Genomic DNA, 72,089 nt, shown 5'->3' on the forward strand with positions numbered 1-72,089 from the left:
TTCGAAACACCTATCAGTTGGGACCTCATTTAGGTCAAATTCGAAATAGCTATGTCTGGCCGGCTCATTATCCGAATTGACATTATCGGGCATGGTTAAACAACTATATCTTGTTGAGGAAAACTCGACATGTTTTTTTTGTTGCGATTTCTTTGATCGTCCACGGGTATTTTTTTGAACTCGCGGTTCCCGAATGTCAGTTGAACTTGGATCGAATATATTCTTCAACTTTCTTAACCAGCTATTTCTTCCAACTTCGGATTGCTTGTTGTAGTTTTCTTTGAAATGTTCTAGTATACTCTCACAACTAACATCATCATCTTCTACGGAAGTTGCTGGTGTAAAATCTAACTTTCTCCAAAAGATGTCAATCGAATCCAATGAAATACATTGACTTGCATTAAAAAATAAGTAAGTATTCTATATACAGTTTTTAAAGTAATGTTATAAAAATAAATTTATCGGATTATACTTACCTGAATTTATATACTTCGAAAGTTCACAAGAACATGGTAACCTACAACTGTTGCGAAGTCGACAATCACAATCCGAAGGATCCACTTGATGATAGTTCGTTAGAATTATATTGAGAGCTTCATTCGAAACAAAACCACGCAACAGTTTGAAATATCGTAGATTGTGCTTCTGATAACGACAGTTCTGCTTTTTTCAAAGCTTTCTTTTATCGCCGTATGTTGCGACTGTACGAGACGATTAATACATCCCACAAGTTAATGCAAAGTAGATTTTTTAGATTTCAAATATTTTTTTTAGGACCACATGTTGACTTTCTACTCTATTGGTGTTGTTGTTTCCAAAACTGAGATGTGGATCAATCCACACAGACACAAACATCTCTTTGTATTTGTCCAACCAAGTTTCATTCAAATACTTAAGAACACCTGAATGTTAAGGTAAACATGTATGAGAAATATAAAAAGAAAAAAAAAAGTTAGAGATAAAAAAAAATGTTAAATGTAAATATAGAAAACATACGTGGATATTTTTGTCAATAGTGACTGAAGTTGATTGTAATTTTCCGTGTAAACATCCATGGTTGTAGACTTCTCTAGTTTACTCTATAACGCATTAAAGTTGCACCAATCACGGGTTGACTTAATAGTTTGCCTACAATGGTCGAAAATATTCCGGCTGATGTGAATTCTACAAAGTAATTGAGCAGCATCCGGGAAAATTTCTTTGCATGCATTTACTAGAACCAACTCCCTGTCTATAACTATAACACGTGAGTACATGCAACTGTCTAATGTCAACTTAAGACAGTTTAAGACCCATGTATAGTTAGCAGTCTTTTCCTTTTGTATAAATGCAAAAGCTATCGAAAATGTCTTGTTGGTCGACGTTACACCAACAATCTCAACTAGAGGCAAATTGTAATAGTTGGTCTTGTACATGGCATCGATAATCAACACATGTGGAAATGCACGCCAAATATTGAATGATGTTTGATGCACAAAGAATAAATTTTCTAGCTCGTTTGAAGCAGTTGTAGAAAATTCATAAACATAATTATTAGAATGCAAAATAGCCATGAGAACCTGCATTGTACGTTTGAATGTTTAAAATGACAAGATTCTAAAAATAAAAATAAAAATAAAAAAATAGCCATGAGAACATGCATTGGAGAATTGCCTACTTGCTCGACCATGCGAAGTTTAGTGCATGCGTTGTAGATCGTACTTATTGTAGACACATTACCTAGATTCTTCTCCCTAATCCTTGATGAAATATCACGTGGGGGCATATTCATCGCTGTCAATTCTTCAACCAAACTAAACTCATCTTGAGTTAACCGTTGTGCATATGGATGACCCTCCGAGCTTTGTAAAGGGCGATGGTTATGTCCATAACATATGACTGTTAGCGTCCAATAATTATATTCATCTGAATATTTCGTTTCTAATTCGAATAGACAATCAGTTTTTCTTGTGCGGGGAGCTCTAATTGAACCCTTTTGTTTATATTTGCCTCCATGATCACACATGAGTACAACTTTATATACGAAACCACTAAGATAACTGTTCGATCTTTTGGTGACAACAACGACACCAACAGAGTATGCCACGTCCTTTACCCAATTCATCAATTCTTCCCGGGAGCTGAACACCTAAAATAAATTATATCGTGTTAAACTTAATCGAAAGAACATGAAATTTAAGACATATAAATATAACTATACCAAGTTTACTTAATAATAATAATGCAATAGAAAACATATAAATATAAAGATAATAAATGCACTTAATAAAAAATACTCAATTACTATATACATATATATATATAATATATATATATACCTTATTAGTGAAAAATTCTGGTGTAATCATAACAAATTTATTGTCTTCCATTGGATGATTGCTGGACACCTAATTATATACAGATAAAAAAAATTAAAAATACAAAATACACTCCTACAATTATCTTATTTATAAGAAAAATAAAAAATGTTAGATTGATTAAAAAATAATACTCATAAATAAAAATGAGTTTTATAAAAATATCCCTTAAAAAAAGCTCTTACATATATAATTCCTTTATACCCTTAAAATAAAAATCCATATATTATTTTTATCACAAAGAAAAGTAGATTAGCCGCTCTCCCATTCTCCCCATAAAAATCTCTCTCTCTTCCCAAAGAAAACCCTCCCATTCTCTCTCCAAAAAAAATCCTCCACCCCTCCCTCTTCCAACCGCCGACCGCCTTCTATCACCCCAAAAACCACCGACCGCCGACCCTCTTTTTCTATCCCTTCTCAAATCCGGCTTACATGGTGGTGGTTGGTGGTGGTCATGGTCGGAAGTGGTTAAAAGACGGCGGTTAATGGCTTATTTTTTAGATCTGAAAGTGTTTTTGGTGCTGGAGTGTTCGGTGGTCGTGGCCGGGTGTGGGTGAAAGTGGCGGTTATTGATTGCTCTGTTTAGATGGTGGTGGTCGTGGCATAAGGAAGTAAAACACGACGGTTTACAGCTTATTTTTTAGATCTGAAATTATTTTTGGTGCCGGAGGTGGGTGAAAGTGGCGACTGTTGATTGCTTCGTTTAGATGGTGGTGGTGGTCGTGGCCGGAAGTGGCTGAAAGACGACGGTTTTTTGCTTTTTTTTTAGATCTGAAAGTGTGTTTCTTAAAGGGTGTTGGGTGGTCGTGGCCGGAGGTGGGTGAAAGTGGTGGCGGCCGGAGGTTGTCACATGCGGCGGCCGGAGGTTGTCACATGCGGCGGCCGGAGGTTGTCACATGCGGTGGCCGGAGGTGGTCGAGACTAGGCGTCGTTTTCAGTAAGTATAGATACACATATGGAAATATGTATACATATATGTATTTGTAAGTGTAATCTAGAGGGGGGTGAATAGATTATACCAATTTTTAACTTCTTTTTGAATACTTATAACTAGAAAACTAAGTCTTAAAGTTTAGTTTGTGAAAGGATGAATGATGAGACAATATAAATTAAAACTCACAACAATTTAGAAGATAGAGTTAGAGAAATATCACCAAACACATGAACACGGCAATATATAGTGGTTGGGGCGAATGTTAACGAATTCGCCTTAATCCGCTCCCCGATTCACTAATCGAGATTTGTAGCACTATAATCTTCAAGCCCGGTGAAGAATCCGTTCATACAATCTTGACACTTCAAGATACCAATAATTCCTAACCACTAGGAATCAACCAACTCTTGACACTTCAAGATACAAGCACAACTCTAGCCACTAGAGTATACTACAATCACTCTCACAAGAATGAATGTGTTCAACCAAATTTGTAGGCTCTCACTATTACACTTAATAGTATCCTCACTACAAATTTTCTCTCTTGCCAATATTGATTTAGAAAGGAAAGTTTTGATGATATTACAGCTATCAGCTCAGTGATTGAGAAGCAAGAGGTGCCTCTAAAAACTCCCAAGTGCTGAATATATAGAAGGAAGAACATTTTGAGCCGTTTGAATCGACGGACGCTGCATCATCCCCCGATGTTCTTGAGCCTCTCAAAGACCAGGAATCTTTCCTTGTATGACCCCCACAAGCATGAGCAAATTACCTTCTTCATGTGTTCTTGAATTTGTAGCATATAAAGAGAAGAAAAGGAGTGCCAAATATGGAGGGTTTTTGAAAAAGGTGAAGTCACAAGATGGAATAAGAAAAGAGAGAGGATAAGATTTACTATTGGTATATTTAATCAAATTTCCAGATGTTGACTAACTTCTTTAAAAACTTCAATTTTGACTTTGACTAATTTTGACTTTTCTATACTTAGAAAAAATATAGCCTCAAGTTTTAGTTAAAAATGAAAGTCATTAATTTTAAAATCCGACAAATTCAAACCTGTTAATATGATGGTATAAGATAAGGAAAATAAGTTTTAAGTCTTGGAAAAATCGTACGAAGGCTGGACGACAAAACTAGAACCTGAAACCGGAACAGACAATCTACGGACAATGATGATCATCGTCCGCCAATGGAGAACATCATCCGCCGAGGCTGCTGCTACACCAAAACTTTGCAATGCAAAAACTTTGGTCGGGGAATAGCGTATGAATGCTTAAATCAATATTTATAGCAGTTTAGAATGATATGCATATTGTCAAACATTATCAAAACCTAAGAGATGTCTTATTTATCCATTTATGCTTAAAATGCACCAACAGTATTTAAAGATCAAGCTTTGTCGCCGGAAAATGGGTGCTTGCCGGAGTTTTCGCCTCAAAGATTTATGTTTGTATATTTGTTGTAAAGTGTATGTACATAATACAAAGTAAATCTGGAAAGAAATTAACCTTCTTACTGCTAATTTGTAGTTAATTTCATTATGATAGTTTTAATTCACTATTTATAGTGCATTATATTTGTTAGTTGATTCATTTATTTAATTTTTATTTGTGTATTTTATTGTTCCAAAATTACAATTAAACTAATTCTCTTTTTAAACAAAATTATGTTTTCAAAAATTTGACTGGTATGAAGTTACACAGCTGTATCTCTCCAACTGTATCTTATTTTTTCAAAATTATTCTTTTATTTAAACAAACAGTTACAGATTATGAAAAAATTAATAAGGTAATAAAAGATGATAAAAACTACTATTCATATTAAGAAAAAGCTGGACAAAAGTCTGACAAAAACCTGTTAAAGCATTTGACTTAAAAGATGATAAAAATTAAATTGTGTCAGTTTTAAATATATATAATTAAAACAAAAAAAAATGGAAATTGGTAGCTGTAACAACAAATTAAATTGTGTCAGTTTTATATATATTTATTGACTTTTAGAGTATATATATTTATTGGCTTTTAGATGTACTTTTTATTAGTAATTTTTATCAAATACAGTATTATATGATACAAATCATAATATTTAAGGTCAAAGTTTTTAAAATAAGACTTTAAGAATTCAAAGTAGGACATATTCAGTTGGACGGAGGGAGTAATTGTTTATTACTACTAGCACGGTTCCGCGTAATGTGGTGGTGGGGAAGGATTGTTGGTGGTAGATGCAGTCTCGAGTGGTGTACATAATTGATCTAAAGTAATTGATGTAAATGGTCAATAAAGATATCAAATAAGTAAAGGACTAATAGTCTAATACAATCATTAAGGGTGTTTTAGATATTTTTTTCTCATGTAACTTTTAACATGGTTATTCTTTTTATAATATAGTATAGAAGTATAAATTAGTAACATTGAGCGTGACTATAAAAAAGTGAAGCACATTGTAAGGTAGTTGCATAGTTGTCTGTTTTTCTAATTAAATAAAGTTTATCTATTTAATATGATAAACTTTTAAACAGTAAAAATTGTTTTCTATTTTTTCTATCTTTATTTTCATGATTTGATTTATCTGTATTTATTATACAATGGTTTTTGTTTGTTTGTCCTTTTAAATTCTTTAAAAACTAAAAAAATATATTTAATATGACAAATGTCAAGTTATTATATTACTTTTTTTATGATTTTTTTACATTTCATTTTTTACGTCATAACCCATGTTACCGTTCAGATTTTGTCACATTATATATTTTTTTTCTTTTTAATTATGTTTCTTTTTTTTCAACTAAAGACTATAATTATTATAAGCTACAACTACTAACTACTTTCTAAACATACTTTGGTGTATGAGGGTATAAGATCTTTTCAATAGCGCTTTTAATTTTAAACAATAAATTTTTATTGTGTTAAAAATTTTGTTTCAATGTAATTGATTCTGACTTATACCATTACTAAAAGGAAAGTGATATTGTTACAACAAATTTTATCTATCTACAATAAGTCGTGCATAATACAGTTGTACACTGCATAATACAATGTGTACCTTTGTTATAAATGACACAAAATTTTGTTGTATAAATATTACTCTCCTTACTAAAAATGACTGTGTTACTGCTTAATGCACAAACAAATTTTTTCACATTACCATTATTGAAAAATAAGATTTCAATTTTATACTCTTATTGCGTATTCATTTTCTACATATGATGATATTGATATTTCTACCGGTCAAATTGATCAGATATTTTTGATTTTATTTAAGTTTTTGAGTTCAACTTTTAATTAGGGATGACAAGTCTTGAGTTTTTCTGTCGAGTATATCAATATTTCGTTATTTAAGATACGTGCAGAACTTCATCATTATTCCAATGGAAGTTTAGGAACAAAAATAGGAGGAAAGAGAGTCTTCGGCAGCAAGAAAGAGGATAAACACATACTAGAAAACACAGCCGCAACCACGACCTAATTTCTAGTGCCATGTGTCAAATCACCCGGAGGCTACTAAAGCCACGAATCCATCAAATCATGGAACACGTCATTCTATATTTCTAGCCAATACTTAAATTTATCATATCATAAAAGTGTTTTTACATGTCTCCAGAAGGCTATCCTATATATATATTGTCAAACATTTTCTTTTGCGAAATCTGTTCTCTGAAGTTACGAAAACACACGCACTATATCAAATTTCCACGGATAAAGCCAAATTTCTACAGACAAAAATTCTTTTATTTTCTGCCAAGTGAATTGAAGTAGCCTTTCGATTAGTTTGTTGAACATGCTTATCAACAGGTATACTATACATAAGTTCATGTTTTAGTTATTTTATGAATGAATATGAAAATTGTTACATTTTCAAGTTTCACCCTTTCACTATGAGATAAACTTATTTTTCCTTTAATTGTGTGCTTATTATTATTTTTATTTTTTTGGTTTTTTTAAAAAAAGCCTAATTCAAGATAAATAAAAAATTCAGGAACTCAATTTTTGATAAATTTTTTTTAATCCATTTCGATTGTATGTGAAAATCACATGTATAATTTTCTTCATGATTTTTTTTTTATATTATATAAAATCGTAAAAGGATTTATGGAATTTGAAATCTAAGACTTTTGTAAATAAGTCGTACCTAAGCCGAGGTTGATATGGATTTTTTTATGATAAATTAAAGACAAATCATTAGTAGTTTTTGACAGAATCATATGAAGTAATTTTACTAAAATAATTTCCCTTAAAAGCTTGTGAACGTAAAATTTGATCATTTTATTAAAATTTTGGCAAGTGTATATGAGCTCTTAAAGTTATCCATTGAAGATCTATTTTATAATTTGCATTATTTGCAATTTTGCATTTTTAATACCAACATTTTTTCAAGTTAATAAACATTTTTTTCTTCTAATTTCTCTTTTGTAAGGCCTTCTTTTTCTAATCATTTGGACAAAAAAAATCTGTTTTTGTGAATAGAATCAATTTTAAAAGATAAGCTTAAATAGAAACTTTGGGAACAAGGCAACTTTGGCCCCAAGTGAAAAATAATTATTTTCCATTTATGTATAAATTTGCCTAGTACGTCGTGGATTGCTTCGGCTCCAAGTAATAAACTGTCCCATATGGCCTTCTCTCAATCAATTAATTCTTATTTTAAGTCCGTGTGAGCACTTTACTTTCTCAACATTTTTATACATATCAAAAAGGTTATATATATTGGCATATTATATTATATTTTTACTTATAAAACTCCGTTCTTTCTTGTGTCAATATAGCTTTATTCATTTTATTTTTTTGTAACTATTGTTCACAATATCATTATTTTTTTGTTAACTTTTATCCGTGCTGATCATATTTTGTTTTCGATTTGTTTTACAGAAATACAAAAATGGGTTATTCAGATTCAAATCAACTGTTTGACACGACGTTGTCGTCAACAATAGATTCATCTAGAAAAAGAAAAGCAAGAACTAGAAGAGACGGGCCAAAAGGCGTAGCCGAAACAATAGCAAAATGGAAAGAATACAACAAAAAAATCGAGTCATTAGACGAAAGATCAAAACCGGCCCGAAAAGTACCTGCAAAAGGTTCAAAAAGGGGTTGTATGAAAGGTAAAGGAGGACCCGAAAACTATAGATGTAAATTTAGAGGCGTTAGACAACGAACTTGGGGTAAATGGGTAGCCGAAATTCGAGAACCAAATCGAGGTAATAGGTTATGGTTAGGAACTTTTGGGTCAGCAGTTGAGGCTGCTTTAGCTTATGATGAAACCGCTCGAGTCATGTATGGGCCATGTGCCCGGCTAAATTTACCGAATTGTCGGTCGATGAACGATTATAATAATTCGTTAATGATGAGTGCCGGTGCCGGTGCCGGTGCCGGTGCGTCTAGTTGTGACTCGACTATGACTAGTTGTAGTCATTCTGAGGATACTAAATATAGTTCGAGTGGAGGACGAAAAATGGCTATTTCGAAAGACGAAGGGGATTCGAGATGCGAAAATGGGAATTTGTTGTTTAATAACATGGTTAAAAATGAAGTAAAAGAGGAACCGGTTGAGGATTTTGATTTTAAAGATTTTAGATTAGTAAAAGAAGAACCGGTTGAGTTGAAGGAAGATGTTGATTTTCAAGATATTAGAGAGATTCAAAATATTCATGTTAATGAGATGTTTGATATGGAAGAGTTACTTGAAATGATGGGTCAATCACGTCCTCAAAATACGGGTGTAGTCAGATTCAACGAGTCGAATGGTGCATCGCAGCTTTGGTTTAAGAACGGAACACTTAACGATCAACATCAAGAAACTACTAATGGGTCGATGGCAGATTATGGGTTCGGGTTTTCAATGCCAGAGCAGACTAATGTTGATCATGATGGGTTCCAAGGGCTCGACAACATGTGGTTCGACGAGCAGCAGCCGACGAACCTAGACATGCGGCAATATGGTTATGAGGAAATTCCGGCGGTTGATTATGGGTTCGATTTTTTGATGCCTGGACGGCCCGAAGACAGTAACTTTGCATTGCAAGAGTTAGGGTTCAATTTGGGACCTGATTTGGGAGTTTAATTAAGCACTAATTTGAGAATTAAGCTATTAATTAAGAATGTAATTGCTGGTCGTCGTTATAGATAGGACTAGGATAATGACTAGAAATACCAATTTGTAAAATGTTCTTTAATCTAGAGTATGAGTCGTATAAGTATTTAAACTTCATATATGGTATTAAGTTATATCTAGGCTATATATTATTGAGAAAGGTGTGTATATAAATGGGTATTTTACAAGAATATTATATAGTTTGAAGCTGGAAATGACGACTTTGTTTGCCCTTTCAATCATATATATATCTTTCGTGTTTATTTTTCTCGACACTTTAATTCTAGGTATATTCAGATTTATATTGTACGCGAGATTAATATATTTAGTTTTAACATAGTGTTCACATTTAATAGACATCTTATCTAAAATATTCGGGAATTCTATCAATGTATGTAGTATAATCGGATATTATATCGTATTTTTGAGATTTAATGGAATTGAAAGCTGTATTTTGTAAAAAGGTTCAAGATTTTTGGAAATCCGAGATTCAAACCTGTAATTTGTGAATAGTTCAAGAATGACAAATAAACGGTTAAGATCAACCATCACTTCTTCCAAGAACATAAGAAACAATTTTGGTGCCACTCAAACAAAGCCATCACGCCATTCTTGCGTGCGCATAGATCAACCAAACCATCCCATCTTTGATCGAGTGTAGACTTGGGCATGGGCTTAAGTCTAGTGTGCTTTGATATGCTCTGTACTTGCTACGATTGATTCTTGTTCTAATATCGAGCGATTCCTAATTGTTCAACGCGGAATTCAACTTAAGTAATACTACTAATTAATTGTGATGTAACCGTCATCAAATGGTCTAGACCCATGTAGATATGTTTTTTACAATAAGTCTCAAGTTGTAGTCTATATATCTTTATTATATTAACGAGCAATAGTACCCGTGCAATGCGACGGTGAGAAGGTGCGAGTGATAGGTTATAAAAAGTGATAAGTCATAGAGTGTGTGATAGCCAAATGTCTTAGCCGTACGGGCTCTATACTCGGATTTAAAAATTCATTGAAAGTATATCGAATAACATCTCTAATGAAAGAGCATGAAATTTTAAGAACACCCATATAATTTTTATAATTTATCGATATAGGTTTTTGAGATAAAAGATTTGAATAAATTAGAGGAATAAAATGATTTCACATTTATGAAAAAGTAGGAAAAAAATGAGTGGTTGAGATTTGGGAAGCGAGGAAAAAAATGAGTGGTTAAGATTTAAGGGTATTATTGGTATATTATGTAGAGATGTTTAAATTAGTGAATAAAGAAGATCATTTTTTGGGATTTTAAAAAAGGACAAAATGCTTTATAAGATTTTATAGATATAGATATAGATAAACAAACTATCCTCTCATCTTTAAAATACCCAAAATACTCTTAATTTTCAGCACAATCCTAACTCACACACTAAATCTACCAAATATATCCCTAAAATAGTTTACACCCTATTTATCCAAACTATCTATCTCCTTTATTAATTAATTTAAATATTTTTACTTAATATCTCTATAATATTTTTAATAAATTTATTTACAAAAGATATATCCCTTAACCATAAAATAACTAAACTATAATTTACGTCAATTACTTTTAGATTAATAACCATATCGTTACCACCACCACCATTAGCACCATCCGTTGCCGCCATCGCCGCCGCATTGTGTGGGTACCCATCTCGTCCTATTATAAACATATTTAAAAATAACTAGGTATTTATTTCTCAACTATGATGGGTCCGAGTCTCTTTCGAATATTTCGGTGATAGAAGGATCTCTTTGTAAGATCTATACAATATATCATGCCAAAAACTCGAGGCCTATACGATATATCATGCCGAAAACTCGATTAGGGTATGTATGGTGAAAGTAGCTGGAGCTAGTAGCTGTGGCTGAAACTAAGGGCTGGGATTGAAGCTGGGAGCTTGAGCTAGAAGTTGGGGCTGTAAAACTAAAGTTTTTAATTATATTAAACTGTTTGGCAAACAAGTTAGAAGATGTAGCTAAAAAATGTAAAATTACATTAATGGACATGAAATTTAATGTTATAACAAAAACATATATTGAAGAAAAAACTCATAAAAATACCACTAATAAAGTAATAAGTTCACAAAACAAAAAGACATAATATGTAACTTTAAATACGTTTAAATAAACGGTAGCATATAACTCGTAATAAATTTAACGACCACGTGCAATCCAAATTAAAGTAGCTATATCATTGCGATCTGTTTTATCACATTAGATGTTCCTTCAAAAGTTTCTCTATCATTTGTGTATGGACTACGAACATCAGGAAGTTCATCACACGGTACGAAATTTGGATGTTGATCAAATTCCGTAAACACCAAATCATCTTTAGAATTATTACGGATGTAGTTATGCAAAACAAATGTTGCAATAATAACGTCAATTTGAGTTTACACACTAAATTGTGGCATACTTCTGAGTATTTTCCATCGTTTCCTCATAACTTCAAATGATCTTTCAATACAACTTCGAAGAGATGAATGTGAACGGTTAAAAGTTATTGTGGCACACTAAATTGTGGCAGTCCGACCATTTCTTTCTATATACCTATTTAATAAATCACACAAAGAAATAATAGCAATATCGGTCCAAACAAAGTCGTCTCTCTTTGATCCATCGTTACTCTGTTCCATCTATATACATCATATCAAATAAAAATAATTATATTGTTTATAAAACATGACCTACTGGAAAGTTTCAAATTCAATAAATGTTCCTTTTGTAAATATATAAATGCATAAATATTAATAAAATGCATGGTCATTATGGATTCATAGTACTGGACAACTAGTTAGACAATCAAATTAACGTTGGGATGTAAATGAGATCATGTACATAGAATTATAAGCACACAATCGATCAAAAGCAAAATAAAACAAATAAGCAAACAATTAATGATAACTACGACTCTACTATTAATTAAAAATAATCAATCAAAAGCATAATAAAAAAAGTTGTTATACATACGGATAGACAACAACAACAATCAATTAGTAGGAAGAAAAAAACATATCTAATTTATCAATAAATTAAAACAGGATTAAAATATTCATTAATCGACATTGGGCATAATTTTTAAGTTACATGGGTCCTTTTTATCCTAAATTCAATATAAGTAAATTATTTTTTTTGTAGTTACCTTAAATAATTATGACTCTAACTTGTATAAAAATATAATTAATAGTATGAGTTAGTATTTGTATAGGATTATTAGTTTATCTATTTAAATATGTATGTCTTCACGTAGTTGGGGTTGTTTAAGTCGACATACCGTATAACCTAAATACCGAATTGCAACAGGTTTTGGTGTTTATAGTTAAAAGGTGCTATTCAATTTTAATTTAGATATATGTGTTTAAACTCAGAATTGTTATTTTGTTTGAACTAACAATTCTGTTATGTGCATGCAAGTATATAATAATAATGTGAAATGCTAAGTTTTGTTTATATGTCCGTAGTTGTATTGTCGTATCTTTCTTTATTGTATTATTTTGAACTTGAATTTTAATAACAAAGTTCTAATCTAATCAACCAATAAACTAAAACAAAATTGAGATGTTCTAATCTAATCTGATTTTGAGGTGATTGCAAAAATTTTAAGTAAATACAAAACTTTAACTAGACATATATTATATTTAACATTACTGTTTATCATAACTTTGTTTCAATCAGTTTATTTTAACCACAATTTATTTCATTTTCACGAATCATGTATGATGCATATTCGAATTTTTTTATGATACAATCTATATAACTACCGTACATCGTACGGGTATTAAGATTAGTGATATATATACAAAGAGATTAGTTACCGCAAGTGATGAAGAGAAGGTGAATATGAGACCTACAATATTAGCAAGATAAATTTGTATAGAAAACTAACTGATCATGTAAAAAAAAGAAAAGAAACTGTGATTGAGTTTGGGTAGATGGGTAATTTTATTAATTAGGGCAAGGGTTTTTTTTTTCTAACGTTCTCTCAAGTAGATTTGGTTTAGAAGCCCATTGGGGCTTCTTTTTTTCAAAGTAGAATCTTCAAGCTCCCCTCTATAAACAAGGTTGATAAAATTATTTTTTAAAAGCCTCAAGCCACGGCCATTTAAAAGCCCTTAAAAAGCCCCATCCAAACACACCCTTTAGTCTAATGGAGAAAAAAAAATAAAAATAAAAATAAAAAATTGGTTGTTCGTTAGAAATAACATGTTTGTAAGAAACTGATCACATATGTGACGTTTTAAAGGATATATCATGCTTTTGTAGTTGATTCTCCAAGATTTTTGGGATTTTTTTAGTCATGTAGATAATGGAAAATGGATCCCCTGTGGACTGTTGAGAGTTATCATGAGCAATGAACGTATTAGTGTTGTCTCGATGCTACTAGATCCACGTGTATACGGTTTCACGTGTATTAATGTACGAGGAGTTCATAGAATTTTGTGAATATGCTTCTTTTTATATTTATAGTAGTATACTACGAGTATATATTTAGTAGTCAGGTGATAATGTGTGAATATTTAACTAATCTGTGGGACAAATTAACGTCCAAATTATATTATTATAATAAGAGAAAATTATATTTTTGGTACCTCAACTTGCCAACTTTTGCACTTTTAGTCTCCAACTCAAAAAATTGCAGCTTTCATATCTAAAGTTTTGTGTTTTTTTCAGTTTTGGTACCACGTTCATACAGCGTTAAATTTGGCCGTTAACGCCCTCACGTGACAAACACATGAGGGGTATTTTAGTCTTTTGGCCCTTTTTTTTTGATAAAATTACAGTTTTGATACCTCAAGTTGTCAAATTTTTCACTTTTGGTACCTCAAGTAGACAACATTTTTTTTATTACACTCTATAATTTTAATCTCACACATTAGCATATATCAAACAACACACACTTAAAAATCAACACACATTCATATGAATCCATGTATACATGTATATCTTTATACCATACCAAATCCAATACATAAACATGCATAAATAGATTCAGATCTCTTATATGAATCATACACCACCAGAAAAGGTTGCCGACTATCTCCCTCCCCACCATGCACCAGATTCCGATCTAATCTCGTTTGTAGCAAATATATTCATCTGTAGCAGATTCCGTTAAGATCTCGTTTGTAGTATATTCCGATGAACTGTCGTTTGTAGCATATTTCAATAAAAGAAGGGAGCAATTTAGGGTGAGAGGATTCAGATCTCTTATATGAATCATACACCACCAGAGAGGATTTTCCCGTGACATGAGTTTTTTCCGGCCATCAATCCACCGATGCATTCGGTTCCTCCACCATCACCCGTAATTACACCAAAAACATATAATATGTCAAGAATAGATACACACCATTGAGAGTTTTTTTAGGAGTCGTTAAAAAAAATAATAAATCATGTGTGTTCTTTGATAGGTGCTAATGTGTTAGATGAAAATTGGAGAGTGTAATAAAAATATGTTGTCTGCTTAAGGTACCAAAAGTGAAAAAATTGACAACTTGAGGTATCAAAACTGTAATTTTTTCAGAAAAAAAGGGGTCAAAGACTAATACCCCTCACGTGTTTGTCACGTGAGGGAGTTAACGGCAAGATTTAACACCGTATGAACGTGGTACCAAAACTGAAAAAAACACAAAACTTTAGGTATGAAAGTTGCAATTTTTTGAGTTGGAGACTAAAAGTGCAAAAGTTGCCAAGTTGAGGTACCAAAAATGTAATTTTCTCTTATAATAACTATCGTGTTTCACTAAACCTGCTATGTGGGGTCTCGGGGAAGTTTACTCCAATGTCTCTAGTTCGAGCCTTGATAGGTTCTCCTCGACGGTATTTTCCAATAAAGGAGGTGGTATGGTAATAAAGGCTATTCAAAATCCACTTAGTGCGGGACTTTTTCGTTATATGATTAGCACACATCATACACGTCTAAAGTAAAATTTACTTTAAAAAAAAAAAAAAAACTATCCTAAAAACCCTGCATTAGTTTCAACGAAGAGATTATATACAACTTTTATTATACTAATATTTTAAATCCCATTTGTTCTCATAAACCCGGTGCCTTTGGGCTCTTATTTTTTAATGTATACAGTAGATTATTGTGAAATATCATCAGAATCTAAAATTTGGGTTTCTTTTTTAATTTTCCTTTTATACTTATCTCTTTATTTTTATTTTTCACTTTTTGCACTTCAGCACTTTCTTTAATTTTCGTTTCTTCCTTCTACTACTTATGCCTCTAAGCTCTAATACTCTTACAATGAAGATCCTCATTAGCTAACGATAATTAACTGTTTGAGTGTCTAACAAAAGTTACAAAAATGTTGCAAATCAGGTCTTTTTTTCTAACAGGGGTTGGGTCCTTTTCTCTAACGGGTCTTAACGAACGTTAAATGCTATTTGGGTTTCTAAATTGACAGATTGACTTATCAAACATTACTTCTAACTTAACAAAGTCTAATTACACTATGTCCAACTTCTTTCACTTTTATGTTGTATGACAACTACAATTCAATGACAAATTACTAACAATTTTGTAAATGATCCTAAAAACACGTTATAAATCTTACATATTATCGCACACAATAAACGTCTTAAAAATACCCTATTAATGTTACATGATACCATATACATAGATAAATGTAATGTCTCCTGATGCAAAGCCCGGGTGACATATCACGTTCCTTCATATATGAACTTGGTTTATGTGGATGGTTAAAGATTTTGATAACCGGTCGAATTACTTTTCGAAAGCACTAGTTTGAGACATGCACTTCGGGCCATATTTGTTTGTTTCACATGATCGAAAAATAAAATATATTAAGTTCAAAGGGGGTTAATCTAGCTTAGGAAGGGTTGAAAGGTTGAATAAGCCTTGTTGACGGTTCTCAACTGGTGTGAGATTAGTGTGATAATCGCACGCCACCAAGCTTATATGAGAGTATTTGTGTGTGTTTCATTCTGCCTTGAATGAGATTCAAGGCGAGGTATTTATAGGGGTTTAAGGAGGGATCTAGACCTGGTCCCCAAAACCATGACGCCATGGCTGCAAGAATCCGTCGCTTAGTGTAACAAATTCTTGTCTTCATGTAGTCAGTGTAAGAGAAGTACGGAGTGTCAGATAGACGTCATGTTGTCCTAGCATACGGTCTAAGTTCCTAGTCCGTAGCCTAAGAGAAGGTTGTTACGTAAATAGGTTGGTAGCCCAAGGATTAAGTTACGTAAATCCTTAGCGTAAACGTATCCGTAGGTATACGTTATCACTTATTAAGTTATTATTAATTTGATAAAACCAAAGATTTTAGCGGTTTGGAAGAGAAATTGATTCAGTTTTCAACTCTCGTGTGTATCTAGACATCTATGTTCACAGCATTTACATTTGAATACATGATGGCTCTTTAACTAGAACTGTTCCAACAACATGCAAATGGGAACTCTCTTTAGTTGGAACTTGGAAAAATCACTTTTTTTTCCAGTTTTAGTTTCAAAGAAAAAGTGATCAAGTCATAGTATTCTATAAAAATTTTCTAAGAAAACAAAAAACACTGTCATTCATTTAATGAAAAAGTTAGAAAATATTTTTTTTATTCTTCTTCACTTTTCATTTTTGGTTTTTAAAATTTTGAAAACTTCAAATTATATTAACTCTCACCTCTAGGCCCCAATCTTCTAATTAACCAAATCTATACTATATTATAAAGCAGATTTTCCCTAAATTTTTAACATTGAACTTGAAATTTTTAATATTGATTTTAAGTACTTCTCCAAAATGTCCCTTTTATCTATTCTATATTTATCTAAACTAACTATAATACTCTTTCTCTCTCGTCAAATCTCAACCAATCATCTTTTTTCTCTCTCTTCCATAAATCATTTATTCCTACAATTCATTCAAAAATTTTTATCTCAAAAACCATACATCAATAAATTATAAAAATTGTATGAGTGTTCTTAAAATTTCATGCTCTTTCATTAGAGATGTCATTCGATATACTTTCGACAAATTTTTAAATCCGAGGGCGGAGCCCGTATGGCTAAGGCATTTGACTATCATACTCTATATCAACTCCTATAACCTATCATACTCTATGACCTAGGTATCACCCCACCATCTCACCGCCGCAACGCGCGGGTACTTGCTCTCGTATATTAGAACATGTTTTCCAATGTTGGAAAATAAAAATAGCATTTTTACAATTTGGAACGCATTTTTTTAGGGGATAAGTATCCTGGAATATAACAAACTTTGGACGAATTTCTATTGTAGGAAATAACTAAAGTTGCGTGTATTGTATGTAAACAACTTTAAAAAATGTTTATTGTATGTAAGAAAACATACGTGGCAACCATATAGAGGTGTCACTTGTCTGATTTTAATTGGTTGAATACATTTTCTTACATACAATAAACATTATTTTCGAGTTATTTACATACAATACACACAACTTAAGTTATTTATTACTATAAACATTCGTTCAAAATTTGTTACATTTCAAGATACTTATTTTTTTTTATAAATGGAAACTTAAAAAACATTTTCTAGCAATTATACGCACCTTAAGACGACAGTAAAAAACCATTTGATGGCTCTTTAACTATAATTGTTCATAGCAGTCCTGGAATATCCAAGTGAATGTCCTAAAACCATGTCGGCGCATGTCCCATTATTGTCAGAATTTTACCAATTCCAAGCTAAACTTGGCTCTTACAAAGAAGCCGATACAAAAGACGGATTTGAGCACGACAAAAAACATGAAGATGCAATGTTGACTAAAAAATATGAAGATGCAATGTCCATATAGTATGTTGTCATATTTATCCAAGAAGGGGAAAACATGCGGCCCTAACAAGCAGCCTTGAAGATAAAAATATCACATAATCAAGACATGAACAGAATCTCCTTTCAAGTGACGAAAGCAAGAGAGACCAATATGATGACTTATGCTTTGAACTGAATGTAGTTTAAAGACTAACTTTGAAAGTAATATCCGTGAGTTGAGTGTAGCTGGGCTGTTTTATGTTTTCAACTATGAAAATCATCTTGAAAGTTCAACAAATAGCTAAAAGGGATAAGTATCTTGTAATGTAACAAACTTTGAACGAATGTCTATAATAGAAATAACTAAAGTTGTATGTATTGTATGTAAACAACTCGAAAATAATGTTTATTGTATTTAAGAAAATATATTCAACCAATTAAAATCAGACAAGTGGCACCTCTATATGGTTGTCACGTATGTTTTCTTACATACAATAAACATTTTTTAAAGTTGTTTACATACAATACACAAAACTTTAGTTATTTCCTACTATAGACATTCGTCCAAAGTTTGTTACATTCCAGGATACTTATCCCTGGCTAAAAACTCAACGATGTTGCAACACCATAGTAACAAGTAAAAATTTGTTTAAGTATTATGGTAGAATGTATAGCCCGTATGCAGAATATGAAGAAATTCATCAAATGCTACTTTTGGCAATGTATGCATTACCAAATTAAATATAACTGCATAAACTCCCTTACATTGTCCAGGAAAATCTACATGTCCATTTGTAAATAGGCTAGTGACCAAAATGAATGTCCTCTAGATAATACAAAAAAAAAAAAATAGCAAAAACCGCATAGTACAACTCATAGCTAAACACGTATTACAGTTAACAATCATATCAAGAGATGATTTTTCCCGTGAAAAGGGCATATATAAATCTTACTCCGTGGAAACAATGTGAGCAGATCAGAAGGCTACAGGAGAATAGGAGCTACGGTGATCTTTAGAGTGTCCTCTGAATCTTCTAACCAAAGACATAATGGCACTCTGCAAAATGGACCAAAATACATTTCAACACCAAATATACTTTGTTTCAATATGAACTTCACTATCAAGAGGAAACATTTTTGTCTTCGAAGTCGGAAAACTCAAAGCAAATCAGGCCAAATTGAATGTGTGAAAAGAGAAAGCATCTACATATTTGAAGTAATACCTGTGCTCTATGTGGCAAGTTGGCCCAAAATTCTAAGTTAGGAACAATCTGTTGACAAGATGTACAAACATGTATCAAACAGCAAGTATCAACAGAAAAACTGGAAATTTATAGGTGAAGGATGTTTTATACAAAAAATAAAAAAAAGTACTAAATAGACCTATGTACTAGTTGTGGCAATATGGGTGGGTGAGTGGGTCAGGCTGGTCCAACCCACATACTGTGCACTTTTTATTTTCTTAAGTTCAAAATTACTTGATGAATAGATATGAGAAAAATGCAATCTAAATATCAAATCATACAAGGGAACACATTTTGGATGACACTTGACCCGTTCCATAAAAGGGTCGAAACTGCTACCTCTATATGTTTGAGATACTAGACTTGCATAGGGAAACTTACATCTATGCCATGAATGCCAAGGTAGAAGAAGCGATAAGCAGCTCCTGCTAATAGGTAACCTCCAAAGGGACACAAAATACTGAACAAAAGATTTGAACAGAATTAAGGACTGTAAATAAAATCACGTCTGGGTCCTCAACGTACACAAATCCAGTTATGTACATTACATGATCAGGAGGGTACCAAACCAGCCAAAGCCATTGCTACTTGAAGATACAATTTGGGCACAAGCAGACGGATGCCTCAGCTGCGTAGCCTGTATAATTACACAACATCATAAAATACAAAGATTCAACAAAACTGAGAAAAGTCAACCATGGAAACAAGATAGAATTACTTATAAATCCTCCAATTAATCTTTTGAAACCATCATCTTAATAATTAGTTTTGAGTTTATAGCACTCACATAATTACATAGATTAACTGTCTCCAGTGTCGTCGGTCCCTGCAGAAAGGAGATTTAAGACATTTATCCGTAATTTCAGAAACATAATAAAATATACGTACTTAGAACTGCACCAAAACTTTTAGGAGCAGTTTGATCAACTTTTTTAATCTGCATTTACCAGAACTTTTAAGTATGTTATCTCACGAAACCACTTAATGAATTCTAATGGCAGGGCATGTGTTAGTTAAAGATCTTCGCAAAAAGATAGTTCAATGTTGGTATCTGAATGGCCAAACAAATGGCGCATATTTAAAATGGTTTCAAGGATTGAATTTAACAAGCAAGTGAGTGGCAAATTATAGAACTCATCAGAAAGTTGTAGGGCTTGTGTGTTACTGTAAAAGGTCAAGGGAAACTTTCTTACTTGAACTTGCTTTGAATCGCATATAACATAAACAGAGAGTGAACAATTCAGTTCTGGCCTATCATGCCGCATTTTAACAAGAAGACCCGTGTGAGGATTTCTTTTATCTGTAATTTTTAGAGCCAATAAAGAGTAAACATGGATGCCATTATCGGTTTACACTTTGCCTAGATTACTATGATATTGCATATATTACCTATGAGATCTGTAGTAATGGTTGATGTTAGCCCAATAGTAGTACATATTGGATAGCCTGCACATATCCAAATAGAATTCATTAGCTGCATATAAATATAAACGTACTAGCTAGATAATAAAGACTTACCCTCGAATTTATTACTACAGCATATGAACAAGTTCCTGTTATCTGAACTACTACCAAACTCATACACAAGAGTTTTTCTCAACAACGTACCAAATAAATTATTAGACATGAGTGCACTGCAACCCATGCCGCACTGAGCTGACTCACCACAACCCTGTGAACAAAAATTACAAATCATCATGAGATTGATAATCTTCATTACCGGGTGGCACTTCTTATAGCATATACAACACTTACGAAGCAATCAAAACATCTCGGAGGGTCATGGTTGAAAATCATTGCATCACATAGCTGCTCCAAATAAAAGAAGATAAGACGACCACATTGAGTAATATAACTAATCAAAGGTGTCTACATATGCCATACAAAATATATTCATCTAGCAAACTTCCTCTTTACACGCACTAGCTGTGTCTCAACAATTCAATAGAGTAACAAAAGGAAAATTTGTTGTGTCATTTATCCATGTACAACCACGGTCAGACATATTTTTGCAGCAAGTCTAAAAAGTCAGAATCTTTTAATTGCTAGAGTTCGTAAAGTTTACTAAGTAACGGTATAAGAGATTCAAAATAAAATTCTGACTAGCAAGTAGCATAAACGGTAGCAATAAAGTGTAACCTGGTAGAGCCAACCTGAAACCAAACCACTGTTCCATTAGAAGACACCTTGTAATATCTGCTTCAATGATTTAAATATATGGTTAGCATTGTTCACTACCGATGTGTCAAACTTCCATATGGGGTAATTCTGTTTACATGTAACACAATATATATAGTAAGTTAACTAATAAATTATCGAAAATACTGCTGCAAGATCAATAACCTGCCCAATCATGTATAGTAACGTTTTACATGTAAATCACCCATAGGGTTTTAGATGCAGCTCCGATAGAGTCCAAAACTGGACTACCGGCCATCAATAAGATGAAGAGTGCAGTAGTGTTCATCAACTCTAATTTATCATAATGATACTGTAAGATAACAACTTCCATCACAAAAGAAAGTTCCCACATTACAATCGTAATTTGTTTAAAAAGTAATAGTTAAATTTTGAAAGAGACATCTAGTTAGCTTCTACTGTAAACTGCATTTTGGAGTAACATATTATGCACATTTCCTCGAGTTAGCTAACATACATTTTGGGGTAACATATTTAACCCTAATAGAGGTGGATATATATATATACCTTATTTGATCAAATCAAGATAATATATTATCCGAGAAATGCGCATTGGGTGTAATTTCCTCTAATAGTAATTTATATGTAGATTGTAATAAAATTTGTTTAAGAAATTCCTTGTATTAAACAAGGAGGAAAGCTGGATAAGAACGGAATGTCTCAGGAGGATCATCGAGATGGAAGAAGATAAGGCTAAAGATCTTAAATATAGGTCTCGTATCAAATGGGCTATCGATGGTGATGAAAATTCTAAACTGTTCCACGGTTTTATTAATAAGAGGAAGTCGATTAATGGTTTCCCGGGCCTTATGATAAATGGTGATTGGGAAGAGAAGCCCAAAAAAGTGAAACAGTATATAAGGAACTTTTTTCAAGAAAAATTCAAGGAAGAATAGGAATTTCGACCTAAGCTTAACGAGTGGACGGGCTCAAAACTGAACAGGGAGGAAGCTGAAGGTCTTACCTCTAGATTCAGCCCGCCTGAAATTAAAAAGGCAATTTTCGAGTGTGGAGATGACAAGGCCCCCGGGCCTGATGGAATTAATTTCAGATTCGTCAAAAGGTTCTGGAACTTACTGGAAGGTGATTTTGTCGCTATTTTCAATGAATTCTGTACTACTGGTAAAATCAGTAGGGGTTGTGGCGGGTCGTTCATCACTCTTATACCCAAGATCAAAGACCCCGGGAGTTTAGACGACTACAGGCCTATAAATCTGATAGGAGTTATTAACAAAGCCATTTCAGAGGTTTTAGCTAATAGAATAAAGAAGGTATTGGGGTCGGTGATTTCTTCCAAGCAGTCTGCGTTCCTGGGAGGTAGATATATCATTGACGGGCCTTTAATACTAAACAAAGTCTTCAACTGGGCCAAGAAAAAGAACAGGAGATTGTTTGCATTTAAAATTGACTTTGCCAAGGACTATGACAATGTCAATTGGCTTTTTTTTATCTCTATCTTGGAATGGATGGGCTTTCCTCTCAAATGGTGTATACGGGATTCTATCTTCAGCCAGATCCTGGATTCTAGTTAATGGATCCCCCACCTCTGATTTCCAATGCTACAAAGGAATGAGACAGGGGGATCCATTAGCTCCGTTCTTGTTTATTATTGTGATGGAGTCGCTGTCAGTGATGATTAACAAGGCTGTTGCATCTAAAGTTTTTAAAGGAATCAAACTTGGAAATAGTGACATGGTCCTCTCACATTTGTTTTATGCAGATGATTGCATGTTGTTGGGGGAATGGACCTGTAACAATATTAAAAACGTTGCGAGGGTTCTTAGAGTCTTCCATTTATGTTCAGGTCTCAAAATTAATTTGGGCAAGTCAAATCTAATTGGGATTGGGGTAAGCAATGCTGAAGTGAAGGATATGGCTACATTGGTTAACTGCTCGGCTGGTTTCATGCCCTTTACGCATGTTGGAATTGGTGTTGGAATTTCCTCTTTGGAATTTCCTCTTTGACATCTTCGTGTCCAGGCTTTCCAAGTGGAAGGCCTCGAGTCTTTCTATGGCTGGGAGAATTGTGCTCATAAAATCAGTTATGGAATCTCTTCCTACTTATTATTTTTCTGTTTTCAGGGCTCCGGTGAAAGTGATTGAGGGGTTAAAGGCTTTGATCCGTAAGTTTTTGTGGGGTAGTTCTGAGACTGGTAGAAAGATACATTGGGTTCACTGGGATAGGGTGGCATCGCCTAAGAACAGGGGAGGACTTGGATTATGCAAATTGAGAGATATTAATGTGGCGTTACTCTCAAAGTGGTCGTGGAGGTTCAAAAACGAACCAAACAGTCTGTGGAGATAGGTTATTGATACACTTCATGACACAAGAAGAGGTTGGAACATCATACCGGGAAACAAATACTTTCCGGGTGTAAGGATCAATATCATTAGATGCATCGACTCTGTGAAGATCTCCGGGGTCAGAATCAAAGATATGTTAAGAGGGGTTTTGGGGAATGGGAATGATATTAGGATCTGGCTTGATATATGGGTTGGTAATGAGCCTTTAAAAGATAGGTTTCCGCTTCTTTTCAAACTGGAGAAAGATAAAAAGGTTATTGTGAAGGAACGATATGATTTTGAAGCTTGTGGTTTCAATGATGCTTAGAACTGGTACAGAAGACCAGCCACGAGAGAGGAGAGAGAGGAGCTGAAAGAACAGGAGGATCTGTCCAGATTGCTTGAAGGGGTGGTCATCTCGAACAGGGGTGATAAGTGGGTATGGACTGGAGATATCAATTGGGTGTGAAAGATTTCCTGCTCAACGGTAGAGATTTTAGCAACAGATTCGAGTTTGAATGGTGCAAGTGGATTCCCAATAAATGCAATATTTTTGTTTGGAGGGCAGAAATGGGTCGTATTCCTACCATGGCTGCCTTTCAAACTCGGAATTGTTACTTTGGTGACCCACTTTGTGTGCTGTGTCAAGAAGGAAGTGAAACGGTTGATCACATTTTCTGTGAATGCATAGTGGCAGCTAGAGTCTGGCAATTTGTAAAAGGGTGGTGTAATACGACACCATTCTTTGTTTTTAATGTAAAAGATATCCTGGAATTTGAACAGCCAGGTAAGAGCACGACAGAGAAGATTGCAATCAAAGGCATCATTATTTTGAGTTGTTGGAGCATTTGGAAAGCTAGGAACGAAGCCAAATTCGCTAACGCCAACGTAAATGTTAACGGAATTATACAAAGTATTAAGTCTCTTGGGTTTTTATGGTATAGGAATAGAACGAAGAATAAAAGCCTAGCTTGGCAAGATTGGTGTAATTTTAAGCTTATGTAAGTATTAGTATATTTATACCGCCGACGATTTGCCAGGGTCGACGATTTGCCAGGGTAGTTGGGAATAAAATCTTACTTTTCAAAAAAAAAAAGTTGATACTTAGCTCACACTTTAAGGTGCTTAAAATTAGAATTTTATAAAGCTATCATGTTTGACCTTTTAACAACACAAATAAAAAAGGAGACAACTATTAACAAAAACAAAAGATACCCCCAACAACCACCATGTTATTACGTCACACAAATCCCTCTCCCATTCTTCCATGCCAAATTCTCTCAAGCCAATGACGTCATCATCTCAAAAACTTAAAAATCAATCACATTCTAAAAAACTTATCCTAAGTACACTACAGTCTTAGTCTTACAACTACCTAGAGACAGAAAGGCTGGTCCTCTATGAAATGAAATGAAAAGAATTGAAAAAAGAAATTACCCGTCTGGGCTGAGAATGCCATGGGGGAAATTAGAAGAAGCAGCAGCCAAATTGTAGTTGTAGACTTTGTTTTGTTCATTATAACTGTATTCGCAAACTGCTGCCTCGCTACTATACACCGATTGAATTCCTACTGTAATAATAAGGATAACTTTTAAACTCACATTGAGTACATTCATTTTGATTTTTTTTTATCCTTGGAATTTTACCAACAACATTGTTTAATTAAAAAACGGTTCGATGGCATCGAACTTTGGAGTATTGATAATGACAGTTTTGACAGTTGTTCTTTGGTCTATATTTGTTGTGTCGGTCGGTGTTTGGTCCCAACATTTATATTTTCCTTATATTATTCTCACCCTTTTTACACCAGATTAATGTTCTTTCTTAATAAATGTCACATCCCACCTTAGGCGGAATCATATATATAACAATGCACATGGAATTTATAATAGAATTATACTAAATGAAATCCAAATAAATGTGATTCCCACAAGCGGGATAAGTCTAGGCAACACGCCTCAAATAGCAAAAGAAGTAGCAAATAGTATTGAATGTTCAAATGCAATCTAGGAGTCCATAAAGGATCTCTTTACTGGTCTTCCTAAAGTCCTTATACTCAGTCTCCTTAAGCATTGTTATTACCTGAAAATGAATGCTCGAAAATGTCAACATAATGTTAGTGAGTTCGTAGGTTTAAAGAAATACAAATGAATTTGTTGTGCATGATATATGAGGTTTGGACAATAGTGTAAATATAAACATGTAGCAGCCTGTATGCAATCCAAATACTGATCAATGTCATCATAGTTATCCAACAACACAAACTCATCACTGCTTGCCAACAACACAATCACATCACTACTTGCCAACATCTCAATCACACACTGTAATACCAACAACTACCAACTGGAGTATATAGTTGGTCGATAGATTTCAAATAGTCTTCAATAGGTATCAACACACATCTATTGCATCATAGAATCAACACAAACAAGCTAGCATACACATTTCATAATTACACGTATTTGTCCAAGAAAACAAACAAGTTTTGGCACAACTAGTAAAGAAATGAAAAGTGTTTTGAGCAACATTTTCCCCCAAATAAATAAAATAAAAAGGGGTCACGAAACTCACCTCAATCAGCAAGCAGTTGTGTAAAGTTCAAAAGATCACTAGAATCTACACAAGATATACATGTACAAGTTACAATTATTGGACATGGTCAATAACCGTCCATTATAACCTGCATTTGATGAAATACACATATCGCTACTCTCAAAGTATTCATAAAATGATTTGTCATATTTTATTAAGTTATAAGTCATATAACTTAATATAGAGTATTTGTCTTGATGATTTATGATTAAATTCTACAAACTCATATTCACTAGAATTTTTGGTAACTTTATCGATTTTTATTCTGGATCACCCGAACTAACCAAGTCCTTAAATTTTTACCATAGTAACTTTTATGTGTTAGATACTTAAATGAATTTTTACAGAATTTATTTTGTACTTGATCTATTTTTAAAAATTCGATAATTACAGACTAGTTAGAAAATTCACTGTTTGCGCGCAGAAAAGTTTTACAAAAGTCAAGGGCCTTCGAAGCTTCAAAAAAAATCCAAAATTTTACTGTACAATCTTAACATCTTAAAAATATTTCTGCAAAAAAAGAATCTTCCGGTTCATAAAATCGACCAAGATATGACTATTTGAAGTCGACCTAAATCTGTTCTGAAAACTCTGCTTTGCGCAGTTTTGTTATAAAATTCGTTTGATAACCTTAAACTTCATATTTTGACACGAAACCACTTCCACCAGAACGTAGACTTCCTGAAATTAATTTTAGACACCAAAAACATGACTTAACCATCTTCCATGACCAAGATACGACCTTTCAAAGTTAACAAACAGAATCTGTCCAGATTCTGAAATAACTCAAACTTACTGTTTTAAAGACTACTACAACTAATATACATATATAAACTTTCAAATCTTTCTAACACCTATTTACATCTGTTATTATGATTTTCATGCCTTCATAATTAGATTTCTTTAATTACATTAATTATTATGATACAATAAATACGTAGAGTTTTAACATTAATATGATTTATACTTCAAGCTTTTGATTTAACCCTAAAAAAAACTTTAATTCATTATTATAAATTTGCCATAATAAGTATTCATCAAATAGGCTACTTATAAACAAAAGATCAAATAAAAAAAATATAGTTATATATATGAAAAGAAAAGATAAGTAATTTACCCCAAGATTGATGATCACTCCTTAGATACCAAAATCCAAGAGATCTTTAGAATTAATACTTTTGTTAAAATAGATTATGAAACTTTGATTCTTGGGGTGGCATGTAGATCGATGGCAGCATCAACAAGGGAAAATTTGTTTTAGTTTTTTTTTTTTGTAACTAAAAATGTATATATATATTTGTAGAGAGAAGTATTTGAGTTGGTTTAAAATTAAGATCAATAATTTATTAACGACAAGAGTTCTAATTAAGTTATAATTCTTTGTTTATTATAAGGATAAGTGTTTTAGAGTTTGAATGTAATTAGGATATATTAATATATAATTTAACAAGAGCTCTAATAGAAATACAACTTCTCTTTACTTGTATTAATTATAAAAATTACTTTGATAATTATTGATTTTATTCACCAAAATTCTACACTTGTTATATTATATAGGCACATTGACTAGTCAAAAAATTTGAAATTTAAGTTAGAGGCTATAATAAAGTACCGGTTTCGGTGACGGATGTCACAATAAATAAATCATTATTTCCCTAGCTAAAAGTGCCTAAAACCAAGAGATGGGATAACGAATTGCATTAGTAGATTAAATTAAATGTCTTAGCTTGTAAAAATTATTAAATAGATATACTCTATTAGAATGTACTAGATTGGTGTCCGCGCAATGCGACGGCGGTGAGGGTGTGATTATTAACATCAAAATAATTTCATTGCGGTCGGCGATGCGATAAATTTTTGTGGTGGGATGTGAAAGGGGAAGGAAAGAATGAATTGTGAATTAGTGTTCTTTTTGTTTGTATCTACGTGAGAGAGAAATAGAGATTGAATTATTTTTATGGGCATTTTAGTCATACTCTATAAAATATAAATAAGGATGTGTTAAGATGTAGGATAAATTAAACATATCAGTTCTTAAATTTTAGGGGGGGGGGGGGTTGGGTTTGTTTTATAAGAGAATACAGATAGATTTAATTTTCCAATCAACAAAAATTGAAAAATGTAATCATTTTGTGTATTTTTTTATCCAAACAAATCCTCACTCATGAAAAAAATGATTACACACGATAAAAATGATGATCGAGTATAATTTATATTTACAACTATTCACACAATAAGGCAACAACGATGTAGTAACGACATCGAGTGGGGTAAGTAATTAATGTAAAAGTAATTGATGTAAGAAAATAAATGCAAATATTTTAGATATTAATCAATGATAGTATAATGTAATTAAAGAGTTTCATTAAGGTAATTAGATCCTTTTCAGTGTAATTTTATGGTACATATAATTTTTAAAAAAAGTGGAAATATATATTACACGATTGTATTGTAAATTTGAGTAGATTGTTTTATTTCTTCATCAACCTAGTTAATTAACATTTCCACACATTAACAAATGTAATTATTATTCACAACTTAAATTTTTCTATTCACACACCCTAATACACACTACATATTCTAGAAGCACATCAACTTAAATAACACAAAACTAGAATAGTTTCATTTTAGAAAAAATCTCTTCAAGTTGTTTTTAACTTGAGTGGTCAACTTAAAAACATCCCAATCCTTGGATTAAGTTCAAAGATCTTTGAATTTTGACATTTGAATATAATTCAAAAGTTGAGATCTCCCTAACATCATGTTAGTGAACTGGGGAATTTCCTCTCTTTAATTTTAGTTAGCCAAAAAGATTAGTGATTTATTAGATTAGTCTTAATTTTTGAAATTAATGATTTGGGTTCAAGACTTAGGTCATGTTTTTTTTTACCTAATAGAGTTAATAATTAAGAATTAATACATTTAGTTAAATTTCATGTTTTTTTAACTTAATAAACAAAAATAACCGTCAAATACTTACTTTTTACTTTTTTTTAACAACATAATTATTTATTAAAAAATTAGCTTTCGACAAGGTACCTACTTTTTACTTAATATATATAGATATTATTTATACATTAAATCATTTAATATATTGAAAACTTAATGGCCGAAAGAACAGACTCTCTTTTTTGGATGCGAATTCCATTAACTTGAGTCAAGTTAAAAAAAATTTGACCTTTGTATTAAAATCAAAGGTCAAAATTTAATGATACTTTTTAAATTTGGCCTATATAATTATATATATATACTAAAAAGCAAGTTTGCTTTGTGAGACAAATGTAATGTAGCTAAAAGTATAAGCTATAAAGCTAGAGATACAACTATATAATGCATAGATAAAATAAAAACATTTAATAACTTTAACGGCCGTTAAATATAACCATAAAAGGTACTACAAATCAAGTCCTTTTTCTAACTGTCATTAACTTTCATATTTACAGTTTGCTCCCCCAAAGATTTATTGTTGCACAACCAAAATAATTAACAACGGTTAAGTGTTGTTTGGCTAACTAACGATAGGTACAAAATGGCAATTAACGAAGATTTTTTTTCAATTTTAGTTTTTTTAACTTTTGCCACTAAAGTTTGCCTTAATTACTTTTTGCCATATAACTTTTGGTTTTTAATCTTTACCCAACAAAAAATTTATTTTTTTCTTATTTTTAACAAATATCTTTTACTTATTTCATAACTTTAACAAGTTTTACTTTCATGTTCAAGTTTCTTAACTTTTGTATTTTTTTTCTTCATAACTTTGCTTTTTTTAAGTTTCGCTCTGAAAGTTCTCTTTTATTTGCTTACCAAAGTTTCATTTTCTTTACTTTAAACAACGACTTTTATTTTCTTAAATTTTTTTGCACGAAAATTTTGTTTTTTCGGCTTAATGTTTTTTAACATTTGTCACGAGAGTTTTGTTTTTCTCTCGGGACAACACCCGGGTAGAAATACTAGTTATAATCTAACGGACATGATTGTTGACTCCGGGGAATCACCATTCCTCTTTTTTCTATGGGTGGTGATATCTGTACCACAATATTTGATACATGTACCACAAATATGCATTTTTGTACAGTCAGTTATAAAACTTGTACATTGTAGTACATAAATCAAAAATTATGATACATTTATGATTTCCCTTTTTCTATACATCGAACGGGTTGAGTGTGGTCGTGTGGATATTTGAAAGTTGTGAGTTCATATTCGAGATAGGTTAATAAAAGTTAAAGTTAAAGTAAAATAGGTCGCGGTTAAAAAAATATATACACTCCGTATATGTAATTTCCAGTTACAACAAATCAAAAACTCTCAAAACCCTTTTCCTTCACCCACCACCCACAACCGCCGTTTAACTCAAAATGGCATCGACCGAGCCCAACAGAGCCTTGACCGACACCCGTTTCTCAGACCTCAGCCCCCCACTTTCCGATGAAGTCTTGACCGTCTTATCTTCTTCTGGGTTCGAATTCTGCACCCCGGTTCAAGCCGCCACTATCCCCTTGCTATGTAGCTACAAAGATGTTGCTGTTGATGCCGCCACTGGGTCCGGCAAAACATTAGCTTTTGTTGTCCCTCTCGTTGAAATCCTACGTCGTACTAAGACTGCCAAACCTCATGAGGTATCACATTTTTGCTGATTACTTTTAAAGAAAGTAGAAAACTTTTATTTTATTAAGTCTTGATTCAGCCTCAAAATGTCTCCTTAGCAGTTAGCAGATATAGGGGTTGTTTAGGATTTTGCATTTTATTTTTGATTTTCTTACTAAGACTGCTTGCTTGCTGAAATAAGGACTTTTTATGAGCAGAAAAGTTCAGAAATTTCAAACACCCTTTTAAAAGGTACCCTAAACCAAACACCCCCTTAAGTGCTTACGTGACTTATTAGTTTTGTTCAGAATAAGTGAAGTTTGGGTTGAAAGTGTTGACCCCATGTTCCTAATCTTTAGGCAATAAGTCATGATCAGATTACGTATAGTTTCTTTTGAAGGCGATTGCGGTTTTTTATTGATTCTACCTTTTGTGTTTAGAGTTTTTTATATACTACCTTTGACATTGGGCTATGCTAGTTTGATGAAGATGTGAACGTCGTGTTGTATTTATTCCAAGTTGTTCCCGTATAAAGGTTCACAGCAAATAGGCCATGTGAAAAACATTGATGATTAGGAAATCTTGTTTTGAAGCATATCTACATGACAAGTTTGTTTTAGTTTCTGACATATGAGCTGGAGTTCCAAGACGACCATGAATAAAGTTTTTTTAAATATTACTTTTGATTGTATATTTTATCTAGTTTATAGTTGACCCAACATTAAAGGGTCAAGAAAACCCTCCTCATTTTTCTTTCTTTAGAACCATGATGTACCTCCCTTATGCTGTCCATCTAACATGTCGGTAGTGTATAAAGAGCTGTTAGACACCTTGTGTTGTAGAACTGGAGTAGAAGAGAAAATTGATCTTTCAGTAGTTATTACATGTAAACATTATTATCAAAACGAAAAGCGATATTAAGGAAACGTGATTGGTGAGTGCTTTGGACCTTTAAGATGAAATTTTCACATTTGAATACGTGCGTTAGGAACATGAACAGACTTTTTAAAAGGGTATGCATTGCCATTAACTTGTTTATACTTTATACTAGGTTTTACGTGTTCTATACTTATATTCGATGCAACTTTTGGTACACAACACATTAGTTTTAACTTTTAAAGCAGAACCTTGTATGACGTGAGCGAACAAGCAGAATGCAAAGTCAAAATATGATTGCAAAAACTCGAAAACGGCGAGGTCTACTTGACGCAAAAAACAATGTGGAAAGAACCATATGTGGTTGTCTGGGTGTTTGATGGTAGATAAGTATGTACTCGTAAAATCCCTTTTATAATAAAAAAAATCGAAAAAGTATGTAACGTCTAATTGCCTACCATGTAAGTATGTAACGTCCTTCTAAGTAACCAACCGTTGATTGTCCCGTCTACTGTGTATTAAATGCATACGGTTACTGCTTCAACCACGTGTAAAATTTGCTTTATGTGCTTAAAAAGTTTAGAGCCCTCTAAGACTTCGATGATACTTACATACTCACACACCCAGCCCTCATCTTTTCTATTTAGTCCCCAACTATATCTGGTTGTGTGTGTCTGTTAGATGAATATGGACTGGTAAAGTCCGTTATAACAAAAATCAAATTAAAAGTAGGAAACATGGGCATATTCAATGATAATTGCTTACCAAGTAATGTCCTTATATGCTATTGACTTTATTTTGCTTTTGTTGCTTGTACCATATACTGTATGAATGTATTATATACTATGATATACAGTTTCTGCATGAACCAAATGTACTATTTGCTTCATGAGCTTAAGAAGTGAAGAGCTCTTTTTAGGCTTTGATGACACTTAGACACTCAACACCAAATCATCATTTTCTTTTAGTCCCCAAACTTGCGCCCTCCCCTGATTATCTTCTTCTGTTCAAGTTTGCCATTGCATTGTGCGAGTATAAGACTAGTTATTTCGAATACATTTGTTCAACTTTAGATTCTTTCGTTCTTCTAAGTGGGACACCGGACACATAAATTTGCCAAACTCACTTTTAATTCCCAATAATCAATTTATCCAAACGAGTGATGAGAATGCTATACTGATTTCATTTATGAGCATGATACTGAAAATGAAATAGCAAATACAAACTAGGTGGATCGTGGCCTTGTATCATGATTGTTTGTATTATCTTAGGTCACCACTATTGGCTAAAGCTGCGAGCTGTTTACAGGTCTAACATCAATCAATTAGCTACATGATATATAGATGACTTATGTCTTTCAAAATTTGCAGGTATTAGGGATCATCATATCTCCAACAAGAGAGTTATCATCACAAATCTATCATGTTGCACAACCTTTCATATCATCATTGCCAGGTGTTAAACCAGTGCTCCTTGTCGGAGGAACAGAAGTTAAAGTAGACATGAAGAAAATAGAGGACGAGGGAGGTAATTTGCTAATAGGCACGCCCGGTAGACTACATGACATAATGGATCGTATGGATATCTTGGATTTTCGTAACCTTGAGGTGATTAATTTTCACATCTTTAGGTCAATTACTGCCAGGATTTTAATTTTTTTTTGTTAGGAAAGTGGTTTTAAAACAGTTATGTGGGTTCAGATTTTGATACTGGATGAGGCTGATAGACTGCTCGATATGGGGTTCCAGAAGCAAATTAATTCTATAATATCTCGTTTACCAAAGCTACGTAGAACTGGTCTTTTCTCAGCCACTCAAACCGAAGCTGTGGAAGAATTAGCAAAAGCAGGATTAAGGAACCCTGTAAGAGTTGAAGTTCGTACTGAAACTAAATCATTGGGCTGTTCTTCATCAGAACAAACAACCTCAAAAACACCTTCAGGCCTCCATATTGAGGTACTTGTGCAGCCTAAGTTTGACTTCGTAGAAAGTGCATCTATAATGATTATTTCCAATTAAAGTTTATATAATTTTGTATATTGTAGTTTATCAAATGTGAAGCAGACAAGAAATCATCACAGCTTGTCGATTTTTTCATCAAGAACAAATCTAAAAAGATGATTGTGTGAGTTAATTATCAAATGCTTCCTGCAAATTATTCAATATAGTATGTAGTACATATGAGTTATGAATGTTCTTTCTGCAGCTATTTCATGACTTGTGCTTGTGTGGATTATTGGGGAGTTGTACTTCCACGTCTTTCTGCGCTTAAGGGGTTGTCTTTAATATCTCTTCATGGGAAGATGAAGCAGGTAAGACTAGTTAGGTTATGAAGTTTAATATCTAATGTAAATGTATAAAAGATGGAACTTCTATAATGTGTCTATAATGTGTCATCTGACACTTCATATTATCTTTTGCTAGTCAGCAAGGGAGAAAGCGTTAGCGTCCTTTACATCTCTTCCGGGTGGCATTCTTCTATGCACTGATGTGGCAGCACGTGGGCTTGACATTCCAGGTGTTGATTGCATAGTGCAGGTACAGCAATTGCTCGATTTTTTCTAAGTATCTGACTATTTATGGTCAAATAATCAATTTCATACAGCTGCAACAAAGTTAAATTATCAAATGGTTACTTAAAGCTAGCAAATTCCTGCTTGTTTTTAACTAGTTTGATGGACTTCTACTCTTACCTCATGAGATGTGTGTACTCTATCTTAAGAATGTCGTTTTTGGGTATTAGTTTTGAAATATTCAGGCTTTATCAAATACTTCGACAATATCTGTTTAATACCACTTCAAACAATGAAAGCACATCCAAACACCATATCCTACGGTCTGTTTATATTAGACTTGATTATTCAATTTTGATTTTTTTGCTTGAAAAGCTTTTGAGATAATAAGCACAGTGATCCTTTTCTAGGCGCATTTCATGTCTTGTGCGGGCTTGGAGATTGTAGTTACTAACCAAATCTTCATGGATAGAAGTTGATTTGAATTTCCATTTAAACTTAAACTTTTAGGCACTAGGCACATTCTCATGTACTGATATACTGATATCTGCAAATGTTGCTTGCAGTATGATCCTCCTCAAGATCCTAATGTTTTCATTCATAGAGTTGGCCGGACTGCTAGGTTGGGACGGCAAGGAAGTGCCATTGTTTTTCTTTTACCTAAGGTTAGAAGTTGATCTTTGTTTATTGCTTATCTGCTTTTACAGATGTTGGCTTCTTGTTTGATAAGTTAAGGTGACAATTTGACTCGTTTACTTATGAATACGCTAGTTGGAGTTGTATATTATGTTAAATGGTCATTTTAATTTTTTTAGCTAACCAGGAGCGGCTTAAATGGTTTGGAAGTCACACACAGTCTTTTTAGAATGCATGCAATCTATCCTTTATCATTTTGATTTAAGGTTTAAATTAAAGTAAATATAGTGATGTTTTTGTAAGGGCATTATAAAGGTATCAACTTTTAAGGCCTTAAATTCAAGTGATTATAGTGATATTTTGGTATTTTTTTTTATAATGCGTTAATTATCTATCTGTAATAAACAATAAAATTGAGTTAAAAGGTTTTGGCACTTGGCAGGTCAACCGGACCCGATGTGGCTTCTTTCTATTCATCTTTAAAAAACTATGTGTTGAATTTGTTTTGACCTGTTACCCAACTCACTCAATATATTTTACCTCTATTGGTTGTCTTGACACTTTGTAACGTTATTCTTACTATGATCATTGTAGGAGGAAGCATACGTAGAATTTTTGCGCATTAAAAGGATTCCTCTGGAAGAGAGTCAATGCACTGAAGAGGCACTTGATGTGGTTCCCCTTGTAAGTATCACCTCCGACATTCTTTCTTAATTCGACGAGTCATTCACAAAATGCAGTTCCAACATGTTATGAACTTTACATAATGACTTAGTTACCTATTATTATTATTTTAAACACAACTGTGATATTCAGATACGTGCGGCTGCAAAGAAAGATCGTGATGTTATGGAGAAAGGGCTAAGAGCATTCGTTTCTTACATTCGTGCTTATAAAGAGCATCATTGCAACTTCATTCTTAGGTGATGTTTTCTTCTTGATATGATTGTAGTTGATACTTGTTCTGCACAACTGATTTCTTAACCATGTGTACATCCCCAGGTGGAAAGATCTAGAGATTGGAAAGTTAGGCATGGGATACGGGTTATTGCAGTTACCTTCGATGTCAGAGGTAAAGCAAAACTCACTTTCTACCGAAGGCTTTATTGCCGCTGAAGACTTAAACCTGGAAGAGATCAAGTTCAAGTAAGTCTGCTTTAATTTTCTAATATAATTCATGAGCTGAAGAGTGAAGACACATGTTTGATTATTATTACATAAAAAGAAATTAAATCTATATGTTCTGCTATGAATTTGATCAAGCAACTAAAACGCTAGGGTTCCCTCCATTTACCCTTTATTTATTTTATTATTGTTCAGGGATAAAAACAGAGAGAAACAGAGAAAGAAAAATTTGCAAGTGAAGAAGGATACACCACAAGAACCGAAAACCCTTAAAGCTAAAGCAAAGAAAGTGCCCACTGTCTTAAAGAAGAGAACAGCCAAGCAGAGACGTGCTGTGCAGTCAGCCGAGGATGACGAGGAACTTACTAGAGATTACCGCCTTTTGAAAAAGCTGAAAAAAGGTGCGATAAATGAAAACGAATTTGCCAAGTTAACTGGAACTGAAGATCTTTGAGACTATATGGTTTGTTCTGCACTCTCTGGGAAAAACGATTGCTCACAAGTGCACAACTGCAGTAACAGACATATACGATACAGTTTTGAGCGGTTATTGCAAGGAAACTTTGGCTGACAACACCAACCATGATGAGGCCCTGGCTTACATAGATGTTGAGTAATTCTTGAAGTTAAGGCTTGAAGAAACAATTGACCAGAGAGACATTATATGTTGTTATAGGTTGACATTTTTTTTACGTTTATTTGAGGTATGAGTTAATGCGAAAAGTATAGTCACTTATTACAAGTTTTTTGATAGAAAATAATTAAAGGCCTTAAGCTACACAAAATAAAAAGATAAAATATTTAATATAATTCAAATAAATATAAAAAAAATAATAGAAAATTTTGAAAGTTTAGACACCTAGTTATATGCCACCTGCTCAGCCACGTGTCGTGACTGACACTCAATTTATCCCTCGTGACGTGTATCAGTCCACTTAATTTGTTCTCTTAAACGACACAGAAAATCCATGTTTGATTAACAGTAAAAATTTTGACACGATCATCCCAATACATAGATCGATTTTTATAAACAGAGGTTTATATATAATCTCGTATGTCACCAATGACGACGACCAGCCGTTGTTTGTTGTTGTCATCTTATTATGTTTCATCTCCTCATCATTATCCATCAACAACTATGTGTCGTACCAAGGCAGCAGCCAAAGGTGGTGCTGGTGCAGCGGGCAATAGTGGTGGTAGTAGTAAAAAAACATCATCGCTACGTACTGTTTTTGAGCCATTTGAGCAAGTAAGAAACAAGTTCGATGATCTTGTCCCTTGTCTCCCTCAACAATCTGTAGCTCGACAATTTTTCTCTCATGATTCTGAAGCTTCCATTAATCAACACATCAAGTAGGTCCTTAAGTTTTTTCCTTCATTTAACAACTTTATTATTAATTAATAGACAATTATAGTTCATATTTTTAAAATTATAGTTTTGGAGGGTTAGGTTGCGTTTGGTTTTGGAAAATGTTTTTTAGCTTTTCAGGTTTTAATTTTTTAGAAGATAGAAACAGTTTTTCATTTCTAGAAAACTGGTTAAAATCTTAAAAATAAGTTCAAATTAGAAAATGTTATTAGCATTTTTCATATAAATAGAAAGCATGTTAAAATGTACATGGGGAGGGGAAAACAAGGGAATGGGGTTGGATGATATTGGAGTTGGTAATAAATGTTGGAGTTTTAAAATTTGGAAAATGTGAAAACAATAAAAAGATATTTTCAAAGTTTTCAATTGAAATGTTAAAAAAAAACATCATGTTCTGACTTCTTTTAAAAATATGATTTAAATACGTTTTTTCTTTTTTTTTTATGTTTACTTGGAAAAAAACAAATACAGAAAACAAGGGTTGTTTTCCCCACCCAGGTGTGCCTTAGGCCTTAGTTTTTAGATATTTATATAAATGATTTAGTTCCTTTATGTTTGTATTGAGTTATTGGTTTGATTTTACTTGCTTATAAGGTCGGCTGAAGGCCTTTTTTTTTGTTTAGGTACGATTAGGAATGAGTCTCTCTATTTGTAGGTAGGTAAAGTTGTTTACATCTCAACCAACTCATACACCGTTGAAAATGATATTGAGATCCAAAACATGTGAAAGAGGGTAATGAGACTTTTGAGATTTAGAGATATTAAGATAACTGAAATTGACAAAATGATTGTAAAATTTACAATTTAGAGATTAAAATACATCGTTTTCAAATAAAAACATAATAAACTTAGAAAATAACACCCACTACAGTCTTTCACGGGTGATGGGTCCTAATACCGTCTATGACGGTATATGGAGTAGCTTGAGATGTAGACAACTTTTGGGAGATTGTTTCCTGACTCTACCTAAGGTAGGATATGACCTCCAGTCTTGCAAAGAGTAAGGATCGAACCATTGATATGTCTTCAAAGGCAATGGTGTTAACCACTTGATCCAATCCTTGTTTTTCAAAAAAACATCAACACCCCTTAAAGTGACAAATAACGCTCTCACATGTAATTAAGGCGAAAATTGCATTCTTTGTTAGTACAAAATCCCATGACTCCATGAATGTGATCACTGACCTATGATCTGATTGCAAGAAAGGGGTCACAAGTGAATCATTATAAAGATATCTGTATACATTTTCAGTGTTGAAACTACCTAAAAGTTTCCACAAACTACTTAAATACTATAATTTCTTTCTTATATCTGATAAAGATTTCTGTATACATTTTCAGTGTTGAGTACAATGTTTCCTACGTATATCATGCTATGTATGCCTATTTTGATAGGGACAATGTTGGTCTTAAGGGCTTAGCCAAGTAAGTTGTTACTGCAGTTTATACTATACATCAATTCTAATCAACAATTGCCTATAGGAAACGTAGTTTAAGTTCCATGTTTGGTATATGACATCTTGCAGGTTTTTTAAGGAGTCTAGTGATGAGAAAAGGGAGCATGCCGAGAAGTTCATGGAATACCAGGTGTTCAATAATTATCCCATAGTCTTCGTGGTCTATATTTCGTGTGCTAGATAAACCATAGGAGAGTTATCAAGTAATTAAAACTATTTAACAAATTAGCTAACTTCTTGTTGCAGAATAAACGAGGTGGAAAAGTGAAGTTGCATTCCATTTTGATGTCATTGTCTGAGTTTGATCATCCAGAAAAAGGAGATGTCTTGCATTGTATGTCTTGTATATGCAGTGGTTTTTTATCGTTGCGACTTGCGATTTATGGGTTGTTTATTGGTTACTTTTCTCTCTTTTTTTTTTTTTTTTTTTTTTTCATGTATTCAACATTTAAAAAAAATTGGTCAAAAGTCATCCCAAGTCTTCTTTGCTTTATGTATGATTAATGAATAACTTTGTTCTTACTGTTTTTTTTCTTTCTTTCTCTAGCCATGGAGCTTGCATTAGCATTGGAAAAGTTGACAAATGAAAAACTTTTACAAGTCTATGAGGTCTGAAAAATTTGCTACTAACTATCTGAGTTTACTAAACTGCTTAGATTAGCTAGGTTCCAAGTTTAAATTTAATATATAGTCATATACTTGAATAGTTGAATGCAAGCTTCTGAAAATGTGATGTGTATATATATGGTGTAAACAGGTCGCCACTAGGAATAATGATGTGCATTTGGCTCATTTTGTTAAAGACGAGTTTTTGGGCGAACAGGTAAAAGGTTTCCTCTTCGTATTCTAGAGGTAGCAATATCAACCCATTTACCTGATTGATATGGGTTGTGTGTTATCTCAAACACGCCAATTAAAAAGAAAAGAGGAAACATGACATATGGTTAAAAGTCACCTTAAGGTCCTCTTTTTTTTCTTTTTATTTTTTCTTAATCACATAAAACCTCAAAAGTCTATTTTCGTCTTACAACCTTAAAGGCGGATAAATTTGGCAGCTCTACTAATTTATTTTCTGCTGGCTTTGTTAGTCATATCTATAGAAGGTATGTTCTGAGATTGCTTTCGGGTTTTTTTTTTGTATATATTCTATGGTAAAAGGTTGAATCCATAAAGAAGATATCCGAGTACGTGGCTCAGCTAAGAAGAATCGGGACAGGGCATGGTAAATAGTCTTATAATTTTTATTTTATATCATTACTTCTCGGATATTAACGTAGGTGGTTTTACTGAAGTAATATTGTTGGAATCTCAGGTGTGTGGCATTTTGATCAGATGCTCCTCGAGGAAGGTTGTATTGCCTGTACAGAAACGGTTATGTATGTTGAGGTCTTTTAGATGTAGAGTTCTAAGGATATAATTTACGGGTGACGTTCCTTGTCAAATGTCCTAGGATATATGGTTACATATGTGTCCTTTCTCTTCTATGTATCATGTTGTTCTATGTTGGTGCTCATAATTAACTCAACCATTAACAAATTAACAAATAGACTCTGTAGCTTTTCTTTCCGTATTTGCACGTTCAATCTTATCATGTGTATCGATCTTTTTCTTTGACATATTTAGACTTATGAATATTAGTCGATCCGATCATATGTATCCTTCTTTTTCTGTTTTCTCTTCGATACAAAACAATAATGATAAAGCAAAGCTAAAGATGTCAATATGTCAGGTTAGTTGCAACCAGTCATGTTTCAACACTATCAACTTGAGGATATGGTATATAAGATGTATCAAACCAATAACCACTTGCCAATAGCAGAGTTAAATCGTGTGGGACTTCGATTCATCTTTCTGGATTTGCTTTCCGGTCATTATTTTTAACCTAACCATCGTTTCCCTTGTATATGTATTTTAACGTATCAAATAAAAAATAAGGCCCGAGTGTACCTTTTATGTCACTTTTTATTATTGTATGTATCCAACTTTTATTGCTTGAATTGTTGGTATAATATGTATTTGACTTAGGTAAAAGTTCCAAATGATGTAACAACTTACATGATACGTCATTTTGGATTCATGTATTTGACGATCTGAGATATATAATGACTCTCAAACTTGAGCAATGTTATTCTTTGATGTGATCAAATGTAATTCCTAAACCAGACGTTTGTGGAGCCATATATACCAAGCACAATATATAAAGAGACATGAACTTCATGAAAACTATATGTAACATACTAACATGTATCATAAAATCTGTTTCAATGGCAAAACCAATGTTAACATGCAGCATAAAAGTGGCATTTTGAAAACAGCAACTTAAGCTATGCATTCTTATACGGTATATTTCAAGACAAATGTAAAGAAGAAAGTACATATTCCTACGTAACTTCCTATAACAGAAGCTCAGCGCCCTCTATAGCTATCATCCAATCTCCAGTGTGCAAGAAGGAACCCAAAAGTATAGCTAAATTTGTAAATCTATAGCTTGACGCGAATAACAGAAAATAACTGAAGTATAACTTTAACTTAAGCAACAGGAATCTATCAGATATTGTACAAAAAGAATCCCCCAATTAGGCCAATATGTTAACATGCCCCCAGCATCATCTCTCCTATTTAAAGACTGGAGAATTGATTGTACAAAAAAATCATCAAAAGTATGCAAACCCTCAGCGTCAAGAACCTCGATCCGCAAGAAAACAGATCTCACCACTTGGTCAAACCATGCGTTGTCAAGGCCAACATGTTAAGGTATCTACAAAGTTCAGGCCTAACCTTCCAGTTAGCCATCAGAACTTTTCAGCGTTTGTTGACTCCCCCTTTCCTAGTGAGTTGGCTCACTCAGGATCAAAAAGACTTTGCATATGGCGAAAAAGCATTATAACATTTACAAAGCCTCTATGATGAATCGAGTTTAGTTTGAGATATTGGTTGGTGAAGAAAAAATTAACATGAGATGCCTCAAACCTTGACCAAATGTGCATCAGCAACTGAACAATTAAGGTCTTCTCGAGATTGTGATCGTCTGCTCTGCAGACGCATTTGACCTCGGTGGGGACCCGAGTAGAATGCGCCCATGTTATTGATACTATCAAACTGGGACTGGCCCAGACTGCTTGAAGAAAAGCTATGTGTAACAGGATATAGTGAAGATTCAGCCAGCTGGATGTCCGGACCGAAGGCTCTGTTTTGAGCACTTGCCACTGGGCTCAGTGGCATCTTAACTCTTCCTTCCCCTGAGACACCAAAAATCACAAGTTATTCCATGCATGTTATGCCTAAGGGTTTCATTCTGAATGTGACAGATAGAGAGTGATACTAATAGAATCTAAAAAATTCTATTAATTAAAATAATAAAAACAAGATAGTTGGCCATATTACATAATAAAACTCAGATAATAGATAACAGGACAAGCTTCAAATGCATGAAAACACATATATCTGAACTAAAAAAAGGTGAGAACTATGCCCCACTTCCTGATTTTGTGGGTTAAATCCTCCACTCCCTGAATTAAGGCTGATTAGTTTATGGGTCAAATAATGGGGTCCTAAGTTCCTAATCTGATGTAGAGGTGATATCAGATACGTATAACTTATTTATACTCCTTCATAATAATTATCAACCCCCTATTTTTAGAAAATGTTAGAAAATGATTAGATGCAAAAGTACTAAATTACCCTTAAGAAATACCCACTATGGAAAAGTTTTTATAAATTACCAAATTTGCCCTTAATAAATTAATTTACACTCTAGACCCTTATTTTAATAATTAATACTTTAAGTCCTTATCTTTTAAAAATATCATCAACTTATACCACGTGACAATGTGACATAGACACCACCAATAATACCGTCACCGACACCACTAGACCATCATCCCCACCACCACCACCGCATTGCGTGGGTACCATGCTAGTTGTTATCAAAAGTTATTAAATACAACGACAAGAACATACATTTAACGACTTGTCAAACAAACCATGTTTTGACGATAAACCAGAACTAATATATTTTGCTTATTGATATCCATATTTGTCTGATTATCATTCAATACCCAGTAATACGTGACTGCATGCAATATCAGCATATCCGATATAAAATAGTTAAATCCTAATCGATAAGGGCCATATAACTAATACAAGCAGATGCCTTGATTATAAGAACCAATTTACACGCGAAACTAAAAATAAGATTCCAAATTGATTTCTATTAGGGATCTGTTAGAGAAAGCTTCCCTACCAGGTTACAAGTATTGAGATTATCTAAAGTTAGTAAAGTTGATGATCTCAACCATTGGATTAAATTTAAAGGTCAAGATATAAAAATAATTTGACTCTTAGCCTTTGATTGTAATCCAAAGGTCAAGATGCTTCCAACTTTACTAGTAAAGGTAGAAACAACTTTAGAGGATCCCCATCCCAGCTACACATAGCACATCATTAATTGTACTAAAAGTCTAAAACATGCATGAGCATTACGGTAAATTATATGAAAATTACTAGGTACTTTGGTAGCCGATCTTACTTATGACGGTTAGGAAAATTAGAAAGGGTACTTCAGGTACCATTTAGATTTAGATTACAAATTTCCAACAAGTCCAAGTTCACTTTACGATTAAAAGGATTTAAGAAACATATGCAAAACCAATGTTAATGATAGTACCTGAAATGATTGGACTCCAACGCCGGAAATTAAAAGGACTTGATATATTCAAAACTGAAGTCCCTGACGTGCTGTTGTGCCTAATAAGGGGAAAATATAGCCTACGGAAGAACCTTGGCCCACACTTGGATAAGGCACAGACAACAAGACACAAGGAAACAAACAAAATCACAGGAATAATAAGCGGATTTATTTTCATCTCTAACAATCTATAGTTACGCAGGCTTGCCCGTGCGGATATTGCATTCCCGGCTTCCAAAAGAGCAACTCCAGTCGTCCAAGTAATACCCCCTGAACCAATGGTGACTTGTCTATCTGTTATGTGTAAGCCTTCCCTCAATAGTAAAACAATATATGGTGCCCTGAAGCAATACTGCTCTATAAAGGGCTGAGGTGGCACACTCTTCTTAGCGACATCCCATGCTTTTTCACAAAACTCCCGACCTTTTTCTAGAACATCGTCAAGAGCAGCATCGGAACTTAGGTTAAAAAATCGATAAACCACGTAGAAACCAGACATGGCATAGAATTGACCAAATGGGCGAGGTAAATCACTTTGAAGAGCACAGGGATGTAAATCACAATCAATCCCTTGACTCTTTGTTGACCATTCTGATAAATTGACGGTTATTTTAGCCAAAGCACTACATTCGTCCCATTTTGGAGCACCAATCAACTGAACCGGAATCCCAGATTTTCCTCCTTTGCCCAAAAGCTTCCTTCTGTTTGGCTGAAGTGCAGAATGACACTGGGAGCAGATGTATTTCTCTTTGTAACCAGTCTGCAAGCAAGGATGTTTTACTACAGCTTTTCCTTTAAGTAAATTAGGTTGGGGATTCTGTTTTAAGAGATGCACCACAGATTTATCAAAGGCGTCATTCAGACCATAACCTGCAAGAGAATATGCACTCAAGTGATGGTTTAATGGGCCAATTCTTAAGTTCAAGCTAGTCTCATTGTTAAGGTAGTCTTGGCTCTCAAATGTGACCTGCAATGATGAACCACCCAAATCAAGTGCACCAAATGTTTCTTTTTTTGGTGTAGCTCCTAGAACATGAGCATGATAATTCAAAGCAATCCAACCGTAGTATGCTTCCTCCATGCCGCTAATAATCTTAACCCACTCTCTTCGGCACAAGAAAGATGAATGCTTCATTATGGACCAAGCATTTTTTAGAAGCCAGTCTGAGTCTATACTAGGCAGCCGCCGAACGCCAGCTGTTGCATAAAGAAAGACTGATGTGGTCTTATGTGCATGCTTCGGGATCTGTTTTTCTGCCCATTTCAGAAGTGGTTTTATTGCATGCTTCAAACCAGATGCATTATGGACCAGTTTATCAAACCCTGGTTCAGTCTCCATACGGTTATAAGCTCTCCCACTTTGAGAACTAGGTTTGCTCTTAAGATCTTCTGGTATTGATTTCAACATGATAGGAAGACTACCACTTTTTTGGTGATTTATGGATGCTTGGTACACATAAACCCGTGTTCCGGTGCTACCACAATCAAGGACAACATAGAATCTGGCTGACCCATTAGCCCAGTTTGAATATAAAAATAGTAAACCATAAATAAGCAAAGCAAACAACAGCAAGCACAATAGAATCATCATTACTCGCACCCATTTTCTTTTTACATTGGATTGTGATGATGACTTCTCTTTGGAGAAACTTGTTCCACCGTTCTCTCTAATGAAATGGTACTGGTTTGTATTAGGTAAACTGTTATCAACTGCAGGGCTAAAGTTGCCATCCTCTGGATCAAGACGACGATATGCAGAGAAATCTTGAAGGGATGAGGACAGTCTTAAAAGATTCTTTTGTCTAGAACCAGGGAAACCAAATCCATGAACAGGACTACCAAGTGGTGGTAATCCAGATGATGCATATGGACCTGTAGACGATCTTGGAGCTGAGAAACGACTTATCACAGAAGAAAAAAAATCTGCAATTCCACTAAATGCCATCTTTGAAAAGACCTATGAAGTTTTAAGGATAGTGGCATGCCATCTCAGGACTTAATAACAAAATACACGTATAGAAATGCACCTCCCCTTTGCGCAGTATGCAAATCTTCTATTTAGGCTTCCATGCATCACCATGCGACAACTATATGTGCTAGCCTGCAAAGACAAATTGTGAATAATGGCTAGCCCAATAATGCTGTCAACTGAAACTTATGTTTGGATACTTATTACGGGGGCATAAAACCATAAACACCATTCAGAAATATGTTTAATTATTCAGTGCCATATGATGGATCCAGATCTAGATTTCAGATAGGCTTTGTCATGGACTTTTCACATATGACTGGAAAATTAATAGTCTATACTAGCAGAATGATGTTCAATTGTTCAAACTTCAAAAAACTTTTTCTGTAAAATATGATACACATTTATAATTTAATATGAAAATAACAGGTGGTGGAAATTGTAACACTCATTCAAGTACTCATATTTATTCTTCATATATCCAAGATAGATGCCTAATACTGCAAATAAACCTTCATTAATAAACCTTCCTATTCCTACGTTACTAAACTAATATCTCTCCGTTTTGGGCAAGATCACATATTCACATGTTCGGCCGTTCGGGTGTCACCCATTCTGTAGATAACCAAGGAATGTTCATAAAAAAGCTTCCAAAGTCACTACCCGCAGATTCATCCAACTAGTGCCAATACACAAAGTGAGTTCTTGATTAACATTCTGTGCCATAAAACGACAACCTTTTAAAAAAAAATAGATGTTAGACACAATCAGCATATAATCCCAATACACGGAACCTCGAATGAAAACAAAATCTACCACTATTTAAATTTCACTTATTGATCATTGGAGTACCAATTACAGACCAACTGTCCTATCTGTGCCCAAAACGATGGACTTTTACTTCTTCAAATGATGTCAGATGCAGGATATCAACACACTGAGCCTCAAAATGAAACCAAACCCTATTTCTACTTTTGGGACTTGAATATTAGCTTTTTGAATCTATAGGTCAGCAGGAGTACCAGCTGTAGACCAGTTCTCATTATACGCCTAAAAACCATGACTTCTACTTCACAGAATGATGTCAGACTCAATCAGCCATGATAAGAATACATGAAACCTCTAAATAAGATCAAATCCTTCTTCTACTTTTGAGTCTCTAATGTTGCTTTTTTCACATTCAAAGGTCAATTGGACTAATACTCGTGGTCCAACGCTTCTTACCAAGCACAAAGCAGCAACTTCTACTCTTATAAAATGAAGTGAGACTCTAAATGAAATCAAATCTTATGTCTACTTTAGAGGCTCAAATTTTACCTTTTGGCATCAAGTGTCAATAGAGTACTAATTGTGGACAAATTCCCTTTTACATGGCCAACAAAAGTGACTCCTACTATCCAGCTTACGATGCCAATGAGCAAAATATGAAAAAAAAAAAAAAAACTTTCCAAAGAAAATCAACTCCTACTTTTACTTTCGAAACAAAAAAAACCTCAAAAATTACTTTATGGTATTCCTTGTCATAAACCAATTCTCCTTTTCATTCCCTAAATCATTACTTTAACCTCTTAAAACAACAATAAATGCAATCAAAACAAACGACGACAACATACGAAAACTACCTTCATCGGATCATTCCTACTAGTTACATTCTACACTCAAACATTACTTTTTCACATTCATATTTCGGCTAAACGAACACAGAAGTTTCAACTTCTTAAAAACAACATTAGACAGCATCAAAATGAGATCAAATCATTATCAAACACTTATATACAAATTCCACTCAAACTACAACCTTATCTTTCACATTTCAGTTAATGTCAGTAATACAAAATGGAAACATTAAATCACCATAGTCAATCAATCACAAATTTCAAAAAAACAAAAACCCAGATCTCACATTAAGATTTTAGTGATAAAGATTCAAACTTTATGCAGAAATATATAGATATAGAAATACTTACACAAGAATGAGGTGTAATTTTAACAACTTTGGATCTATCTATGTATCTCTATATACATATGAGATGGTGTATGTATGTATATATGTATGTATATGTGAAGTGACAGCTTTGATCAATTAAGAAATATAAGTTGGGTTTTAATTGTGGTTAAGGTTGTCGGAGATCAAGAAAAACGGTTGTCGGCCGTCACCGATTGGATCCAGAAAGACGATAGAGGGAAGAGGTTAGGCTTTTTTGGCTTTGGCTTTCCGCATTATTCATACAAGTCTAGTATGAATCATTTTGAACCTCTTTTCTATGCATTTTATTTTGTTTTTTCTTTTCTAATTCTAATTCTAATTGGGCGAATCTATATAAATGATGTGCATTTTATAACTTTGCAAATAATGTGTATTTTATAACTTGGCTCGTAGTCATTATTACATTATAAAGTTTTTAGATTTAGTCAATGTTTAAACCGGTATATACCCGTCGGTATTACCAGTATTACTGGTATCGGAGGTCACTATGGTATTTTAAACCCGATATTTTTCCGGTATTTTTACTATTTAATACCGGTCACTATTTTCGGTATTCCAGGTATTTTCCGGTCTACCATTCCGGTATTTAATTTTTTTTAATTTTTTTAAAATTATTTTTATGATACTTTAATGTTATATTTTGTTACTTGTCATTTTAAAACTTATATTTTGTTATGAAATCTCAATTTGATATTATTTCCGAGTGGATTGTAATTGTATTTTGATTATTTTCGTTAAATTATAACATATTTTGTTTGATTTTTCTAAAACAAAATTGTAAAATAAATTAAAATAGTCGTACCGGCCGGTATTTTCGGTAATATCAATAATACCGGTAATATCGAAAAAAAATTTCACACTGGTATGACTAAAATACCAATTTTTAAAACATTGAATTTAGTATTATAAACTAAAGTCATAAAACTTAAGTGCGTTCATTTTCATCATACCCTTATTTCGTAAATGCTTAATTTCCAACACATAAACAAAGAAATTGTTAACTTAGTTAGCAGGTATTGATTCCTTGTTATGTTTGTATCGAAGATGACATATGATGTGAAAGGTTGAGTTGATGTTTTATACTAATTACTAACTCGTTAATCGAAAGTAGTAGTATATTTTTGTAGAAATTAGTTTATTTACAAAATCATATATTCAATCAGACCAATTACATACTTCTTTCATAAAATATGGTCACCGAAAGGTGTATGAAGCTTCTCGACTCTCGGAATAGAGTAAATACCACACTCTTCCCATGAATGAACACTTTTCATCACACCTCCACCAATCAAGGGCGGTTTTACCATGGCCTTACATAGGTCCATGGACACATGTTTCTTTTTTTGAATGATAAATTTAGGCTCAGCAGCATGCCTCTTCAGATACCCAACTCCAATTCCAGAGAAAACTCATTATGAAAAAATTGATGTCTTCATTTCTGAGAGTATTTTGCTCACACCGGGATTTGAATCCAAGACTTCTCAGTTTTAGACTCCATCATATATTAATTCATCTATTGATAATTGGTGACACACTTTGTTTTTCATATCTACCAATATATATATAACAAGGTAAATTCATTCATAAACAAATAGTAACCCTTTGATGAATTCCAACTTTAATTTAGAACCATTAGATCAAATTTAGTTATTTCATCTTTTATTAATGATAATATTAATATTTATACTTTATATGGTTCGTCAAAATATACCCTTCCTAATTATTATAATATACTATAAATATAAACAATATATAATATAATAATAACAATATATATTGTTTAGTCGAATTCCTTTAACATGTTGTTTAACTTTACTCTATTTGAACTAAATTAAAGTTGATATTGGTGGTGTTAGCAACAAGCGGTGATGTCGCAACTATTGGTGATGGTGGCGGTGTCGATTGGTGGAGGTTAACGTAAATATAATTTATCTAAAGGGGTAGTGGAGATATTTTAAAAGATAAAAGATTAATGGTGTAAATTACTTCGCTTAGATCAAAGTTATGTTATCATCATTGACTTTATAATTGGTCAAACACAACGTTAGTCACTCTACTTTATAGTTTAGACAAAATATAGATTCAAACTTAAAGGATAAAATAATAATTACAATTGCTATTTTTTAATGTATATTTATGCATTAATTCTTTTTATTCTATTACAATCATTATCATGCATTATTTCTTTTCGATTTATTACTATCATTTGTATTTTATTTTATCTCTATATATTATTGTTTAAATGGTAAAGTTTTGACTTTATGTTATGCATATATTAACTCAAACTATAATACACGTATCTATAACATATAAATTAAGCCCAAGTTAATTTCAAATTTCATTGAATCTTGACTTTGTATTTTATATACTATGAAACTATAAATGTTGACTTTGTATTTTTATTTTAAATTTCAAACCTAACCCTTAATTTTGATTACATGAAATCAATATTTTCTATTTATATGAAATAGAAGAATCAATAATATGTTAAAAAAAGATATATATATATATATATATATATATAATTATATATAATTCTTCTTATTTAAAATCAAAAAGCTCATCTTATGTAAAAAATCAAATATTTATATATAAGATTTATTAATTAATTTATTTATTTATATCAAATAATATACTGTCATGAAACGATAACATGTCATTAATTATATATGTCTACTCGCGTATTACGTGGGTCAATAATCTAGTACTTTAATATAGCATGTACTCGTAACAAATTTGGGAGTAAATTACACTTTTCTTCCATAAAGTTGGCACGTTTTTCACTTTTCGTCCCTTAAGTGAAAAAATTACAATTTTGACCTTAAAGTTGGCAGATTTTTTCAATCATCGTCCCTCGCCAAATGTCGTTAGGTTTCAGCCGTTAAGTCGGACACGTGCAACACACGTGAGGGACTGAAACTGCAAAAACAAAAAAGACAAGTTCAAGGACGAAAACTGAAATTTAATTTTCTGTTGTCATCATCTTCATCTTCTCTGGCTGACTTTTGTTGGAAAATTCACCGGAAAACTTAAAATGCCGATATCTCACTCTTTTCTTCGATTTAGACCACGAAACCTCCACCAAACTTCTCAAAATTAATTTCCACACGAATCCTAACCAAAAGATTTCAGATTCAACACTTGCCGAAAAACTGAAAATACCCATAACATGGATTTTGAGCAATATTTCTGTACAATTTAGCTTGTTCCAAGAATGCAATATTTATGTTTTCGCAAATAAGTCCATGTTGGATTAGGTGTATGTGCTCCTCACTAAGACACCAATGGTGTGTCTCATTTATTATTTCATAAGCTCTGCACCAAAAAGAAAAGTACAAAATGGGGAGAGACCTTCATGTAGGTTTGGTTTTTGTCAATGAGGCAAAGAAATAAGATCGAAAAATTAGAAATATATATAAAGAGGGAGCAAAGAGGGACGAAAGGACCAGGAGGTCTGACAAGCCCTGCAATTCAAATATTTCAAATCAAAAATTCTGATTATCGTCACCTGATTCTTAGTTTATGTAATAGAAGTTCAAAGCAATTTACAGTTCGTCATTTGTTTGATTATAACTCTTGTTTTATATTTTGTATAGAAACTTTAAATCCGTTGTTCGTGAAATCCTTACGTCAAAATCTCATTCTGAAAGTTGTTACAAGTTTACTATTGATTCATCTAGTCTTGTGTTAAGTTTCATAACGATTCGTTACCTTTCATTTTTGGCGATTTAGTTAGATGTTAGTTTCATCGTAAGGTTTTCAATATAGTTTACTGGTCAATCGTTAAGGTTATTAAGTTGTTACAATAGTTAGATTAGTAGATTGAGGTACAAAGAATTCGGGTGTGACAACCGATTCATTGGATCTCGTTTCGGTTATAAGTTATTCACACTTAAATTTGTCAGTGCGTACAAGTTCCATGCTAGTTTGTTGAGTTTTTTGGTCAACCAGGTCTTGGTTACAATTTCAGTTACGATACTTTTCATTTACATTTCATAAAATATCGGCATTTTAAGATTTTTTTTTTGTTAGGATTCGTGCGAAAATTAATTTTGAGAAGTTTGGTGGTGGTTTCGTGGTCTAATTCGAAGAAACGAGTGAGATATCGGTATTTTAAGTTTTTTGGCGAATTTTCCGACGAAATTTAGCTTGTGAAGATCAAGATGATGACAACAGAAAAGTAAATTTCAGTTTTCGTCCCTGAACTTGTCATTTTTTGCAGTTTTAGTCCCTCACGTGTTTTGTACTTGTCCGACTTAACGGCTGAAACTCAACGACGTTTGGCGAGGGCCAATGATTGAAAAAATCTGTCAACTTTAAGGTCAAAATTGTAATTTTTTCACTTAATGGACGAAAAGTGAAAAACGTGTCAACTTCAGAGACGAAAAATGTAATTTACTCTAAATTTGGCAAGGAACTATGTTATAATTGATCATGGATACATGTTAGTTTGAGGATCATTTACTTATCTGACATAGACTTTCAAGTCGAATTAACTGTATAATAAAACCCAAGTTACTATCAAAAATCTAATTAAAACTAATAATCATTAAGCTTATTGAATATAAAATAAATAATATGTCTTTCAAATTACTTGTCCAAATTTTGTTTAGATTATAATAATTGTAGAATATTAAATTTTTATAATAATAAATGAGCAAATTTGTAAAGATAAGGTAAAACGAAAACAAAATCGTTCAATGTTTAGTGTCATGTAGTATTAAGTAAGGAGATGCTTTTCGTATACCACCTTAAACAATTAAACTTGATCTTCCTAAAGATAGTCTGACCCGACCCGAATTGGTACAAAATTGAAAAGCTCATCATATTAAAAGAAATTTCGCATCACTTAGGTTGGACACATGTTGCTTTAAATTTTGGATCCGCCACTGTCACTTGCTCGTTTTTTTTCTTAACTTTATTTGACCAATCAAGTTTTATTAAAAAAATTATAAAAACAGTTGGAACTTATAAAATTAGAGAAAGATAAGAGTATCAGAGTGATGTAGCATGCATTGATTTGCAAAAATATATTAAAGTTAAGTAAAATGATAACGTCAATCCTAAAGGTTGTCATTAATAACGTATTACATGCATAAAACTAATATTTTATACATGAACTCCTTTTGAACTTTCACATAACAAAATATAAATTTTAATACACCTAAATAATTTATACGGAAAGGCTGACATTAACAAAAATTATGACTTCGCATAATATTTGCATGCCATCGCTTATTTGACCACACAATGTCTATTATGAAATGATTAATGTCAAACACAATTTCTATTATGAAACAATTAATATAGTTCAACATTTACACAATATTGGTGTAATTGACTTTAATTTCTGAAAACTAGTTTTTTTTCTTTCTATTCTCACGATAAATAAGTGACTTAGTGAATCATTTTTAAGTGTATTGAATGCATCATGATTTGTATAATAATGGATTATATGAGAATATGCTCTTCTCGATACGTTGCCTATTTTAAGAATCTAGCTAAATGGGTGAGGCGATGAGGAGCGCCCCAGCTTGGCGATACCTCCACTTTAGCGAACTTCACTGATCGCCTTTGTTTACCAATTTGATTTCCTTTTTTTTTATGTCTTTTTCCCCTTGTTTCCTGAGCCAACCTATCTTCTCACGTATTGTTTTCTTTTTCTTCTGTCTTTTTCTTTGACTTTGAGAGTATTAAATGGGAAAAAAATTAATTCTAATTAATATTAGATGAAGAAGAAAAAAAATAAAATAAAATTAATCATTAGTCTACCCTATCTCTTAGACAACTTCATTCCCTTCTTTTTTTACCCAGACAACCCCAACCACCCCCATTAACCCAAAATATCACATGACGCGATGTAGTACAAGTAATCCAACCCCAACAATACCACTTCGTTTAGCCTAAAAGTGTTGGCATTGAGGCGTGGAGACGGTAGTGAGTAGTGCGACCGCTCACATGAACACCGCCACTGACCCGTCTCCACGCTTGGGTGGAGCATTTTTAGTGGTGGGATGACGCAGTGAGACAAACGCGTGGTCCAACCTTCGAAGGAGCCAAGTTAGTTTTTCATACAATTAAAGTTTTCTTTCTTCTTTTGAACTCTAACGGCTAATTTTATATATATATATATACACACACACACTAGGTCTTTTTACCTGCACGATGCGCGATGATTTTAAGTTACATCCATTCAAACACTTTATAACGTTTGTTAAAAGTTAATGTTTATATTAAAGACGAAGCCAATCCAACTTACAATTATTGATATAATGATCATATTTTGATATTCATAAATAAAAATAAAATGCAAGTCAGATTACATATATTCCATTTTTTGTACTAATTGATTCTCTACCCAAAAAATGCTTATTATCTTACAAAAAAGATTGATCTAAACTTATAAAACACACACTATTCTACTCCTTAAACTTATAAAACACACACTATTCTACTCCTTATGAATCACATGTAAGTATCAACGTGATATGGATTAATTCTTTGACATAAACAAAATCTTTTTCTGTTAAACATGCATAATGAAAATACAAAGTAAATCAAATCTATAAAGATATATAATCAAAAACTGGATTAACGATTTTCACCATAAATCCTATAAAACAAAAGAAGACATAATTTAATTAAGAACATAAGAAAAACAAAGAGTAAAGGTAATGAACCTAGAATAGTAGAGAGTTTGACATAGTTTTTTTTTTAATATAATTTATATATACGTTAATGATTACAAATTGTTAAATAGATAAATATATTTATAAATAAAATAGAATTAGATTTTTTATAAACAAATATGCAGAAATCCAAATACTAAAATGATATTTTCGAGATTTTTGGGAATAATAAATAGAATGTTATGGAACCATATATTAATGTATTCTTTTTTATAGTATAAATTATGAAATAAATATATTCTAAAGTTTTTTCATATGATCAAGATTTGTTTTTTAATTTTTGTGTATATTTTATTTCATTTTTTTTATACTATTATTATTCTATTATTATAAATATTATAAAAAATATGGCGATGCCACGTAGGATAAATCCTATGTGGCAAATTTTAAAGCTAGTTTTATGTTGGAAGAAGTCTTTAAAATGCTAGGATTCTTAGTGTTTTAATATAGATATATAGATATAGATATATATTATATTTCTATTTCTATTTCCATACTACTATTATTATATATTTAAACTAACTACGTACAAAACAAATTTACATCTATAATACCTTATAAAACAAACTCAACTTCCCTCTTTATTTAATTAAGATTTTAAAATTCCCCACAAATTCAATATTCTTCTCATTCATCCACTTAATGTACCTAAAATACCCTTAACAATTTCAACTCACACAAATCTACAGTCAAACCCTAATCTAATTATCTATCTACATCTATCTCTACTACATTATAAAGCATTTTCTCCCTCCATTTTTTCAACTTTAAGTAGTTAAAACCCCCAAAGAACCCCTGTCACTTATTTATAAAATACCCTTAAAATACCCATAGAAGAAATCCCAACCACTCATTTTTTTTTTCTCTCCTCAAATTTTAACCTTTAATTTTTTTCTGTTTCTTCTATAAATCATTTTATTTTTTTAATTTATTCAAAATCTTTTATCTCAAAAAACGTACATCGAAATATTATTAAAACTATATGAGTATTCTTAAAATTTCATGCTCTTTCATTAGAGATGTCATTTGATATACTTTCGACGAATTTTTAAATCCGATGGTAGAGCCCGTACGGCTAAGACATTTGGCTGTCACACTTTATGATCTATTAGTTCTTATGACCTATCACACTCTATCACCTATCACCCTCACCATCTCACCGCCGCAACGCGCGGGTACTTTCGCTCGTTTACATTAGTATATAAAACATGATCACAATAAAATAATTCAAAGTTATAATCTATATTTATTTATAATACTTAACATAATATATATTTCTAATTTTTTATTTATGTATAATTTAACATAGGGGACCCTTATTTTGAGAATCCATTTTTTTTGTAAGAACCATAAGAACACCTAAATATCATATTGGATCACATGTTTTTATTGTTCATTCACATGAAATATGTTATTAAAATATATGTTGCAGAAGAAATTTTTTTTCAAAACCTTATATATAGCCGTTTATCACATGTGAAGAGAAAAACGTGAACAAATTCATTCACAAGTTTACAAAAGGCTACTTTGAATGTTTTCTACAACATACATTTTTATATCATTTCACATGTGAATGAAGAAAAAAAAAACATATGAACAAATATATATTTTAAGAGTTCTCATGATTCTTAAAAAAAATTGTTCTCAAAATAAGAAAACTCATTTAATATAAATATAAGTATATAGTAAAATATATTGTTTAAAACAAATATACATAGAAAAAAGAGACTTACAATTTATAAGAAGAATACTCAGAGTATGAAGCACCAGGTTGTACAACGGCAAGCACAATATTAACACACTTATGAACAGGAGTAAATAATAACAAGACTTTTTTTTTTAATAGTTTTTTGATTTTTATGGTTTTTTGTATGGAATACAATATGAAGTACTTAGGACTGTAAGGAGACGAGGGATTTAGATAAAGAGAGTGGAAGAGAGGGAGTTTTTTGAAATGCCATAATATTTAAATTAACAAACTTGTTGTATTGAAAATTCGGGGTATAATCAATTTATATACGTAGGAGATCGTCAAACGAAGTTGGGGTTTTGGAGGCAAATACTAAAGCATTATCATGAGCTTATGCCGGGGTCCATTCGCACGAAAGATCAAGTGAAATCGAAATGAAATGCTATGAATCCGTTAATTCAATCATTCAACGAATATTATTAAGCATCGGTACAAATATATATATATATATTCCGTTTTAATATATATGTATAAGTATATATGTATATATATATATTCTGTTTAATGTATATATGTATATGTGTGAATATATATATATATATTTTGTGTATATATATTTTGTTTTAGCCGTATATATACATATATAGTTTACGTAATCTTGTTTATATACAAAACTTAGGTGCATATGAAGCAAAACGGGTGCATACGAAGAGTATTTTAGGTTCCTTCAAGGCGAAGAGTACAACCGTGACATGAAGTTCGTTATGGATCCTCACGAGCATCTCACCGACCCGACATTCAAAGAGTTCATCATTGGCCGCAAACTCAAGTTATGCGCGAAATACGGGTGGCCGTATAGTTTGTGGGTTTATTTATGTTGTGACTGAACTTTGTTTTTAATGTTTTATTATGTTTTACGTTTTATCGTTTCGAACTTTTAGTATGTTTTATTTAGTTGTAATATGTTTTAATACAAGTGTTTTAAGATATTTTAAATAAATAAAAAACTGTAGTGAGTGGTGGCAATGTCAACAAGTTTTGAGTAAGTGATGGATTTGAGGTAGCATAACGTGATTGGTTGGAAGTAAGTGGTGAGTGGATCGGTTGCCATCACCCTAAGTAGGCAAAGTCGTAGCTCATAAACAAGGCACCGTAAAAAGTCTTACTCTTATAATAATTTCTCAAACTTTTCTAAATCGTCAACAATTTCTTTATGCAAACTAAACGATAAGAATTCAAAGGGTTATTTGTATAATAAAACAACGGAATGTTCATGAATTTTCAAATCTAAAAATTAAAATAAAAGGCAACTTTTGGTTTATATCAACGTAGTAGATTACTATTCATCATGTTACTGTTCATGTTTTCATCTCCGTTAATATATAGATATAATTATAAAATTCACTTTGGAATTTTCTCAAATCTAAAAAATCAAGTATAAGTACTATCCAAACTGAACTCAATCTCATTTAGAAAAGCCTTTTCTCTATCTTTCAGCAACTGAACGGGAAGTGGAAAATTATTTGTTTATAAATAATAATAAAAACTAAAAGTTATTTATTATTCTTAATATTTGATTCTAAACTTGAGTTAGCATGTTATATCATTTACTTTTATCTTCTTTTTTTTTCTTAAAGTTTATTTTTCTCTTTATTCTTTTATAAAATAAATTACTTTTTTTCTTTTTGAACACTCTAGCTAATTTTCACAACTCTCTCAACCCATAAACTATGGCTATGCTTGGCAAGAGTTTTTGAACAACTTTAGCTTTTAACTTTGAAAAAAAAGCTCCTTTTGCGTTAAAAATTTTGTTTGGATGCAATTAATTTTAGTTTTTATTTGAAAGAAAAAGCTCTAAAATGAAACGCTCTTGTAGTACTGTTTCAGGAGCTTTAGTTTTTCGATGAAGTTTTTAGTCATTAAAAGTACACAAATACTTTTTAAAGTTGCAACTACGACTACTATACCAAAAAATTCTAGAAAATAAAAGCTCTAGCTAACAGCTTTGTTTAAAAGCTACAACTAAAAGCTATAACTACTTTTGCCAAACATACCCTTAAAATATTTTTCAACTCCTAAGTCGTATCTACCCAAACTACACATTTCATTTATTCAATAACTAGCTAATCAACCCGGGTTCAACCCGGCCCGTATAATTAAAAAGTTAAAACAAAAAAATATATAGAATTATGTATGTAATCTAGGAGAGTTCTATGTATGTCTGGTTCAACCCTATTTGACTTTTTGGCTTGCTGTGAGGGGATAAAGGAGTTCTTACACATATCGCTCGTAATTGTTGGATCCCTACTTGGTTGTATGCACATGGACATGTTTATTACATTTGTAGGTTGATGTTTAATAGGTTTAAATGCTCTTTTTACTATGTATTGTTCATTTTACGCTAAAGTGTGCTATGTAGTGTCTGTTATTCTTCTTTAATTGTAATATAGTAAGACGACACAACCGACATGTATGGTTACTAAACATTTTACCCTCTCAATTTTTTGCCTCTTTTTGGCCGGAGATCCTTCTGGAAGCAGTCTCTCTACCTTCGTGTAGGTGTAAGGCTGTCTACATTCCTAACTTCCCCAAACCTGGCTTTTGTCGGATTGGTACCGGACTTTTGCTGGATTGAGTACCGTTGTTGTTATTGTTGTTGTATGTAATTTGTTGTCAATACATTATAAATTTTGATATGGAGATAACAATATATTTATAAAGATGAACATTAATATATAAAATCGATTAGGTGATAAAAAAGTAAAACTAACTACCACAAATCAATGTTAGATATAGAGTTAAAATAAAGAGCTAGAATACGATCGCTCATTTTTTCATATTAATAATGTTACAAAATTAATATGTAACAAAAGAGATAACATATGGCCTAATATGAAAAATAATTTTTTGAAAATAAAGAAAAAGTAATTATGACATCATAAATTTGTAGAAAATAGCTTAAGAGAAAATGTTAGCATGCCACATAAAAAAAAAAGTTCTAGAAATAATTTTGTTTTATTTATATAAGAGATTTAAATATTTCCATATAATATACTTATAATATTCTTGATGAAATTATTTATAATATACATCCCTCAATTATTAAAATTGTTCCATTGCTCATTTTTACATCAATTACTTTTACATTAATAATCACACTATTACTGTCACTGTCACCGTTACCACCAACATCATCATTGTCGCATTGCACGGATACCTCTCTAGCTGTCTATAATACTAGTTCCATTCGAAATCATTGTACTACTTTTGTTTCTTATTAGTTCATCAGGATTTGGTTATGTTTCTTTTTAATGGCTCGGTACTTTAAGGGTGCATTCTCCAGTTTTAATTTGATGAGATAAGAAAGGGAAGGAGACGAAAAATTATGTTTTTGTATTCTTAAGTTTTTTTTATTAAAAGAAAGGAAAGTGATGGAAAGGAAAAGTGGAGGGGTTTTGGAGCTAAAAACTTTTCTTCCATATTTGGCATGATTTGGAAGGATAAGTTATAAATTTATCAATATACCCTTCAACCATTATATGAACTATAATAATTATGAGGTTATAAATGTAAAATTACATATTTTTATCCTTTCTTATCATTCTTTTTTAACTCAAGAATGCCTTTACATCCTTTTATTCACTTTCTTTTCTTTTAAATGATAAAACTCAAGAATGCATTTTATAAATATAATTTTTTATCCTTTCTTCTTCTATCTAATCTTCTTCTTTCTTTTCCTTTAATATAAACTCGAGAATACAGTCTAAAACAAAACTCTTTGAAACTTTATTCTACAAGTTGATTGATGAAATCCGCATAAAAATTTAAAGTTTGTTTATTTGTTCTCATAATATAAAGGTATATGTGTAATGTGACAGAAGTTACAACAATCGATACTTAGTGGTAAGTGGCAACGATGATGAGTAATATACATGTAATTAATATAAATGTAATTGATTTTAGAAAATATTGTAAATTTTAAAAGAGATAATATGAATATATCTTATATTCTAATTTTTTAACTTTGTACAAGGACATGCTTTTTAATAAGTAGCATAGATAAACCATTATTAAACCGTTGAGTAGTTGAAACCAATACCATGTACTGAGTTTCATCATTAACGTATTTGAAGCAAAGACAATAAATCATAGAATCCGGTAGAAATCAACAAGCCCGTCTAGCTCAGTTGGTAGAGCGCAAGGCTCTTAACCTTGTGGTCGTGGGTTCGAGCCCCACGGTGGGCGTAAACTTTTTAAATAATTTAAGTCTTTTATTGTAACCTATGGGAGGGGAGTATGGGATATGGCTTTATCTTCGTCAGTATAACGTCATATAGTAGTGTAAGAAAAATAAAAACCCACTTACCTTAGTTGGTAGAGCTTAAGGCACTTATGCGTTGCTGATTAATTTTATCATATAAATATTTTTTACTGTAGCTATAAGGCTTATGTCTTAAAAACACTGTTGTAAAACTCACCGAGTAGAGCCGAGTACTCTCCGAGTATTCACTACAAGGTAGGGTGTCGAGTCGGTCGATTACTCCGAGTACTTTCCGACTTGGCCACTTTGACCCCCGAGTAATCACCGCATACACCCGAATACTCCCAACTCGCTTGTCAACCGACCTGGGAACGATTAACGACTTTTGCAACCTTGCTTAAAAATATTTGCACTTGCAATGTTAAAGAATAAGATAGAATAAAATTAACTTTTTAACATGACATCGACATGTTGTAATAAAGTTTTGCTTCTATGAATGGTCGATTACGTAAATGCTTAAAAAATGTAAAAAATTAACGAATAAAAATATATTGGGGTAATTTTAGGAGTAAGAATAAAATATAAATTGAATGAGAAAAGATCGTCTTAAACAGATAATAGTTGATGCTACCATATATACATGTATTACACTTTTAAATTTGTCCAACATTAGATTTGTCAGAACTTTGTAGCTAAATGCTAATTAAGTGTTATGCACAAACAAACAACCAAATATGTTAATATCGATTTATAAGCTTGATATAAACAAAGCCATATAAAATTATAAACGTTATAAAGTGTTAGAATATGATCACGTAAAATGAACGTATATCCGAAAAGTATTTAAGCTTACGGGGTCACACCTCAACGTGAATGTAACTATAAATTAATTAATATATTAAATGTAATTTATTAATTAATTTGATCACGAAATAATTAATTTAAATAAGTTAAAGGATTAATTGTATTTAAATTAATTAGGAGGAGGTTTAAAATGTGAAATATGAAAATTAGAGTTGGGTTCTAAATCCATAAAAGGGGCCGGTTTTTAAGAGGCCTTTTAGGTCTTGATTTAGCTTGATCACCAAATAAATTAAACCCTAATTTAATTCAAGGGTTTTATTTATTCATTCACATAAGAAAAACTCTCCTCCTCTTTCCCTTTTTTCCTTTCGGTCGAACCGAACCAAAAATCCCAAAAGCGATTTCGGTTTTGTGCTTTTACGAATAATCACATGGTTTCTCATATAATTAATGCATACATAGCATTAATTGTGCTAGAATTTGTTAGATGAAACAAATGGTGATTGGTTCATGGGTTTTCGAATTAAGGGAGATACACAACGGGTTTGTGAGTTCGTGATCAAGTACTAACATACATACGTTCCAACGTTGAGTGTGCAATTGTAGAGAGGTTAATATAAACCTTGTTCTTGTTTCAATCTCTCCATTATAAGGTACATATTCTATACTTTGGTTAATTAATTAAACTGCATAGATCTTGTCTTCTGTTGCGTGCTTTGTGATTTGTTGTGATAAATAGTTATATAACCCAACATAAAGTCTACCCATCTCCCACAAAAGGAGACTTTGCTTATCTAGTTCATGTTCATCACAATTTTGTAAAATTTCAGTAGTGATACAAAACCAATTTGTTTGACTGTTGGGTCAGGTAAGGGATAAGAGACTAAAAGTGTAGTGATACAAAACCAATTTGTTTGACTGTTGGGTCATGTAAGGTAGGGTGAGCAAAAACCGAACCGGAAAACCAAAAACCGATAAAACCAAACCGAAAAAACCGAAAACCGAACGAAATCCATTGGTCTGGTTTTCGTTTTCTAAAAACCGAACGAATCGGTTCGGTTTTCGGTTTCATATGCCAAAAAACCGATCAAAACCGAACCGAACTAAATATATTTTAATTTATTTTATTTTAATATCATATTACATTTATATTTATTACTTATAATTAATAAATATGTTAATAATTTAATCTTTTTATCTTTTTATTGTACAAATCTATACAAATTGTATATTTTTAATAAAAACGTCCAGTAAAAACAATTCGTTTTATAAAAGTTATACAAATCTTAACACCTAAAAAAATATAATTATTTAATAAAAAGATTCTCTGTATTTGAATTTTTATATCATATTTTTTTCTTAACAATTGAAAGTTAAATTTATAACATAATATTTAAAAAAATCTTAAAAAACAAAATTTATTAAAAAAACCGAAACCGATCCAAACCGAACCGGAAAACCGAGAAACCGAACCGAACAAAAACCGAATCCAATGGTTTTGGTTTTCTAAAAACCGAATGAATTGGTTTTGGTATCGGTTTTGGTTTCGGTTTTAGGCAAAAACCGAACCCAAACGATCCATACTCACCCCTAATGTAAGGGATAAGAGACTAGGGGCGCGTTTGGTTCACGGAATATTTTTTGATGAAATGGAATCTATTTAAGGAATTGGAATATGATGGAATGGAATTTGATGGAATATTTTTCATTTTTTGAAGATTTAAGGGAGAGACGGAATGAGATTCCTTCCCCCATCCCCATGGAATGGAGATTCCATCAAATGAGGGAATGTTGACATTCCAACAGAATGATATTCCTTCATCATTGAGCAACCAAACGCACTAAGGAATGGAATTCAATTCCAATTCCATCAAATTCCATCAAAATCTGCAAACCAAACGCGACCTAAGAGTGCAATCAGCATCTTGCATCAGCTTCTTTCAACATGGCAAGTTGGCTCCATTGCACCCTTTTCATTGTCAAGAATTGGAAAGTAGCATTGACAACTCCAATCGGCCATATACAACCGATTGTTGCAAGTTTTGGTATATTTTTTAGCTCCTAAATGCAAGCTTGTGATCCTACGACCCTACCATTTTTTTTGTTTTTTTGTGTTTGACAAGTTTTGGTATTTTGGCAAGGTTTGACACTATACTCTCTATTTTGGCAACGTTTTGGCGAAAATTGACCAAAATCCTGCTGCCAAAACCTTGTTGAACGCATGACATTATATTATTGGTCGAAAACCTTGTCAAAAGTTGTCAAATTGCCAATGTTTAACACTGCACATTTGCCTCTAACAAGTCATATTGTCATAATTCTACAAGTTTGTTATACATGTGGATATTTTGTGGTCCAGTTGGGGTTGACTAATCACTTTTTTTTTTTTTTTTTGGTCACTTTTTTTGGATTTTGTAAGTAGTGTATTGAAATGTTCTTACAAAAGCTATACTAATAAACAAGATTAAAGAGGCACTTTAAGATGTTACGAGTATTTGAATACGCTAAGCAAAAATTTCTCTACATGTTATACGCACCATTTCATTTTCAAATAATTTAAGTGATTACATATCATTTTAATATGTTAACTCGTTGGAGATAAAATATGACTCAAAATTATATATGTATTCATAGGGGTGAGTTATTTTAGGACCACTCCTTATTTTAGGATTATCAGGACTATGTAGAAATTATAACTTACACATTATCATCATCATCACCGACCACCACCATGATGATCTTCGACCACCACCATGATCCTCCGGTGACGGCGACCACCACCACCGCCGGTGATCGCCGTTGCCGGAAGATCATGGTGGTGGTCGGAGATCATCATGATGGTGGTGGTGGTGGTGGTCGGAGATAGTGAAAAATGAATGTTTAAGATTTGGTCTTAATGCTTCTAAAATAAACATTCGTCCTAAAATAACTTGGACCTGTACTTCATAAAGTGCAAATTCAAAATTCCAATTAATTTCCATGATAGGAATAGCATTTCATGGGACTTTTAGCAACCTAGTTCAGATGAAACTAGATACATTAATTTGTAGGCTTATTGGGCCCAAGTTGGGCTAAATCATTTTATGACCGGGCAAATGATTAATGCTATTCACCAAGAGAAAGTGTCAATGCCATATTGCCATCTGATGAACCCGTTTGGTATATTATTTGTGACTTTGTGTATAGGGTTGTAAGTCGGGTCAGGTTTGGAAAAACAGATTCAGGTTAAAATACCCAACCTGAACCCGAGCAGATAAATCGGGTTGGACTCAACCATAAGTACCACCCGTCAACAACGACCCCAAACTCAACTCACAAATTGTGTAGACAAACTATACACGAAATGATCGCAACATCACCAACAAATTCATCGTAATGCAATTTATCGCTAGTGGTTGATCAACAGATTCTTTCTATATACACCGTCCATCCATATATAACAAAAAAAAAAAAGTTTTCAATATACAATTTGTTAGAAAGTTATAGTAATTAATTCTTAATATCTTGTGTACTCTGTTAATTAAGCAGTTGTACGATAAGTGCACTAATCTATGCACGATTTGTGATTCTGTGTCTTTGTGATGAGCATAGCGAATGCAGTTCTTTGTTAGTTGGATACTTGGATACCATATTAATGAATGAAATTAACTATTTTGAACTGGGTAATGATAAATCTACAACAAAACGTCGGATATAAAAATCATGCTTTAAAATAGTTTTACAACATGATTATACTTGTTGTATATGTAGAAAAATGGCAACAATTTTGTACTTGTTTTCATCGACTTATTACAATATTGCAAAAAACTTAAATTATACTAAGATTTAAAAGGCAACTGGATTCTAGAGATTCGAATAAAAGTACTCGTAACAATTAGTTAAAAAGCGACATACATGGACTTAGATAAGTAGCAAGTTCAGGTTGCACTAATTGAAGCCAATTTTTTTATATTTACTATTTACCAATATTACTGTATTTACATGGATAGCCTAGACAAGTAGACATGAAGCAAAATGGACAGCATATATTAGGCCCAATTCTCTGGATGCTCGATTCTTTAAACTAAGAATGATTAAAATTAACATAAAAGCAATCAAAGAAATCATGATTAAACTATGACTGAATCGAAAAGTACGTAAGAACTTTTTCTTGATAGTTGGAATTAAATCTTTAATCTCCGGGACATATCATGACCATGAACATTTTCTGGGCTTTTTTTACCCAACAAATTGGAGGTTAATGTTTCAATAAGAGTCTCGAGTTTTAGTTGTCTTGTGTAATTATTCTAGACTGGTCTCGTAATTGTATTTTTCGGACAATTAGTACCTTGCAAGTTTGCCCATTATATTAATATACATTATTTTTGTCGTTAAAAAAAATAAATTGGAGGTATATTAGCTATCCTTATTCAATTCCATGAGTTGAAAATTTCAATTGGTTTTAAAGTCCGTATACATGTTTAAGAAAGTAGAAAGCGGCACTAGTCAGTACTTAATTACCAAAAATAAATTAAAGATTAGTATATATTTTGAAATAATTGGTGGGTGAGATGTCTATTGCATGGTTCAATAATAGATAAATTATACCTTTAGAATGATTCCACAATATTATCTTATATTAAGTCCCCTTTTCAATTAGATTTGGAATGATTTAACCAAAGCCTACCTTCTATGTACTAATTCCCATATACTGCTTTTCTGCCTTTTCTTTTCTCGTTTATAAACAAACTTTGAAGTGGGTTCGTACAATGCACGAAGACCGAATGCGTTTTAAGTTGTATTTTCGACATTTTGAACTATCTTAACAAACCGCATTAATTACAAACGCAAACGCATGCACAATAGGTAAAGCGGGACGACATATAAACCAACTAGCTAGTTTGGATAAATTAGAAATTACCCCGATTAACTTATCTATAGTATTTTAAAAAGATTTCACCATCCATGTTGAAAAGTTAAATTTTTGGATAAGAAAATTTACCAATATATTCGTATTTTGTAATGATTAAGTTACACCGTTCTTTATCTTCTAAAATACCCCATTTAACTCTTTACAACAATTATTTTTACATTAATTATCTACACCACTCAACGTCTGCCACACCACGGCCACCGTATTTGCTACAATGTGCGAGTACCATGTTAGTACTACAAATGATGATGTTACAGTTACTACATTTTCATCAGGCTTACAAGCAAATATTAAAAAATATTAAATCAATTTTTAAGAGATATATAGAAAATGCAGTGGCGGCTTAAGGTTTTTTGAGGCCTCAAACGGTATCAATTTTTGAGGCCTAGTTCATTACCATATAAATTAGAGTAAAAGTGAAAAGCAAAAAAAAAAGTAACTCGATTTTTATTATAAACTACTAGTAATAAAAAAGATATGGATGTTGATACCAAACCAATAAGGGCGCTACTATAATGTAAATTATATATCGTAGTTAGTCCAAAATCCAAACATTAAGTTGAATATAAAAAATATTGAGGCCTCAAAAATTTGGGGGCCTAAAGTGACCGCCTGGTTCCATAGAACTGTTGAGCCACCTCTGAAAAAATGTTGCGATAGAAAATATATGAAGATTATAGTAGGCGAGATATCCTACAAGGCAAAGGCAATAAAATAATTATCAAATAAAACACCATTACACGTTGCCATAATTGAAAATGTAGTCGTTGTGGTTAGATTAGTTAATTAATCATAGAGAATCTTAGTCAAAATTCTAGTTTTAATTTCTAGTTTATTTTAATGAGAGTAGAGTAAGCCATGCATATTGCACATGATACGGTAACAGCTAAAAAGACAGACATCCACAATATGAGATCCGCATAAGTAGCTTCTCACGTACAAGCTTTTTGTTTCCTAGCTATCATTCAAATCAAATTATGAATCGAGAAAGTACATATTAAAAAAAAAAAAAAAAAGTCTTCGTCCTCACTTTACATATACATGATTTCTTAATTTGTTACTCCTTTCATATAGTACATCCTTATAAACTAAATTATGTCTCATCGTATATCAGATTTTGTTATTCCTTTAATACTCACGCAAAATGTTGAGCGCGAGACAAGGACATTGATCGATCTAGCTAATAATTAATATCCTTATCGAGCATCTTTCAATCTGATATTATGATTATAATATTTTAAATAATTAGATCATCTTTAATACATACATTAAATAAACAAGAAGGATCGAGTCGATATGTCAATAACTCATAGTTAAGAATCATAAAGACGCAAGGCATTGAAATTTTTTAAAAGAATATAAGAAAGAAAAACACAAGTCCTGTCTTATTAGTGTTTGACTTAACAGCAAAGGGGGAGAAACTTGCTCTGCTTACCTACCTTCACTTATAATTTACAAGTAAACCCGGCCAACCCCACCCCCAATTAAAATAAAAATTATATATTCATATAGGTACTAATTAAATATGATTAAAGAGAAAACAAGTCTGTATAACTATTAATGAAAGTAGAATTTTGTTAGTCATGATCTTTCATTTTTCTTGTGATACCATATGTACCTTGTTATTGATGCAAAAAAATCTAATTCGATGTCCGATCCATAACTTAATTACAATGTATGCAGCTTTACATATTTTTTTCAACATCAATTTGTTATCGCAAATAAAATACTACACGGTTGAAAAGGCATCAACAGTTAGTTACAAGAGTAAAATTGCATGGTAATTAGCGGATTGTTAAGTCAATCGATCTAACACTAAAAATTTGTTTACACTTTTAGTTAGTGTGAACACTTTTAGTTACAACAGTTTGTTTACACTTTTAGTTAGTATGAACAAATTAAAAAATTAGTCACACTTTTATGTGTGTAAAAACATAAAGAATTAAAATTGTGTAAAAATTAATCCACACTTAAAATTGTGGTATTATAACTTTCATATTTAATTTATAACACCACATTTGTCTACAATAACTAAATATGTGGCGTGGACAAATCATGTGGTGTGACAAATTAAATGTAAAAGTCCACACTAAAAAGTGTGAACTTTTAGAATACCACAATTTTAAGTGTGTATTAATTTCTACACATTTTTAATTCTTCATATTTTTACACACATAAAAACGTGAATTTTGTTTTTTTAATTTGTTCACGCTAACTAAAAATGTGGACAAATACAATATTATTTTTAGTATAAGAAACATTAGTCTTTCTAGATCTACTAGAAAACCATAAATATGAATAAGAGACAATAATGAAATCAAGAAGCAACTCTTTTTTTTTCTTCATTTAGAAACTTTCAAATCGTCCACCACCCACAAAAAGTTATTAGCTGAATGACCCTCTTTTTAAGAGTATTATTTTCAGGTCTACCATTCATTGAATTAAGGCTTTTAGGGAAGAAGGGTTAATGGCAGGAAGATTTAGCCATTTTGTTATAGAGCTCCAAAGAGAAAAAGAGAGTACGTAGGTAACGTAGTGAACAAATAAATGGTAGAGACTAGAAGTGTGTTATATATAAACTTCAATTCATTTGTAAACTTAAAAATATAGTAGATGTGAACAAAAACACATTTTTGTACATTTTTCTAAAGCACGTAGTAGCAATAAGTGTGTATCGAAATAGACTATTTCTTTCTTCTGTTGTCAGAAATCAATAAAACTTATCAACCAATATCCAGTTTTAATTTGACTTTGTACGTAGAGGTTTCACGAGAATGCTGGATGACAATTCCTTTCCATCCTAAAAGTATTTTTTGCATGGTTGGAAAATTGTTTTATATCTAGCTAATTATTTAATTAGTTAGTAAATGGAAAGGGATCCTGTTTTTATTCATATGGCTGTGATATGATTTTTTTTTTATCTCAAGAACCCCGTGATTTTAATTACCAAAAAAGGATTTTGAAAAGTAAAGTAAATGATCGAAATACACTTCCATTAATTCCAACGGCTGCCCACACGAGCAAGGAATTATTGGTTTCTTGGTGGGAATTCAATTTTTATATAATCCGACCTTCAACTAACTTTGTATACCAATCATGAGAATGTTTATTAATTCCATGCACCAAATTAATTAACAACTCCCTATTTTTTATATATAATAATTTGAATGAATATATAAATGCATTTCTATATATATACGACTTAATAGTTAAGCAAAGACACTACAAGAAATGAGATAACATTTGTCGTCTCCGAATTAATATACCTATTGCGACGAGCTTTTTGTGATTATCGATCTCATTCTTAGACGGATGATACCTGAGTAACGTACCTACAATTTTTGTAAATTATCTCATTATTATCATATATATGTTGCATGACATGAATAATCCAAATCAAATGATTCTACTTATCTTACTAAAGCATGGCATGCATGACTCTAAATCAAATGTGCCATGAATGAAATGCATGCATATATGAAACTTCTAGACATGCATGCATAGATTAATTTTGAAAGAAGTAATCACTGGGTACGTAATAGTCATGACCAACTGACCACCAGCCGTTACTTTTCAAAGGGATCATGGTTTCAAGTCTTGCTAAAGACAAACTTGAGATAATCAGTGGATTAATAAATGGTTGAGATTCACATGAACACTAGTTTGACTGAGAGATTAGTGAGTAACAAATGGTACATGAGATTAGGGGTTCGCATCCAATTATTTTTTTTTTCCTTTTAGATTTTGAAAGAAATTAAAGTCATATAGGTTACACTTAAATAATGAATTAATTCGTTCATAATTTCTATATACCAGATAAGCTAGCTAGACCATTTTACCATAATTAATTAAGAATCGAAATTAAAAATACTTTCTGTTGTTTTTAATCACAAAATGTGACCATTGATGGATTAAAAATTGCATATGAGATCCAAATTAAACTCAATACATGTGATACACAAGTTCCAAAATTAACTACCGAGTGAAACACTCATATGTTAGACTCATAGTTATATATATGCACACTACAAGGGGGGAGAAATTAAAAAAAGAGACAATTAAGTTCCTTTTGAATATTCTTAGAGCAAAGAATTTCATTCTCTTCTTCCAATTGTATCCTTATCTGCCTACTACTATACTATACAGCTTGCCCAAGCTTCTATCTTCTAATTAAAGAATAATCTTCACCTACTATACCTTAATTTGGTCTCTGTGTGTTTTTGTATGTGTTTGAAAGATATCTAGCTATCTAGTTAGCTAGATAGACACGAAAACCCTAAATCGATTTAATTATAGGTGTCCGTATATCAATCCACAATATATGTTTTTCGGGTTTTAGAAACCACATAGCTAGAAGTTTTGTCAACGAAAAAGAGACAATATAGAAATGAAGAGAGGTGAGGGATTCAATCATGAACAAGATAATACCTCCAAGAAAAATAAAAAATTTCCGGACCTAGAAGAAGCAGCAGAAGATGATGATGACGAACTTGAACCTATGGAACATGATTCCTCTAGTACAAGTAGACCCGGAAATGGAGCTACCTCAAGCAATAGTACGGTTGAAGAGAGTGACAAGAAGACTAACTCAGCCTCGGGTTCTGTACGACCCTACGTTCGTTCAAAGAACCCTAGGCTACGCTGGACACCTGAACTCCATCTCCGATTTATTCATGCAGTCGATAAACTTGGAGGCCAGGAAAGTAAGTAGTAAAAATATCCTAATCGACCTCTTCTATGTGTCTGTTATTTTCTTTCCAGTTTAATTCGAATTTTCCATTAACAAAAATGTAATTCTAATGGTTATATTAATATTTTCTATATATGCAGGAGCAACACCCAAGTTAGTTCTTCAACTGATGAACATCAAAGGCCTTAGCATCTCTCATGTCAAAAGCCATCTTCAAGTAATTCTTTTGATTTAAAACAAATCAAATTTACATTTCTTTTAATATATGTATTGTTAATATATATATATATATATATATATATACTTAATAACTTCCAACCTTTGTATGTTTAATCAGATGTATAGAAGCAAGAAGATTGATGATTCAAATCAAGGTACAAACATAAAAATAAATTGTGAATTAGGTTTTCATATTTGCTTATTTAAGTCTTCAATTTCTCTTTATTCCTCAATACATCATTAACTCTTAATTTTGTAATAAGCTTTTTTTGAGCAAATATAATTATTGTGAAGACTGAATTTATAAATTGCATTTGTTTCAGAACAAGGGCTTGCTTATGAAGGTGATGATCATCATATTTACACCCTTAGCCAACTTCCCATGCTCCAAAGTGTTACTCAAAAGTCAATTACCAATTTTAGGTATATAATTAAGTACTATATTAAGTTTCGCTTACTCAAATATATCTTGAAATTAACTAAAACCTTGTTTCTTTGTTCATATGTTCTATATATTGGATAATTATCAGATATTCAGATGGATTATGGAGTCGTCAAATGAATCAAGCTGGTTATAACCCTTTAATCTATGCACTTAGCCATAATGGTGTTTATGGTTCAAGACCAGAGAGACTAATCTTGGAAAGGAACAAAAACAATTCTAATTTGAAATGTTTTGATGTCAATAAAACCGATGGATCCCAATTAAGATTATTCGAAAACCATGATGCATTATTGTCAAGAGAAAACCAAATCCGAAGCAATAGGCAATTGGATTTTATAAATAAAGACGACATAATCAATGATCAAGACAAAACGGTATTGAAAAGAAAGGCAATCAATCAACAAGAGCCGCAAAGTTTTGATCTTGACCTGAATCTTTCGTTGCAAATCAAGGCCCGAGAAGATGATAATACAAGAAATGCTGAGGCCAATGAGAACAGCTTAACGCTGTCATTGGCTTCACCGATTTCAAGGAAAAATCCTAATAATTTAAGAAGATCATCAAAACATGCAAAAACAATGGGAGGCAGTAGTAGTACAACCCTGGATCTGACTTTGTGAAAAAAACAAAGTGTGGGACTTCCGATTAGTGAGATTCTTCAAGGTACTTTTATTAGTAAATATATTATCCAAGTAA

General features: G+C 32.3%; 7 protein-coding genes and 1 non-coding gene across 11 annotated transcripts in view; 5 read left to right on the plus strand and 3 right to left on the minus strand.

The window, feature by feature from the left end:
* Positions 1-1,079: 1,079 nt before the first annotated feature.
* Positions 1,080-2,813, minus strand: LOC122587957 (PKS-NRPS hybrid synthetase cheA-like). The gene is made up of 4 exons (XM_043760108.1): positions 2,790-2,813; positions 2,319-2,387; positions 1,658-2,128; positions 1,080-1,559 (listed from the first exon to the last, which is right to left on the minus strand). Exons 1-4 carry the CDS (start codon positions 2,811-2,813, stop codon positions 1,080-1,082), a joined length of 1,044 nt encoding a protein of 347 aa, XP_043616043.1.
* A 5,239-nt stretch (positions 2,814-8,052) lies between these two features.
* On the plus strand, positions 8,053-9,547 carry LOC122589716 (dehydration-responsive element-binding protein 2A-like). The gene has a single exon (XM_043762041.1). The coding sequence runs from the start codon at positions 8,164-8,166 to the stop codon at positions 9,343-9,345; it is 1,182 nt and encodes a 393-aa protein (XP_043617976.1). The 5' UTR covers positions 8,053-8,163; the 3' UTR covers positions 9,346-9,547.
* Positions 9,548-18,854: 9,307 nt separating this feature from the next.
* On the minus strand, positions 18,855-25,566 carry LOC122589238. Of its 4 annotated transcripts, none has more exons than XM_043761498.1 (11): positions 25,321-25,566; positions 21,555-21,597; positions 21,157-21,210; positions 21,010-21,073; positions 20,791-20,847; positions 20,595-20,701; positions 20,189-20,227; positions 19,950-20,038; positions 19,783-19,861; positions 19,381-19,428; positions 18,855-19,214 (listed from the first exon to the last, which is right to left on the minus strand). In XM_043761498.1, exons 1-11 carry the CDS (start codon positions 25,497-25,499, stop codon positions 19,134-19,136), a joined length of 840 nt encoding a protein of 279 aa, XP_043617433.1. In that variant the 5' UTR covers positions 25,500-25,566; the 3' UTR covers positions 18,855-19,133. The 4 variants fall into 4 exon arrangements, with proteins under 4 accessions (XP_043617433.1, XP_043617432.1, XP_043617435.1 ...); XM_043761497.1 differs by having other exon boundaries at positions 20,920-21,073; XM_043761500.1 differs by having other exon boundaries at positions 20,920-21,073; positions 21,541-21,597; positions 25,321-25,336.
* Positions 25,567-30,785: 5,219 nt separating this feature from the next.
* LOC122587316 (DEAD-box ATP-dependent RNA helicase 18) lies at positions 30,786-36,937 on the plus strand. The gene is made up of 11 exons (XM_043759448.1): positions 30,786-31,097; positions 33,312-33,548; positions 33,642-33,896; positions 33,986-34,065; positions 34,147-34,252; positions 34,365-34,478; positions 35,020-35,118; positions 35,684-35,773; positions 35,906-36,012; positions 36,092-36,235; positions 36,410-36,937. The coding sequence occupies exons 1-11, from the start codon at positions 30,837-30,839 to the stop codon at positions 36,666-36,668; spliced, it is 1,752 nt and encodes a 583-aa protein (XP_043615383.1). The 5' UTR covers positions 30,786-30,836; the 3' UTR covers positions 36,669-36,937.
* A 340-nt stretch (positions 36,938-37,277) lies between these two features.
* On the plus strand, positions 37,278-40,590 carry LOC122587958 (ferritin-4, chloroplastic-like). The gene is made up of 8 exons (XM_043760109.1): positions 37,278-37,567; positions 38,925-39,008; positions 39,110-39,170; positions 39,287-39,374; positions 39,588-39,649; positions 39,798-39,863; positions 40,199-40,262; positions 40,353-40,590. The coding sequence occupies exons 1-8, from the start codon at positions 37,278-37,280 to the stop codon at positions 40,433-40,435; spliced, it is 798 nt and encodes a 265-aa protein (XP_043616044.1). The 3' UTR covers positions 40,436-40,590.
* A 753-nt stretch (positions 40,591-41,343) lies between these two features.
* On the minus strand, positions 41,344-47,958 carry LOC122588878 (probable apyrase 7). The gene is made up of 3 exons (XM_043761096.1): positions 47,664-47,958; positions 43,707-45,828; positions 41,344-42,279 (listed from the first exon to the last, which is right to left on the minus strand). Exons 2-3 carry the CDS (start codon positions 45,670-45,672, stop codon positions 42,005-42,007), a joined length of 2,241 nt encoding a protein of 746 aa, XP_043617031.1. The 5' UTR covers positions 45,673-45,828; positions 47,664-47,958; the 3' UTR covers positions 41,344-42,004.
* Positions 47,959-60,234: 12,276 nt separating this feature from the next.
* On the plus strand, positions 60,235-60,307 carry TRNAK-CUU. Its single transcript has one exon. It is a non-coding gene; the product is annotated as a tRNA-Lys (tRNA).
* A 10,013-nt stretch (positions 60,308-70,320) lies between these two features.
* LOC122589142 (myb family transcription factor MPH1-like) overlaps positions 70,321-72,089 on the plus strand; it is a 2,050-nt gene continuing 281 nt past the window's right edge. Inside the window, exons 1-5 of the mRNA XM_043761384.1 lie at positions 70,321-70,742; positions 70,870-70,946; positions 71,067-71,103; positions 71,272-71,371; positions 71,479-72,056. Of these exons, the coding sequence (XP_043617319.1) occupies positions 70,427-70,742; positions 70,870-70,946; positions 71,067-71,103; positions 71,272-71,371; positions 71,479-72,013 (1,065 nt within the window). The 5' untranslated portion in view covers positions 70,321-70,426 and the 3' untranslated portion in view covers positions 72,014-72,056. The remainder of the gene's footprint in view (positions 70,743-70,869; positions 70,947-71,066; positions 71,104-71,271; positions 71,372-71,478; positions 72,057-72,089) is intronic.

The sequence above is a fragment of the Erigeron canadensis genome, chromosome 2 (genome assembly GCF_010389155.1).
Source record: "Erigeron canadensis isolate Cc75 chromosome 2, C_canadensis_v1, whole genome shotgun sequence".
NCBI classification, from domain to species: domain Eukaryota; kingdom Viridiplantae; phylum Streptophyta; class Magnoliopsida; order Asterales; family Asteraceae; genus Erigeron; species Erigeron canadensis.

Coding starts and splice junctions, on each gene's coding strand:
- LOC122587957 (XM_043760108.1), bottom strand. CDS start 2,813: ATGACCACCACCAACCACCACCAT. Junction 2,388..2,789: donor CCACCACCAACCACCACCAT/GTAAGCCGGATT, acceptor GTATATAATTAG/GTGTCCAGCAATCATCCAAT. Junction 1,560..1,657: donor AACTTCGCATGGTCGAGCAA/GTAGGCAATTCT, acceptor CGTACAATGCAG/GTTCTCATGGCTATTTTGCA.
- LOC122589716 (XM_043762041.1), top strand. CDS start 8,164: ATGGGTTATTCAGATTCAAATCAACTGTTTGACACGACGTTGTCGTCA.
- LOC122589238 (XM_043761497.1), bottom strand. CDS start 25,499: ATGAATGTACTCAATGTGAGTTTAAAAGTTATCCTTATTATTACAGTA. Junction 19,862..19,949: donor TTTGGTACCCTCCTGATCAT/GTAATGTACATA, acceptor TCTTTTGTTCAG/TATTTTGTGTCCCTTTGGAG. Junction 19,215..19,380: donor ACTTGCCACATAGAGCACAG/GTATTACTTCAA, acceptor TCCATTTTGCAG/AGTGCCATTATGTCTTTGGT.
- LOC122587316 (XM_043759448.1), top strand. CDS start 30,837: ATGGCATCGACCGAGCCCAACAGAGCCTTGACCGACACCCGTTTCTCA. Junction 34,479..35,019: donor GTGTTGATTGCATAGTGCAG/GTACAGCAATTG, acceptor TGTTGCTTGCAG/TATGATCCTCCTCAAGATCC. Junction 36,013..36,091: donor CATTGCAACTTCATTCTTAG/GTGATGTTTTCT, acceptor GTACATCCCCAG/GTGGAAAGATCTAGAGATTG.
- LOC122587958 (XM_043760109.1), top strand. CDS start 37,278: ATGACGACGACCAGCCGTTGTTTGTTGTTGTCATCTTATTATGTTTCA. Junction 39,650..39,797: donor AACTTTTACAAGTCTATGAG/GTCTGAAAAATT, acceptor TGGTGTAAACAG/GTCGCCACTAGGAATAATGA. Junction 40,263..40,352: donor AAGAATCGGGACAGGGCATG/GTAAATAGTCTT, acceptor TTGGAATCTCAG/GTGTGTGGCATTTTGATCAG.
- LOC122588878 (XM_043761096.1), bottom strand. CDS start 45,672: ATGGCATTTAGTGGAATTGCAGATTTTTTTTCTTCTGTGATAAGTCGT. Junction 42,280..43,706: donor TTGGAGTCCAATCATTTCAG/GTACTATCATTA, acceptor TTGGTGTCTCAG/GGGAAGGAAGAGTTAAGATG.